The sequence below is a fragment of the Hyla sarda genome, chromosome 8, assembly GCF_029499605.1.
Source record: "Hyla sarda isolate aHylSar1 chromosome 8, aHylSar1.hap1, whole genome shotgun sequence".
Classification (NCBI taxonomy): domain Eukaryota; kingdom Metazoa; phylum Chordata; class Amphibia; order Anura; family Hylidae; genus Hyla; species Hyla sarda.
This window is the reverse complement of record NC_079196.1, coordinates 187,219,980-187,292,068: the sequence shown is the minus strand read 5'-3', so window position 1 is coordinate 187,292,068 and position 72,089 is coordinate 187,219,980. Positions and strand designations below refer to the sequence as shown.

General features: G+C 43.7%; 1 protein-coding gene across 1 annotated transcript; it reads right to left on the bottom strand.

Moving 5' to 3' along the window:
- Nucleotides 1-25,793: 25,793 nt before the first annotated feature.
- On the bottom strand, nt 25,794-62,873 carry NPTX2 (neuronal pentraxin 2). Its single transcript, XM_056537174.1, has 5 exons — nt 61,790-62,873; nt 57,350-57,566; nt 43,747-43,991; nt 36,047-36,226; nt 25,794-33,117 (listed from the first exon to the last, which is right to left on the bottom strand). Exons 1-5 carry the CDS (start codon nt 62,210-62,212, stop codon nt 32,890-32,892), a joined length of 1,293 nt encoding a protein of 430 aa, XP_056393149.1. The 5' UTR covers nt 62,213-62,873; the 3' UTR covers nt 25,794-32,889.
- Nucleotides 62,874-72,089: the final 9,216 nt, after the last annotated feature.

Below are 72,089 nucleotides of genomic sequence, written 5' to 3'. Positions count from 1 at the left end.
TTACCGTAAATCACGATTGTGGGATGTCACAAAATGGGCTGAGAGCGGATGCACAACTATCGCAACGGAAGGAGACGGCATCCAGAGCTGGTAATATAGAGCACTATGACACAGGGGTAATATCATTATATGAATACTATCCATGACAGCTTATGGACATTAAACCATTCTACCACTACCAATATAGCACTTTGACTGCACTTCATATCACCAGTGCCGGACTATCAGATGGTTATACTGATATAATACTCCACCACTCTGTATGTTTTATTTCCACTGTTTATACATTTTATCTATATTCCTCCCACCAGGGCCTTGTGAGGGGAATTCTATGCACCTTATTTTTTATCTTATTTTTTAACAATAAAAAAATCTTTGTTATTTGAAGCACGGTCTTAGTTCAATATCATTTACCAATTTATTAATCAACAAATACTAATTCACTATCCTAGAGGTTGGGCTATTTTTTTCCTTTCTTTTCAGCGATATATACACACCTTGGGTATAGGTGTTTGCCCATTATACCTCGGCTAGTGATTAATGTGAGCTGCACCAACTTCAGTCTCCTAAATGACTAGAAACACAGAATGTGTCGGCAGATCAAAACCCTTCGGCCCATCTAGTCTGCCCAATATTCTGAATACTATGAATATTCCGTGGCCCTATCTTATATGGAGGATAGGCTTATGCTTATCCCATGTATGCTTATACTCCATCACTGTATTTGCAGCAACCACTTCTGCAGGATACTCTTCTCCTTTACCGTGTTGATTCCCTTTATATATATAAAAGTTTCTATCATATCTCTCTGTCTCGTCTTTCTTCTATACATGTTAAGGTCCTATAACCTTTCTTGGTTAGTTTTATCCTGTAGTCCATGTACTAATTTAGCATCTTATCTGAATTCTCTAAAATGTACCTATATCCTTCCGGAGATACGGTCTCCAGTACTGTGCACAATACTCCAAGTGAAGTCTTACCAGTGTTCTGTACAGTGTCGTGAGCACATGCCACCAATAATCGTGTTTTCTTCTCCCGCCAATTATACTCTCCCCTCCACAGCATTTGTAGTAGCTGCTGCCCCTGTATCGTCGCCATGAGTAAGATGGCCATCATGCAAGAGGAGGTGGTGGTGGTGGTGGTGGCAGAGAAGAGCTGAGTGCATGGGATAAGACCTATATCATACTAGCTCACTCTAAATTGCTTCTTCCTCTGCCAATCATCCTTAGGCTACTAAAGATTTTATCACCCATCATTCTCTGTCTGACCAATAAAGGTCCAATTTACCAAGTTTTCTGTTTTGATACCATGCTGATGAAGTTGTTACTAATGGAAACTAATCTGCAGGTTGTGACCTATGAATTCCCTGAGGCTAAGTCCAGATCTGGATCTAGATCCAGAATTTCTAAAACTCCACGCACAAGATTGGTTTTAAGCCAAATCAACTGCAAGCCAGAGGACCCTTCTCTACCCAACTGGTGGATGCCAATAACTCCATATTAGAAGGCAATATTCATTCTTGACTGCAAATATGAATACTTTTTTGATCAACATCTCATACCTCTAACCACTAACAATACTATGTTATCCTCCAACTTACCCAGTTTAGAGCCTTCTACAAATACAGATTTTTTACTAATTTCTACTTTTTTACAAGGCCATTAATGAACATACTGAAAAGTAGAGGTCCTAGTACTGACCCTGTGTGCCCTACTATTATCTGTGACCTTCCCTGCAGGGCAAATGGGGCTATTCCAAATCTGAATCAGGATCCAAATCCTAAACAAATCTTAGGCAATGCGCTCTTTTGTGGGTGCTATATAAATAAATAATAGCAAATAAAGAGAAACAGATATCGGCACAACTCGCTCTGCTGTTGTATATGGGGAACTTTAACAACGTCTGGAGAAGAAAAGGTTTAGTCTAAAGGGGCGACACGCCTTCTTTACCGTGAGGACTGTGAATTTATGGAACGGTCTACCTCAGGAACTGGTCACAGAAGGAACAATTAACAGCTTTAAAACAGGATTAGATACATTCCTGGAACAAAATAAAATTTATGCTTATGCAGAATTATAAAACTACATCCCTTTCCCTTATCCCCCTACACCCTTCCCTTCAATTCCCTGGTTGGACTTGATGGACGTATGTCTTTTTTCAACCATACTAACTATGTAACTATGTAACTATGTAACGTGTAGGAATAGTGTAGCAGATTGTGAAGAGATGCATCATGGTTGTGCTCAAATCCCATATGAAAAGGAGTCTCAGCAAATGCATGGAAAAATATATCAGGAGGCACTCACCATACTTCAGGTAATGGCAAAGCTTTATTATTCTTAATCGTGCATTAAAAGAACAGCATGGCCAGGTACAGATGCAGCAGACCGGGCTCCGCAACATTTTAATGCACAGATAAGAAGAATAAGGCTAGGTTCACACTGTGTAATTTTTGGGCAGAATTTCTGCTGGAGATCGAGCCGGCAGCACAATGACCGCACGGACTACATTGCAGTCCCCATAGATGGCAATGCATTTCTGAGCAGATCTCCCAAAAGATCCACTCAGAAAGGCAATGCAATCCATGGGGGCAGCAATGCAGTCTGCTCGGTCCTAGCGCCGCCGGCTCAATATCCAGCAGAAATTATGCCCAGAAATTCTGCAGTGTGAACCCAGCCTAAAGATTTGCCATTACCTGAAGCATGGTGAGTGCCTCCCGACATCTTTTTCCATGTATAAATAAATAATAGAAACCAGTCGCCTTTCTACTTAGCTATGAATCAGTGCATGAATAGAACACAAGTCATGCTTATTACTTATTCTGAAGGATCCTTATGCAAAACACGTATGTCTGCCTGACACACACGGAGTTATTCTGACATTGATAATAGCATTTAGGGGAATATTTGGGCTCTTTTATCTGTTAGACAAGATGGCGAGAGCTTTAGAAAACAATACAATATACAATTTGGATACACGAAACACTTCAAGCAGCATTATGGTCTTATGGGAAGAAACAGTGATTCTGTTGTAGAACGTTTCTCTCTTGTCCTTGGCTTAGTCATTCTTCTGCTCTTACATATAGATAATTCAACAAAGTCATTTCTATTCTGACTGCAGTCGCATTCCTCATCCCTTGGTGAGAAAGATAAAAAAGGGATGTTTCTGAATGTGACTATTGCAGGCACTCGGGGAATTCTAAAGCATCTGATGTTTGTCACCGGCTGCAATATGTGTATAAATGAGGAGATAAAATAGAAGGTTATTGTGCTCTTTATGCACCTTTCCTTTACTGGTTTTATATCTCTATCAAGATCATTTTAGCTGTCCGAGCATACTGGGAGTTGTAGTCTTGCAACAGCTGAAGACACCATGGTAGGAAAACACTGCTCTACACTAAGCAGCCTGGCAATTTGCATCACAGATTCCATTGACTACATTCACTGCTCTGTGTACTTTACAGAAGCAGGGGCTCCTGTCTTTGACAGGAGCACCTACTCCTGTACATAACTTTGCATAAAGGACAATTGTGAAATATGGGGGAGATTTATCCAAACCTGTCCAGAGGAAAAGTTGCTGAGTTACCCATAGTAACTAATCAGACCGCTTCTTTCATTTATCAGAGGCCTTTTCAAAAATGAAAGAAGCGATCTGATTGGTTGCTATGGGCAACTCAGCAACTGTTTTTCTGGACAGGTTTTGATAAAGCTCCCCCTATGTGTATAAATGACAAGATAAAATAGAAAGTCATTGTGTTCTTTATGCACCTTTCTTTTACAGGTTTTATATCTCTACTAAGATCGCTCTTTGGCTGTCCGGGCATGCTGGGAGTTTTGCAACAGCTGGAAGTACACTGGAAGTACACTTTATGGGGGACATTTATAAAAGGATTTACTCCCTTTTTCTTGCCTATAATTGTCTCTCAAATGTCTCCTGTGCGACCACTGTTTTTTGTGTTCTTTATGCCTGCAGAGCGAGAAGAGCAAGTTTTTTTTACAGTTTGGCTTATGTAAGCAAGTTTTGAAAATGGAATTGCAGTAGTCAGAGATATATAATGTGCGACTGTCACCACAAAGTCGCACACCATCAAAAAATGCCATACAGTTACTCCAGCTCAACCCTGGGTTACAGATTTTGCTTACATGTACAAAATCTCAAAATGGAAAACAGAATTGATATGATTCAGCAGGCTGGAGGTGGATCCTCTATGTCAGCGAGGGATTGGCGTGGACCGTACCGGTGGACCGGTTCAAAATTTCTTCTGGTATTCACCAGAGCCCGCCGCAAAGTGGGATAGTCTTGCTGCGGCGGTAGCAACCAGGTCATATCCACCGGTAACGGCTCAACCTCGCTGACTGCTGAGATAGGCGTGGGACAGAAGGACTAGACAGAGGCGAAGTCAGACGTAGCAGAAGGTCAAGGCAGGCGGCAAGGTTCGTAGTCAAGGGTAACGGCAGAAGGTCTGGTAACACTGGTAAGGCAATCACAGAAAACGCTTTCACTAGGCACAAGGGCAACAAGATCCGGCAAAGCAGGGAAGGGGAAGTGAGGTGATATAGGCCTGGAGCAGGTGAGCTGATTACACTGATTGGGCCAGGCACCAATTAGCGGTGCACTGGCCCTTTAAATCTTAGAGAGCTGGCGCGCGCCCTAGAGAGCGGAGCCGCGCGCGCCAGGATGTGACAGCCGGGGACCGGGACAGGTAAGTGGATTGGGATGCGATCTGCGTGCGGGCGCATCCCGCTATGCGAATCGCATCCCCGTTGGCAGTGTCAGTGCAGCGCTCCCGGTCAGCGGGTCTGGAGGAGGGGAGGAGCAGGGACCCGGAGCGCTCGGCGTAACAGTACCCCCCCCCTTAGGTCTCCCCCTCTTATTGTCTGCTTGTCCCTTCATACGAGACGAGGCCATTGGGAGTGATTCTTGAGTTTCCTTCCGGATGATAGAGAAGTCCTGGGTAACTTCATCAACGGCAGGCAATCCAGAAGAAGTGGGAATGGGGAGGGGGGGGCAGAGGGTGAAGCTTGCCACAAGGCAGAGTGTTACCAGGAAGGGGGCTATGAGGAGGCAAAATCTCAGCTTGCTTTTTGCCGAAAATATCCTGGTAAGCCTTGGGAGGGGCCGGTATGGGTGGAACCTCAGGAGTTAGACAAGTGGGAGCAGATGTGAGGCATCGTTTGTGACAAGAGGGACCCCAATTTTTGATCTCCCCGGTGGTCCAGTCAAGGGTAGGAGAATGACGTTGGAACCATGGCAGACCGAGGAGGACTTCAGAGGTGCAGTAGGGCAGAACAAAAAATTAAATTTTTTCGTGATGCAGTCCAATGCTCATAAGCAGGGGTTCTGTGTGGTAACGCACAGTGCAGTCCAATTTTACTCCGTTGACAGAAGAAATATAGAGCAGCTTGACGAGACGGGTCACTGGGATGCTGAACCTATTAACAAAAGAGGCCAAAATAAAATTTCCTGCAGAACCAGAGTCCAAGAAGGCCACAGCTGAGAAGGAAGAGTTGGCAGAAGGAGAAATCCGTACGGGCACAGTGAGACGTGGAGAAGCAGACTTCACACCAAGAGACGCCACTCCCACGTGAGCTGGGTGCGTGCGTTTCCCAGACGCGGAGGACGAATAAGGCAGTCCACTGAATAAGTTCAGACAGGTCAGCAGGAATTTCTCGTGCGGCCAGTACATCTTTGATGTTGCTGGATAAGCCTTTCTTGAAGGTTGCGCAGAGAGCCTCGTTGTTCCAGGCTAGCTCAGAGACGAGTGTACGAAACTGGATGGCGTATTCGCCTACTGAAGAACTTCCTTGAACTAGGTTCAGCAAAGCAGAGGAGGTCTGGGCTGGCTCCTCGAAGACACTACGGACTTCAGCGAAGAAGGACTGGACAGTGGCTGTGGCAGGATCATTGCGGTCCCAGAGCGGTGTGGCCCATGACAAGGCCTTTCCAGACAGAAGACTAACTACGAAAGCCACCTTAGACCGTTCTGTGGGAAATTGGTCCGACAACATCTCCAAGTGTAGGGAGCATTGAGACAGGAAACCATGGCAGAGTTTAGAGTCCCCATCAAATTTGTCCGGCAGAGACAAGCGGAGGCTAGGAGCGCCACTCACTGCGGAGGAGGTGCAGGAGCTGGCGGAGGAGATGGTTGCTGCTGTAGAAACAGAAGCGGCTGTAGCATGGCGGACAACTGTGACAGCTGCTGTCCTTGTTGGGCGACCACGGTGGCGAGGTCAGCGAGACTTGGCAGTGGCACCTCAGCGGGATCCATGGCCAGATCTGCTGTTATGATTCGGCAGGCTGGAGGTGGATCCTCTATGTCAACGAGGGATTGGCGTGGACCGTACCGGTGGACCGGTTCTAAATTGCTACTGGTATTCACCAGAGCCCGCCGCAAAGTGGGATGGTCCTGCTGCGGCGGTAGCAACCAAGTCGTTTCCACCGGTAACGGCTCAACCTCGCTGACTGCTGAGATAGGCATGGGACAGAAGGACTAGACAGAGGCGAGGTCAGACGTAGCAGAAGGTCAAGGCAGGCGGCAAGGTTCGTAGTTAAGGGTAACGGCAGAAGGTCTGGTAACACTGGTAAGGCAATCACAGAAAACGCTTTCACTAGGCACAAGAGTAACAAGATCCGGCAAAGCAGGGAAGGGGATGTGAGGTGATATAGGCCTGGAGCAGGTGAGCTAATTACACTGATTGGGCCAGGCACCAATTAGCGGTGCACTGGCCCTTTAAATCTTAGAGAGCTGGCGCGCGCGCCCTAGAGAGCGGAGCCGCGCGCGCCAGGATGTGACAGCCAGGGACCGGGACAGGTAAGTGGATTGGGATGCGATCCGCGAGCGGGCGCATCCCGCTATGCGAATCGCATCCCCGTCAGCAGTGTCAGTGCAGCGCTCCCGGTCAGCGGGTCTGGAGGAGGGGAGGAGCAGGTACCCGGAGCGCTCGGCGTAACAGTACCCCCCCCTTAGGTCTCCCCCTCTTATTGTCTGCTTGTCCCTTCATACGAGACGAGGCCATTGGGAGCGATTCTTGAGTTTCCTTCCGGATGATAGAGAAGTCCTGGGTAACTTCATCAACGGCAGGCAATCCAGAAGAAGTGGGAATGGGGAGGGGGGGCAGAGGGTGAAGCTTGCCAAGGGCAACAAGATCCGGCAAAGCAGGGAAGGGGAAGTGAGGTGATATAGGCCTGGAGCATGTGAGCTAATTACGCTGATTGGGCCAGGCACCAATTAGCGGTGCACTGGCCCTTTAAATCTTAGAGAGCGGAGCCGTGCGCCAGGACGTGACAGCCGGTGACCGGGACAGGTAAGTGGATTGGGATGTGATCCGCGAGCGGGCGCGTCCCACTATGCGAAACGCATCCCGTCGGCAGTGTCAGTGCAGTGCTCCCGGTCAGCGGGTCTGACCGGGGCGCTGCAGAAAGGAGAACGCCGCGAGCGCTCCGGGGAGGAGCAGGGACCCGGAGCGCTCGGCGTAACAAGAATGGAGGAAAAAAGCTGATTTGCTTATGTGAGACAAATTTAAAAAGGCCGTTTGACTTGTTATAAATTTGTTGCACGTAAGCAAAACATTAAGCAAAATAAAACAACTAAAAAAATACATACATAAGCAAGCTTTTATAAATGTCCCCCAAATGTGTATAAATGATAAAATAAACTAGGAAGTCATTGTGTTCTTTATGTATCTTCCTTTTAGTGGTTTTATATCTTTACCAAGGTTACTCTCCATTTGTAAACAAAATATTAGGGATGTTTATGGGTTTAGACCTATGTTTAAAGACAATTGGAAATGCTGGATTTATAGTTCTTCTGTTCGCAATATCAAATCTCCGCTTCTATTCAGATTAAGTTGCACTGTAGTTTTGTACATATTGGGGGAGATTTATCAAAACCTGTCCAGAGGAAAAGTTGCTGAGTTGCCCATAACAACCAATCAGATCGCTTCTTTCATTTTTGAAAAGGCCTCTGAAAAATGAAAGAAGCGATCTGATTGGTTGCTATGGGCAACTCAGCAACTTTTCATCTGGACAGGTTTTGATAAATCTCTCCCATTGTCTTCTCAATTGGTAACCTTTTCCAGAAAAATCCAAAGTGACAGATATTTATATTACAGTGGACTTTTTGATACAATTTATTTTGCATAATTCATACTACATGGAAATAATAAAACCTTGTAATATATCTTATTAGAGAAAAGTGGAGTCTTTCTGATCTTCCAGCAGCCTGTGTTTCCCTTTTCTCTGCCCTAAGGCGCTCGGTAAATCTTCAGAAACCTTTGCAATCTAAAAAAAATAGTTAAATGTTAGACAGAGAGGAGATGAGAAGCTGCAGCAGTATCTCTCCTTCTTAAGGCCCCCAGTCACGTCAGAGAAAATTTGGGCAAATCCACAGATTTTGGCAGGGCCGGTTGACTGTCAATCATCTATGGGGGGCCTCCGAACTCCCCTCAGATGAAGTAAGGAGAGAAAAGGATCAGAAGATTATCCAGCACCACACATTGGTAATCCTATGCAGAACATATCCTGCTTCACTTACTTAAACAGCATAATCCAAAAGGGCACAAGCAATGTTCCTGCCAATGCTCATAGAATGTAGAATAAAAAAAATCTCCAAACACTTCCTCCTTCAGGAAAGAATGGGCGCTGCCACGATCCAATATGGAAATTAGTAGAAAACATTTATCAAGAATTGTACAAAGTGTTTCTGGGCCATTCTGACCCCTTCCTCAGGTACCTGACAGGACCCATTATTCCCTGGAAGGAGGAAGTGTTTGAGAGTATCATGTGTATGGAGGCATTGAAATAGATAACTCTTGTTCGGCCAATAAGAATCTTGTGAAAATGGCTATTTTAAAGAGTACCTCCCATTAACTTGATACATTTTATAATCCTCCCAGTTCACTGCCCCTATCATGATAAACCATCCCCTGCCTTTATTTTTTATTATTTTTATAGTTTTCTACCTTGATATTGCTCTGTATTTTATGCTCCGTCTCAGTCAGATTCACAGACTGGGAAGGGGCGTTCCCCAGCAGGCGTGACATCATCTGAAGCCATAAAGGGGAGAACCTCCTCCCTTATTCTGCAACCAACAGCAAACGGCTGTTGTGTGAGATGAGCTATGACTGGATAAAACTGCACACACCCCTCAGCAGTTCAGACTGCATTTCCTGTGTTTGGACTATGCAAAAGATGAGGGGGGGGGGGATGTACTCTGGACAAGTAGGGAGACACCTAGTGGCAGCTTTTTTAAACACAAATAAAACACAGAAAACTTCATTTTTTTTTTTTTAAACAAAGCTTGTTAGAAAGATTTTTTCCTTACCATAAGGAGTGCAATAGCTAAAATACGTTTTAGAGAGTGTCCATTTAAGTATACATGTGTGAAAAGGAAAGGAGAGCAGTGGGAAAAAGATATATGATAGGTCATGTCTCACAGGACAGCTCACCCGGAAACATTTAACACAGTTAATGAGAGCAAATGAAAAAAATAGAAATAGTAATAGAAATGAAGATAAAGAAACCTCCACAGTACTCACATTTCTTTCTAACAGGATGATTCCTTTAGTTCTAAGGTGTCCACTAAATAGTGCTCTGACCCTGGCCCCTCAGAGCCTCTGGAATTGTTCATTGGCTGTAAAGCAACAAATGGCCATAGCACTGCTCCATACAAATATAGGGGGAGATTTATCACAGGATTTAGACTGTTTTTTTCCCATCTAAATTTGTCGCACAGAAAGTCACAGTCTAAATATGTGCGACTTTTCTGCAACTTTTGCTTTAGAGGATTTTTAGAACATGATGCATTCTAGTCTATTTTAGATGGAAAAATGCATTGATGCTGAATTTATCAAAAGCGACTTTTCGTCGACAAGTCGCATCGGCTGAAAGTACGCCGAAATGTCAGACCATACTGGAGCAGGTTTAAATACAGTCTAAACCATAGCTCCCGAAGTCCGTGCACAGAATTTATCAAGAGCCGTGCTCCTTTTGATAAATTAGGCGCACACTAGACCGGCCTAACCCTCTGTAGTTTGGTCTATATTGATGCGGGACATAGACAACTTTGATGAATCTCCCCCATAGCATCTATGTACAACATGCTTTAAAATTTTAACTCTATACTGGGATTGCTCTTACTTTTTTGTGGTAACAGATTCCTTTTAGGGATATTAGAAAAAGGAAAGATAGTAAAGAGTTAATACAATTTCAGACATCAAGAAACCCCACAGAAGCTTTCATTACTCTTCCTCTGGTTCAAAAGTTGGAAAACAATAGATATGTAGGACAAACTCCTATAATCCTATGTAAGTGCATAAAGATCAAGGATAAAGCTGTTATAATGAAATATGGCGATTATAAAAGCTGCTTCTGTTATACAAAATACATGAGATTAAAGTGGCATTTAATGGTTTAATAGCTCCGGTGAGGTTTGTGCCACATGTCTATTCTTCAGGAATTTATCATCACAATTTTCTTCTACATTAACCTAATTGTGACATTGCTCTTCCACTGAATGTAACAATTTTTTTTTTTTATTGTGCTCTGTTGTTTTAATTCAGAGGTAAAACCTAAAGCTTTTGAGCCTTAAAGGGGTACACCAATGATAGAAACAGGATATGGGATAAGTGTCTAATCACAGGGGGTCCAACCTCCTGAATACCACCCCTTCCCCCCTTTCCCCCCGTCCCCTGTGATCTCCAGAATGGGGCCCGACTCTCCCAGAATAAAGTTTTGGTCCCCTTTTAAGACATGTTCTTCTCAGCAGTTACAGCTGCTTAGCCAATCACAGACTGAGGCGTGACAATGCTGTGACCGGTGATGGGTTGAGTGGGCCATCACTGCCAAAAGCAGGTGTAGGCTAGAGTTATCTGCTGGAAAAGCCCTATTCTGGAGTAAGCAAGGGGTCCCAGAGATTGGACCCCAACGAACAGACACTTATCCCCTTTCCTGTTGATAGGGGATAAGATGTTAACCCTTTAAATGCAATCATGGCCCCATTTACCATGTACCATTCATATACTGGTGTCTACTTATGTAGTAGAATAGTTTAGGCCCCATAAGCAGGTCCTGCAATTGAAAAAGGGAGCTGTGACTCCCGAAACGCGTCTTGCTCTATATTTATTTATTATTTTCTTTGATTTCTTATGCTGTAAGAATAAATTATTTTGCATCAATACCCACGACTTGGGTTACTTCCTTGGGAGCGCCAATGCAGCTTTTTTCCTCCAACACTTCTGCATTACTCTACGGACTCTCCTCTGGGCTCCGTCCTCACGCTGCTGGCCTGCATACCAAGCTACCATCACCGGCAAGGAACACGCTACCCCCACCTGGGTACCCACCTATACCGGCTAAAGACCTACACCGCACCCGGCCCTACCTCCCCTTTTTTCCTCTATTTATTGCCCATAAGGACCAAGGCCCATGTGTGACTGTTACTTTTGGATTGACTGTAGCCACATCCCAGAATTAGAAATCTCAAAAAGGTGCAGCTCACAACAAAAGGACCAAGGAAATTAAAGCTATAACCAGTCCCCACCGGCGTCAGGAAAAATAATATTCAAAATAATAGCTTTTACCTCAAGGGCCTCACCATTCTAGGTGCATAATGGTATGGGTGAAAATAAATAAATGTAACAAACAGCATCAATATAAAAATTGAATAAATGTAAAATAATTAATACACATAATAAGGCACTACAAAGGATAACTCCACTGGGCCCTAGTGGGTTATCAGATATATTGAGTCAATTTCAGATAGATGGTATAATATATTATACAAACAATGGTTGAATTTCTCACTGCCTGTGGCCACCTGGTTCTCACTGCTGTGGACCGATATATGGTGGCTGTGAATGTCCTCAGATGGAAAATAGCGATCTCACGCTATGACTCGCAACCCCGGTGACGCGATGTTCCGTGCAACAGACTGCGGCCGCTCACTAGATGCTTGCTGGTGTTATACTACCGACACTCTGGCAGGAGTGACGGTGAGCACGGGAGCAGCGTCCCACGTGGAGACCTGGACTGTGGGAGGTAGTTGGAGGTGAGGTACCACCAAGCAAGGCGGAAGAAGAGTATATTAACTCCTCAGATGCTGGGTTAACTCCTCAGATGCTGGGACTTGCACAGTTAGGTACAGACACTGGTATAATCAGAATGTGTGAACAGTGCCAAAACCTAGACACGTTTCGGGGTGCTGGGAACAGTAGTCCTCTGACCCCTTCCTCAGTAGATAAATGGGTCGGAGGACTACTACACATTTATCTACTGAGGAAGGGGTCGGAGGACTACTGTTCCCAGCACCATGAAACGCGTCTAGGTTTCGGCACTGTTCACACATTCTGATTATACCAGTGTCCGTACCTAACTGTGCAAGTCCCAGCATCTGAGGAGTTAACCCAGCATCTGAGGAGTTAATACACTCTTCTTCCGCCTTGCTTGGTGGTACCTCACCTCCAACTACCTCCCGCAGTCTAGGTCTCCACGTGGGACGCCCCTCCCGTGCTCACCGTCACTCCTGCCAGAGTGTCGGTAGTATACCACCAGCAAGCATCTAGTGAGCGGCCGCAGTCTGTTGCACGGAACATCGCGTCGCACCCCACTGCAACCGGGGTTGCGAGTCATAGCGTGAGATCACTATTTCCATCTGAAGACATACGGGAGAGGACTTCATAGCCACCATTCATCGGTCCACAGCAGTGAGAACCAGGTGGCCACAGGCGGTGAGAAATTCAACCATTGTTTGTATAATATATTATACCATCTATCTGAAATTGACTCTACATTATTCGCAACAAGCATATTTTTTGCCATCTGATTCACAGCGGGACTTTAACACAGTTACCGGACCAACGGACTGTATTTTTTTATGCCGGATTATCGGATTATATTCTTGTATGTTTTTTAGCAGTTCTTTTTTATACAATATATCTGATAACCCACTAGGGCCCAGTGGAGTTATCATTTGTAGTGCCTTATTATGTGTATTGATTATTTTACATTTATAACATTTTTATATTGATGCTGTTTGTTACAATTATTTATTTTCACCCATACCATTATGCACCTAGAATGGTGAGGCCCTTAAGGTAAAAGCTATTATTTTCAATATTACATCCCAGAATTAGTTAAGATATGTGATTGTTCTTAAATGAACAAAAAACAAATATAATGTAAAATACAAGGATATCCCTTGCTTATGTGTTTGTTGGCAAGCTATATGATTAAAGGGGTACTCCACTGGAAAACAAGCCTTCCAGTACTTATCAGCTGCTGTATAATACACAGGAAGTTCTTTTCTTTTTGAATTCCCTTTCTGTCTGACCACAGTGCTCTCTGCTGACACCTCTGTCCATTTTAGGAACTGTCTGAGCAAGAGAGGTTTGCTATGAGGATTTGCTCCTACTCTGGACAGTTCCTAAAATGGACAGTGGTGTCAGCAGAGAGCACTGTGGTCTGACAGAAAGGAAATTCAAAAAGAAAAGAACTTCCTGTGTATTATACAGCAGCTGATAAGTACTGGAAGGATTGGGATTTTTTTTATTAGAAGTAATTTGCAAATCTGTTTAACTTTCTGGCACCAGATGATTTGAAAGAAAATGTTTTCCAGTGGAGTACCTCTTTAAATATATCTGGTAATTGTCATTAAAAGGAATTTGTCATCAGTATCACCCGCACTAACCTGTTGGTACAGGCTTATAGTGCGGGTGATGTTGATGACAATGGACTATACCGTTTGGTAATCTATGCCTCCATTGCTCTGCTGTGTGTGAATATGGAAATGAGGTGACTTGGTGCACTCTGGGCATTCCCTAGCTCCGAGTGCACCCTGATGTCTGGCCCGCAGCTCCCATTGTAAACAGCAGTATTAGGATCCACCAACAGATTCGTGTGGGTTCCCTTAGGAGGACATTCAGAGCCTGGAAGAGATATAACTTTGCTTTGAGACCAACAGAAAGGTAAAAGCCAACGCAGGTTTATTTTTCCCAAGATGCCTCTTAGATAAAATAAACCTGTGTTGTCTTATACCTTTCAGATGATCTGTTCAGCGCTGTGAATTTCTGCCATTTTCTAAAGTGAATCTGCATATAAGCCCAGAATAGGCAGGGATATTTTATATCGATAAAATACAAGTTATACTAAATCCTTTTGCAGATAACTATAGATCATTCTGCTCTGTTTCTCCTGCTTAGACAGCATGTTCTGTGTGACAGAATCATTTTAGGTGCCAATGACCTATTATTGTGGATGGGCTGTGCCTCAGGTTTGTCTGATATTTTTTTATTTTTTTTAAATCAACTGGTGCCAGAAAGTTAAACAGATTTGTAAATTACTTCTATTTAAAAATCTTAATCTTTCCAGTACTTATCAGCTGCTGTATGCTCCAGCGGAAGTTGCATAGTTCTTTCCAGTCTGACCACAGTGCTCTCTGCTGACACTCTTTTTTTATTATAAAAATACAAAACAATTCCAAAAAACAAGAACACAAAACAAGCTTAACTAGCTACAACAAAAATGTAAAATAAAATAAAACCCTGCCTAACCGGCCAGCCCAGCTTTAATAAATTCCAAAATATACCAAACTACAACTATACTATACCTATACACCTAAGCAAACTATGAAATTCACACTCACACATATAACATAAAAAAAAAAAAAAAAATTAATATTATTTGCTCAACTTGGCTAATTAAATGAAATAAATAAACCAACATAAAATTCAGCACCACCTGGCTATAACTCAAAATCATCCATACTTGGGAAAATAAATAAATAAATAAATAAAGCAACAGAAAACATAACACACGCATAATCTCCAAAACTAAGAAAGACACACACACACACACACATATATTGAGAATGAAAATAACAACAGCACAACTTGGCTTATTAAAAAAAAAAAATAATAAAAAAAAAAAATTATAAAAAAAAAAATAAAAAATTACAAATAAATAAATAAAAAAAATAAAAAAAAACAATAATAAAAAAAAGCACACCTCTGCTTTTTAAATAAAAGTTATATATACACACAGACAAAAAACACCTATATACAATAATAATACTACATAACTACAACTGGTCCGACTGCCCTTTTCTTATGGCTAATGCAACAATATAAAACGAAATACATGACACAATATACCAACAAATAAATAAAATAAAACAATAATATAAAACAATATACATAGCACAGTATACATACAAATATAATAAATGTGCCTCACAAAAATACCTACAAAAACCCAAAAATAAATCCTACACTAAAACTGTGCCCTCTCCCACACCACCCCTCCTGTACATGGGCCAGTCCATAACCGTTCGTACAGTTCTTAAGTCCAGTCCTTAACTGACCCATGTCAGATCCCTTAAGGAAGAAAGAGAAAAAAATAAAAAAATAAAATAAATAAATAAACAACACCCACAAATGCCCCCTCCCCACCTAGCACTCCAACCAACCAACTAAATACAACCTTACATACAAGACCACAACCCAATTTAGGCCCAAGTTCAGTGCCTGTAAGCCCTTCATACCATATCAGCTGAAAACAAAACAAAAAGCTATGGTGCACATGCAACAGCCCACCACCAGGGAGAAGGATGGCAGATCTGATACACTGAAGAAATGTAAACTCTTTCCCTAACTCCCCCTACTATTCTCCCTAATTCTATCCCTTCATCAAACTGACCCTACTATCACCCTATCTCTATCCCTGTATGCCTTTCCTTAACCAAAATAAAGGTACTCTACCAAAAAGGTCTAGTACCTAGGGCACATCAAAAGAAAACCCTCTCCATAGGAGAGAAGCCCTACTGGTGTCAAGACTGCCATACTCCAAAGACCTGATCTTCCCGAGGTCACCGGTGATGTTCCTACAGACCTCCACCTCGGAGAGGACTTTCTGCTGGGTTGACACTAAACACCGTGCATTCCACGTGTGATACTTAACCACTAAGCTAACTAAAAATAAAGTGCCCCGATCTCGGCCACCGAGGGTCCTGAATGCCCCATAAGCCCACTCCGGATAGGTAAGGCCGGCAAGCTGACTCCAGCCAATGGAAGCGCCCACCCGGTTGTAGACACCTACGTTAAAGGGACAATGAAGCAGGAAGTGGTCCATGCTTTCCAGCGTGTCCACACACTCTTCTCGGGGACACCCCCGGTCATCAGAGTTCTTGTACTTCAGGTTGTCCCTTACACCTAGCTTCCCCTGAAAGCAGCGCCAGGCCAAGTCCCAAAACTTCTGGGGGATCCTTTTCAAGTTTAAAAGATACAACCCCACCCTCAGATCCCGACCTGGGCAGTCCCTGAGCGCCAGAGGCTTCTGGAAGTGGGTCAACAGAACCCGTTTGTCAAGGAACTGCCTTGACTGGGTCCTGATCTCCCACACTCCCAGACCCCACCGACGTAACGCCTTCAGAGTCGGGGTAGCGTAAGCCGGAAGATATCCATGGGGTGTACGGAGGTCCTTCACTTGCCCTCCTCTCTCCCATTCCTGGAAGAAAGGCCGAAACCATTCCCTGCAGGAGAGTACCCACGGAGAAGCCCTCTCTTTCCAGAGGTTCGAGATGTTAGCTTTCAAGAAGGTGTTTGTTAAGAACACCACAGGGTTTACCATAGATAAACCCCCTAGTCTCCTCGTACGGTACGTAACCTCCCTCTTGACTAGGTTCAACCTGTTCCCCCATAACAGTTGGAATAACAGGCTGTAGACCCTAGTGTAGTAAGCCTCTGGCAAGATACATACACTGCCCAGATAGATAAACAAGGGGAGCAGGTATGATTTGATCAGGTGTACCCTTTCTCTGAGAGTCATAGACCAACCCTTCCACTGGTTCACCCTCTGAGTGGCATCATGGAGCTTACCGTCCCAGTTTTTGGTGGGATAATCATCCTGGCCGAATGTGATGCCCAGAATTTTTGCTGAGTCTTGGGGCCCTGGGAGGGTGTCCGGGAGATCAAATGTGGGATCCCCCCCTCCCAGCCAGAGACTTTCACACTTTTCCCGGTTGATCTTGGACCCGGATGCCTCCGAGTAGCGCTCCACCTCTGACATCACCACATCGACCTCCTCCCTCGAGGAGACGAAAATAGTGACATCATCAGCGTACGCCACCACTCTCTGGGTGACATCCAGCTCCACCAGACTCATCCCGACTCCCGCCAACGGCCCACGATCTACTCTCCGGACGAAGGGATCAATCGAGAACACGTATAAAAGCGGGCTCAAAGGACAACCCTGACGGACTCCGGACCCCACCTCAAAAGAGCGGCCAGACCACCCGTTCACCAGTGGGAAACTCTCTGCCCCGGCATACAAGATCTTAAGCCAATTCACAAAAGTACTCGGTAAGCCATATCACAGGAGGACAGACCAGAGGTACTCGTGGTTCACCCGATCAAATGCTTTGGCCTGATCCAAGGACAGCAAGTACCCCTTCCAGAGACCCGCACTACTCCGCTCCACTGCCTCCCTGACACTGAGGACAGCACTTAAGGTGCTTCGGCCTGGAACAGAGCAGTGCTGAGCCCCCGAAAGGAGCCGGGGTGCAAACTTCACCAGCCGATTAAACAGTATCTTGGCCAGAAGCTTCCTGTCCGTATTGAGAAGAGCTATGGGCCTCCAATTCTCAACACGGCTAGGATCTTTACCTTTTGAGAGAAGAATCAGGGCTGACCTCCTCATTGACTTTGGCAGAGTGTCCGAGGAGAGACACTCATTGAATACCTTGGTCAAGAGGGGAGCTAAAGACTCCTTAAAGGTCTTATACCACTCGGATGTTAAGCCATCTGGACCTGGCGACTTCTTGGGGGCGAGCCCCTCGATCGCCAGTCTCACTTCCTCTTCCCTGATATCTTCTGCCAAAACATCAAGAGAGGGGTCTACCCCTGGCTCAGGAATGGCTTCAGCCAGGAAAACCGACATCCTGTCTCGATCTAGATCCTTCCTCCCCAAGAGGTGTGAGTAGAAGGATCTGACGACCTCCAGGATCCCTGATCTGGACCGATTCAGAGATCCTGTACTATCAACCAGTCCTGAGACTACTTTACTACTCACTGACATCTTGCAGTTCTTGTAAGGGTCGGGCGAGCGGTACTTCCCGTAATCCCTCTCAAAAACCAAAGATGCGTGCCTATCGTACTGACACCTCATCAGCAAGGACTTCACTCTGGAGATATCATCACGACTACCTCCAGTCGAGACAAGAAACTCGAGTTTCCTCCTCAGACCCTGATACAGGCGATACCTATTCAGGGACCTGAGGCTCGAGAGCTGGCGGAAGAACCCCGCATCCCGCTTCTTGAATATCTCCCACCACTCTGACTTACTACTACAAAGGCCCAGTAAAGGTACCTGACTCTGAAGAAAATCCTCAAAGGACTGTCTTATCTCCGCTTCCTCCAGGAGGGACGAATTCAGCTTCCAATAACCTTTACACATCCGGGGGGTCTCTGAAACATTCAGGGAAAACAAAATCATACAGTGATCAGAGAACTCCACCTCAACCACGGACACTGCGGAAGAGACGGCTTCCTTCTTTAAATAAAACCTGTCTATCCTAGACCTGCGACTACCTTGATGATAGGTGAAACCCGCGTGGCCTGAGGGGCTCCGGATGTGGGCATCCTCTAGGCGAGCTTCCCTAACTATATTATTAAGGGCCACACTATCGCAATCCAGCGGACCGTTGGAGCCTCTCCTATCTTGGGACCTTGTGACATTATTGAAGTCCCCTCCAAAGATCACCAGCCGGCTAGTAAAAAGGAAGGGCTTAATCCTCATAAAGAGATTTTTACGGCCCAGCTTTGTTTGTGGGGCATAGATGTTTATGAGCCGGAGCTCTTGTCCCTTCACGAGGACATCTAAGATCAGGCACCTCCCCATTTCTAACTCAATAACCCGTCTGCATTCAACCGGAGCGGTAAAAAGGACCGCCACCCCACTATACGGCTCAGCCGCAAGAGACCAGTGGGAGGGCCCGCGCCTCCACTCTCTTCTGGCTTTCACCAGAGATGCTAGATCTGACAACCTGGTCTCCTGTAAAAGGAAAATGTCGGCTTCAACACGGGCGAGAAAATCGAAGGCTGCGAATCTAGCCGTATCCGACTTTATCCTGGCACAGTTAATAGATGCCAGCGTCAATGGGGTGAGTGCCGCCATCATTGGTGATTGAGTTAGACGGCCACACCTTTACTTCTGCTTCCCCTTCTTTTTTGCCCCCTCATCCCCTGAAGAAGAGGAAAGGGCAGGACCACTTTTCGACCTTTTCTTAGACTCTGATTGGTCCATGGGGTCCCCGTCTCCGTCCGGCCCCAGTCTAGCCCTGCCCTCCGAGGAAGGTGCCTCCGCAGGACAGGGCCCAGTTCCCCCCAGAGGCTCTCTCACCCTAGGCACCCCGCCCTCACCTTCCCCCTCCAAGGAGGGGGAGGAGATGGTATCGAGGACGAGGTACCGGTTTGACAGGTCAATCAGAGGGGGGGCAGTCAGGCTTCCGTTTTGGACCTGGCCCGTAGTACAAGGCTTAACAGAGGGCTCCGACCTCTTCTTTCTCCCTTTTCTTTTGCCCTTTTCTTTCTTTTTTGGCCTCTCCCCACTCTCCTCATCCACACTTTCATAGTGGGAGGAATCGGAAAGGTCGGCCATATTGCCTTCCTCTCTGCGCAGCCTCCTGATCTCCTCATTCAGCACATTCTCCCCCAGAGCTTCAGTGGTTACAGGGCCAGCTTCAGGACCAGGGGCCGGAGCTACCCCAGTCACCTGGGCACTCTCCAGCTCCCTATTCCTCCTACGAGTTTCCTCCCGCCTTAGTTTGGCGGGGCCCTTTATCCTCGTCACTAGCCCTGTTGTGCCCCCATCCCTGCTCGTACCCTCCCCAGCCGAGGCAACTTCACAGCTCTCCCCGGCCGGAGCAGTCGCAGCACGGGCGAAAGCACTCGGACAACGGCTGAAAGGGTGCCCGAGGACACCACACAGGTGGCACCGAATCTGCCTACAGGATGCGGCCAGATGACCCACCCCACCACACAAAGCACAGACCTGTACAGTACAGGCTGCGCTAAAATGGGTGGGGCTGCCGCACCTGTGACAGACCTTAGGCTGCCCCTGGTAGAAGACCTGGATCCTGTCACGTCCAAGGAAGGCGGCTGACGGAATGTGGGCAACTGTACTACCTGAACGTTTGAGTTTGACGGAAAACGTCCAGGCCCCGGACCAGATCCCGTGCTCATCCAAATTTTTCTTGGGCATGTCCGTCACATCCCCATATCGACCGAGCCAGGTCATGATGTCATAACAAGAAAGTGACTCATTACCGGTCAAAACTGTCACTTTCTTGACTGAGTTCTGACGGGAAATCGCCTTTACAGCAAAATCCCGCCAGCCGGGCTCGTTCTTCGCCACTTCGTAGTTTGACCAGAAGAGTTCGAGACCCTCCGGCCGAACGAAACTGACGTCAAACTCAGACGAACCGTAGGGGTGGATCAGGGCAAAGATGTCACTCGCCCTGAATTCCATCTGGAGGAGGAGCTCAACCACTTTAGCGCGAGGCGGGCACGCATCCTCGCCCCTCCAAATCAGACGGACCACATTCCTACGGTTATTGTCCTGCCCGGGTGTCGGGAGGGACCAGACCACCTCCCCATTCTGCTCTCGGAAAGCCCCCAAACCGTGCCTCTCTATCCAGAAAGACAGGTCGACCTCACCCCTTCCCTCTACCTGGATCGACCTGTCGCCCCTACGCAGAGCCTCCAGGAGGCGCTGTTGCAAGTAACCCCCGGGGCCGGACGGAGATGGGGACCCCACCGAATCCCCGGCAGCAACACTGGCATAGCTCCTAGGAGCAGTCACTGCCGGGGGGGCAGCCGGACCAGACCCAGACCCAGGAGCACCATTCACACCACAACTCCCATCATCCATACCAGATGTTGCATTCACACCACCACTACTCCCACCATCATTCACTCCACTGGCACTCCTCCCAATCACAACACTACCACCCCCATCATTCTCACAACCTGCACTCACTTCCTGCCTAACATATCCTGGGCTGGCTGGGACCTGTAGTACCGCCGGTTTTAATACAGGTTTTCTTGCTGGCTTAGCTGCCGCTGGGGTCAACGCTGATGGCTCCTCCTTCATAGGCGAAGTTACCACCTGAGTCTGGGGCTGCCCCACCGGGCGCACCCCAGCTCCTCCCACAATGCCACCACTAGGCTTGCCCGACCGTTCAGGCTCTGCTGATGACACTGACGCCCGGACACTCTCCCCCCTTACAGAGGAGTGCCCCGCAGGGCCCGCAGAAACCTCAGTACTCGGGGGACCGCCCCCCGAGCACACCGACCGACCTTTCTCTGCTTCCGACGCCCGGACACTCCCCCCCCTCACAGGAGAGTACCCAGCAGCGTCGGTAGTGCCCACAGCACTCGGGGAACCGCCCCCCAAGCACACGGCAGCATAGCTCTTCTCTGGCATTTGGACATGCCCCCCGCCACCCTGGGGCGTCCCAGCAGCGCCAGAGTTGCCCAACATGAGCCCATCCTGCCCTTCCCTACCGGCAGGACGGGTGGGCTTCACATCTATTGCGTCCATAGCCATTTCAGACGCCATTCTATACCCCCCTTGCTGGCCCCGCTCCACCACAGGAACGGCGTCTTGCAGTTTGGGGGGCTCAGCAGCCTGAACCAGCTTTGCAGCTGACCCAGACTGCTGGAAAGGTACGAACATGTACTGCACAGATTGTTGGATCTTCTGCTTCTTTGCTTTACGCCTGACTTTTCCATCCTCGCACTGATCTTCACCGAAGGTGAAATTCTGGAGGTGGACTGGGGATTCCTGCATGACAATTGCCCTCAATAAACCCCCAGCCTCACTCTCCACATCGTCCTCCTCACTGTCAGTCACAGGGAGCGCCACTTGGGCCGGCTCTATGTAGCTGTCCTGGGTGTCACAGGGCATAGGAACAGACACAGCATCCTCCACCACATGCGCTCCTTCCTCTACCTTCTCCTTAACTCCTTCACTGCCATCCTCACTATCTTCACCGCCACTACTCTCCCCATCATCCACCTCAACCTCCACCTTACCTGGGGATTTCATGGCGGCAAACCTTTCATCATTTGCCAGCTTCTCTCTTAGGAGACCGCTGCCCTCCAGGATCTCTGCCTTCCTCTCCTCCAGCTTGGCAATCTGGGCTTTCAGGGCTGTGATCCTTTTCTTCAGCTCAGGCTTGCTTCTCCTGGACCCAGAGTTTGCCAGACTCTGAGTCCCACGCAGATCTTCTCTTGCAAGCCTGAGCTCTTTACTGCAGCGGTCGTATTCCGCAAAGCGTGCGGCCATGCGGGAGCAGTAGGTCTCACTTGATTCTTTGGGGCCTCTTTCAGCCCACATCTCCAAACTCTTCCTCCTTGTTTTCCTTCCACCACCAGATCTCTGGCTGGCACCTGTTGCCTGATGAGCAGAGCTTGCATTGCTGCAGACTCTGCTGGATCTTCTGCCTCCGGCTGGAACAATGGCTGTAGCAGTTTTTTCTCCACCCCCCGCCAGCCTTGAAGAACGGGGAATGGAGGCCTGAGGCTCCATGCAGGAAAGTTCTCCCAGGGAGCCTGCCACACCCCTGGGAAAGCCTTGATGTAAAATGCTGCTTCTCTGGATGTCTGGAGCTCAAAAGAGACACACCCGACAGCTTCTCACACAGAACTCCTCTGGACTACAGGATGTGCTCTCTGCTGACACCTCTGTCTATGCCAGGAACTGCCCAAAGCAGCATAGGTTTGCTCTCGGGATTTGATCCTACTCTGTACAGTTCCTGACACAGACAGAGAGCACTGATGTGAGATAGAACTTTATGGCACCAGTTGATTTAAAAAAAATTGTTTTCCACCGGTGTACCTCTTTAAAGGGGTCAATTTTTCTATTTTTTGGAAACAGCTCCACTCTTGTCCATGGCCATGTCTGGTAATGCATCTCAACCCTATTCACTTGACATGAACAAAAGTGGTCCTGTTTTTTAATACAATTTTGGCTATATTTTCTCCAGCTATGTAGTTACACCCTGGCTCAGTAAAGAATGTATGTCACAGTTCAGACTAGCAGCAGCAGGAAATGTATTTTCAGGAATTAATAGAAATAATAATGGAAAACTTCACAGATTATCTGACTTCACAAGACAAGAGACATTAATTAGCATTAAGGATGTAATCTGTGGACCATTCCAGTATAGCCCTCTGGGCCCTTTTAACATATAATCTCACTTGAGATGCTTTGGAAAGGATCCTATTACCCACATATTTGAATTGCTTATATGCTGCTCATTAAGAATGGGCAAGACATTGTTTATTAGAATTATTTTGGCACTTTACTATGCATATCGCTCAGTTTTACAGGAAACGTGCTATCACGCTGAATGTTACAGAGATGGTGAATCCCATTATAAAAACATCTGACAATTCTCACGTTATAGATAGAAATCTTGCACTACTTTTGCACTTCAATATTTGCTCTTATGCACAGAAGAATCACACTTACTGAGGAACACCTTTGTTGCATGAAAAGATTTTCTGCCATGATTCAGTTGAATATGGTTATACCTGTCACTGAGGAGGCTCCTTAAATACATAAAAGTTATAATGGTATAATGGTATGTACTTATGTTGCATTTGCTCCATGCATGCACCCTGCAGTGGCAAATGGCTGCACACTATACTGGCAAAATCATGTGGCCATTGGGCGCTGCATTTGGACATGGTTTTATCTGCATGCTGCAACATTAATATGTGTTCTAAAGTAGCCATAGTGTTGTGCTCCAGAAGGGGCTAACCATGATACCTCCTGGCCTGACTGTCTGGCAGCCACCATATGTTGTCTGTTTTACAACTATGTGCAGTAGAGCCGCCACCATGTGCTGTAGAGCCAACCTTGTACAACCATGTGCTGTAGAGTCAACCATGTACAACCATGTGCTGTAGAGCCAATCATGTACAATCATGTGCTGTAGAGCCAACCATGTACAATCATGTGCTGTAGAGCCAACTATGTACAACCATGTGCTGTAGAGTAAACCATGTACAACCATGTGCTGTAGAGTCAACCATGTACAATCATGTGCTGTAGAGTCAACCATGTACAATCATGTGCTGTAGAGTCAACCATGTACAACCATGTGCTGTAGAGTCAACCATGTACAATCGTGCTGTAGAGCCAACCATGTACAATCATGTGCTGTAGAGCCAACCATGTACAACCATGTGTTGTAGAGCCAACCATGTACAATCATGTGCTGTAGAGCCAACTATGTACAACCATGTGCTGTAGAGTCAACCATGTACAACCATGTGCTGTAGAGTCAACAATGTACAACCATGTGCTGTAGAGTCAACCATGTACAACATGTGCTACCTCATCACCACTCATCCCTGGAGTTACTTGGTGTAGCATAGGTGTAGTTTTGACTGGCACCTCAGAACTCAGTAAAGTGTCTTTCTTTGGGTTCATTACATTTTATAGGTATATCAGAATATGTTTTGTATTATATCTGGTAGAATGCTATTGGTCAGCATGTTGTATTCAGTGGTGTAGCATGTGTCCCAACTATTGAATGCTAAGGTGGTCACCAATAAGCCGCTGCCTTCTCCATGGTATTTAGATGCAGGTCTATGGCAGCAGGCAAAAAATTTGCCTCTAAGGTTAAGGTCACACAGCCTTTGTGCTCCAACCCATTTACCAAATGGACCCTGAACGGGTTGCAGCTTAAATAACACCGCCGTTGACTTGAATGGTCCGTTGGGTGGCTGGTATTTTACAGGACCCTTTAGTTGAGAATGCTGGCAGTGTGAATGAGACCTAAAGAGAAAAGTCAATTATAACAGGCAACCTTCTTCAATCCAAGATCCAAGAATGGAGAGCTGCTCTGTATGAGTGTCTCCTACTTGAGATTTCCAAGCATTATATGTAACATATTCCCTGGCCACCATGTTCTGCTGCAGGGAAAATGTCCAGGCAGACAAGGCATTTTTGAGGAATATCAGCTATTTGACAGAATTGTCCAATGTCCTGTACTGTATTATAACATGGGATGTATTTGAGGAGACAACACCTTATGGGTAAATGAACAAGAATTGCTCTGGAAATTTCCTTACCAACTCCACAGACATGTGCTGGGAAATATAGGCGACAAATAAATATTCACCAAAATAAATAAACAGTTCCGTGTCTACTTCCATGAGCCGATTTTGATATCCTCTATTGTAGACAATGGGGAAATTCTGCAACAGAAGTAGACATAATACTGATTCACAAATTCACACCACATGTCCAAATCTAATAAATAGCATGTGGATGAGGTTTGTGAACGCTCATTGACATGCATGGTACTGAACCGGTGCAATGAGTGAAGGAAAGAATAACTCTGTGATCAGAGACATAACTTGTAGCTTCTGGGCCCCGATGCAAAATCTGCAACAGGGCCCCATGTGCCAATTATAATAATAATGATCTCTTATGTGAATATGTGTTTTGGGGCCCCCATTGTCCTGGTGCGACTGCTACCTCGTCCCCCCCTATAGCTACGCCACTGTCTGTGATATAATGAGTCAGCCCTATAGACATTTGACTATGCGTATCATGGACCACTTGGTTCTCCTACATCTGGGTCAACATTTGCACACCGCTAGCTGATTCAGCGTTTGTACATTAAAAGTTGAATCTCCTAAAGAACATTTTTCTGTCTATATAAAACTGTTCCCTCCATTTCAGAGCTGACAGAACTAGCGAACATCTCCAAGAACGCAGATGACTGGAGGTTTACATATGCATGAGCATAAATATTTAATATCATGTGTATGCAGGTCAGGCATGAGAATATATAAAATCACATTTAAACGATCAGTAAAATAAGAACATGTGGAGCGCTTAAACAAGAAGAATCCAATCCATAAAGAAGAAGAGTGATCATTACTTTCCTTTGAGATTTTATAAGCTAAGGCATCATGAAGACAATGTAGCAAACACTTCAGTAGAATTAGCAGCGCACAATTAAACACAATTCTCTGATACGGCGTCTTTAATTAAAACATCTGAAGATCGGCCTCATACCATTTATAAAATCTGACCTACATCTACAAAGGCAGATTACCTCTGCGGCAGATCAAGGTACATTACATACACATAAGAAAAATAAATATTATAGAACAGTATAAATCTTTCTAGTTCCCTGCCACATTTCTAGATTTATCTGAAGTACTCATATAATATATATACCCGCAAGCTTTATATCCATATAACCTGGAAAGACAACTTTTGGCGCTCAGTGGTTGGCAGGAATACAACTCCCGGGAGGCATTACAAACATCTGAAATCAAGTCTTTATTATTTTCCATTCAATATCCACTTGAGGAGTCGCTGCTAGCTGCAATGCAGATGAAGCTGTCATTGTACAAGTTTTGGAGATTGTCTGACTGGGTGGTCCCCATTGGAGCATATGGGCATCATAAAGAGTGGTCTCCAGCTCAGGACCACTCTCTATGAGCCAGAAGCATTTTGAGACTTAAAAGGGATCCATCAAAAGAAATTCACCTTTGAATTCAAATTCACATTGCTCACTTCATCCAGGTGATATCTCACTATGTAGAAACTCCTGCTTTACCAATTACTGACCGCGGCATTGACAGATAGCGATTGGCATTCAAGCAGGTTTTCCACTAGAAAGCAGCGAGTAATGTGGACCTCATCAAAATCAATAAAATAGCCCAAAAAGGATGGAGAATTGGGTAATTCAATGGTATAAACCAAACCCCCTGGTCCAAAAGGGGACCCAGGCAATGTCATGATGGCAGTAGTGGGGGTTCAGGTAGGTGAGTAACCTCTATTTTATTTTTTAGCCATGGTGACTGATTTAAAGTAATTTTTCTTTCACAAGACAACCTCCTTAAGGACATAAAGGTTTGAGTGAGGCTCCTACTGACTGTCAGAACATTTGTTTTCATAGTAATCTAGGCACACACGCTCATCGATACCGTATATGTGGCTGTGACTTGTACTACAGCTAGACCACATTCATTCTGATGACAAGCAGGGATCTCAAGGGTTGGACTTGATAACATATTCGAATGATCCTTTATTCCCTGAAAATACCCCCAGGACAAAGCTTAGAAATCCTCTAGAGACTTGAGACTATAAAACTGATTCTACCGAAATTATAAATATTATACTGATTAGAGTCCGATCACTGGGAACCATATAAATTTCCAGAAAGGATCCCCCCAAGTTTCAAGGCCATTGCAAATAAAAAATTTGAATGGAGAAACAATATATCATTCAGACTACCACTCCATGTAACTACAAGAGTGATGTAGCCTAATAGTTTCCCTAATGTAATCTGTAGCCAAAAGTTGTCTTTCATTTCTTTAAGACACATAAAAGACCTTATAGGCAGTAGCTACTCATTGCAAAAAAGATTACCATGAAGACAAATCATGTAAGTAAAATACACCCATATAAAGTAAATGGCTTATCTAATAACATGGTGCAAATAAGTCTGCTATAAGGTAACCAGACATTTAGTACCTTATTACAACTGTTACATAGGCTACAAATAGGAATCAAGACCTGGTGCTACACAGATGGCAGAAGCTTGTGAGCTTCCTAGTGCATATTCTGGTATATTTACTGGTGCACTCTGAACTTGCAAAATCTGATGAAATGTCCATAGGGTCCCTGGACCTACACACTTAACTGTAGGCAGAACAAGATGCTTCAAGGACCTTTTACCCACTTAGTGTTTCTGGAGGATTCACATGATTTTGCTTCATTCTTGGTATTGGCCCTTGACCATAAAATGGGAAAGATCATCCTTTATTCCTCCTGTTATGGCAATTTTTTAGCCAAACACAAATGTGGATCCAAAAGAAATGGGAAATATAAAGGAAGGACTTTTACTTTTCTTTCCTCATGGTAACACTTCTGGCTTTGGCTGAAAAACTGCAGTGACAGTATTCCAAAAAAAACTGCCAAGTTGGAACTCCGCCTAAGAAAGTGAAAACACTAGCAGGTTCTTAACGTTCTAAACAAGGAAAGAGGCCAAGTTATAGCCCCCCCCCCCTATTCTATTCTTCTGTGGCAGTTTGCATAGAGGGAACAAGAATGAATGGGAACCTCTCCGATCCATGCACTAAACAAAGCTTGTATAGTCTTAACAATTGTAGATGTTACTTGCACCATGTTTTCCACCAAGCCAGTAATGGTTCTGGCACATATGATACAGAATATAATAATAGGCAATCTAGCACACTGACAAAGTGTTCCCTGTAGAAAAACAATTCAATGCATTTTATCACTGAAATTATAGCATGTACATATTTATATGCGGAAAGCATAATGTGACTTTGGCACCGGCTCATTGTTGGCCTTTTACAGCAAAGACGTCAAAGTTCAAACTACTTAAGAACAGTACAGATGATAAAGGGAGGATGAAGAATGTGAGTAGAATGCCAAAGATTGCTAACATGGGAGCCTTTCTAAACCCTAAAGACTTCTTTTTTGTATTCTATAACTGCTAAACATTCTTTCCAAACATTAATAAGCCATACTGTGGTTTCCTGACATATGATGAGTTCTTAAAGGGGCTCTCAACTTTAGACAATCCCTACTTCTTAGAAGGGTTCCTTGACAATACACTTATCCCAAATAGTCCACCTATGGGTACCCTTAGAATTAGGCTTTTATCCTTGGTGGTAAATTGGTAAGAGGTTCATTTCCTCTTAAGGAAGATTAGGAATAAACAGTACCCATTAAAATTATTAGATAATCTGTGTAAATCAGGACTGGAGATGTCCTTCAAAGGAAAAGATTCTGTTCATAGTCACTTTCCAGTTCAAGAGGAGTGTCCTGAACAATGGACCCCCAACCCCCCTCCCCATTAACTCCAAATTTCCTAATGAAGTACAGTATATGTTAATGGCTTTTCTAAACTGGAAAACAACTTCAAGCCCTTGTTCGTTTATATGGCCTCCACTAGTAGCAGGGGACAGAGTACTGACCCTGCGGATGCATTGCTGCCCATTGAGACTCCATCTGTAGGTTTCCTTTTAATTGAAGGTCATGTTTAAAGTTTAAGATGCCTTTTTGTTAAAAGGATTCCCCAAAATAAGCAAATCTCAAGTTATCCCAATATAGACCCCCCCCCCCCCCAGTGATCAGATGTAATGTGAGGCAGAATGGACAAAGTCTCCATTGAAATAAATGGACATACTGCGTAATTTGTTGATTGGTCAGATCCTCCAGAGGAAAGATACTCTTTACAGCCATTCTGTGCTCTGGTGAACTGACAAAGGTGCTACTCAAGGGTTCTATTAAGGTCCCCCATTGTCTCAGAATGCCCAAATAAAGAGGTATTGGAAAATTGAGAGTTGGCTAAAATAGAAAACCACTTTAAGGTCAACATGCAATGTCACAGATTAAGTTTAAGAAGGTCATGTTTACTATTGATCAGCCCCAAATGCAATCATGATTTATACCCCACAGCCTACAGGTGCACAAGCATCAAAAGTAAAAATGCACCTAAAAAAGTTGATAATGATTTATTCAATATGGAAAGGACAACTTCCTGTGTCATGTGGACTGATGACCATGTCCTATAGTCTTCGCATGGTCATATGCAAGGCTGGTCCTTTTTTGGCTAAAAAGAATGTAAGTGTATGGCATTGTATGGTCTCTTCCCAGAAATTCCCAGTGGAGTGTGAATGGCCTATAAGTTGCACTTTAGTCAAGCTCTCCTCAAGGAGGAACATTACCTCTATTGTCCCACTGTATGGTTAGAAATGGTCAGGCTAAGCTTGTGGGGGAATCCCCATGTCTAGCTGATGAATTTAGGGTTCCTCTAATGAATGTCTACATGATTGGCTTGAGGTTAGGTGTACTAGTCATGTCTGGCCTGTGACTAATGCACGAAGCTTAAAAAGCTACAAACTGTTTATTCAATCCCCTTACAGAACCATATTAATAGAGACATAAATTATATATATTGTCCTTCCCTCTAGCTATAGATGGTTACACAAACACTATGTTGAATAATGAGATGGAACGATCATTTACCACTATGTGGAATTTAAGGATTTTTTTTTGCTACTTAAGTAATGTGTTAACGGCTACTTATCTGGGAACATTACAAATACTAATTGTAATTATTTTGCCCATTCCTGTTCACAGCCTAATACAACCAACAGTATAATAATCTCAAGACAGAATACTGCAAGCAATGAATGTGATGGAAGTCTTCTACCTTATTGTAGCTGTGTTACTTTATAATATAATTCAAACCTCTTGGAATAAAATTACTTTTGCTGAGGTTATTTATTCTTTTTTTATGAAACTATTCTAAAAGCTATTGCTGCAAGTATAGAGGAACAAGGTAGACCTCCAGTTGCAAACTCCATACTATAAACTACTGTAGCTCTTGATATATGGCTGTATCTTGGAGACAAAGTGCAAAAGTGTATGATAAACCATAACCACCAATCAGTATGTTACTTCTATTGGTAAAGTTCAGGCTTAACAATAGCCAACATTGGCTTAAATGGCTTTAAGGGGTTTTCCTACATTTGGCATTAAAGGGGTTGTCCAGCAGGTTTATTTTTTTGAAGAGTCACTTTGGGTAAACAAAGAAAAAAGCATTACTCCTCTTCCTGGTCCCTCTCTGTTGCAGTTCTAAAGCTCACCTGTACCTGATTATCATCCTCACTTCCTGGTCCCTTTAATATGCAGGAAATACTCACTGAACCAATTGCTGAGGCGGGTCACATCCAGTGATTGGCTGAATGGTCATTTCCTCCCATTTCCTGTGTGCAGCACTGGGAGCAGGAAGTGGAGATCAGAGAGGACCAGGTAAGCATATGAATAGTAGCTTTGGGGGATCATGGAAGTGGAAAATGCTTATTTCTATATTTTTTCCACCCAGTCTGAAACTTTAAAAAATAAAATGATACACTCAGACAACTCCTTTAATGACTTTAGACATGTCACAAGGATCACATTGTTAAAATATAGACACTTCTCCACTGAAATCAATGAAAATTACAGAAAAAGGTGGTGAATGAATTTGATCTGATTTCTATAAAGTCCAGTGTATTCCTAAATTCCTATGTTCTATCTCAATATTATTAAACCTTCCATAGAAGTGGACTGTAGAGCTGCTATTTACCCCTTAGAGAAAGGACCTGATGTGGCTGGTGTCCTCCCTTTCACTACTGTGAAGGACTCCTGTATCATAAAGGAACTACATTTTTAGCAAATATAGGAGTTTGGTCATGCAATGGGTGTGGAGAAAGATATAGACCAGGCCCATCCTGGATGGAAAAATCTGGAACCAATGTGAGGGGCACATTTAAATTTTTGCATTGTGGCTCCATTTCTTCACCTTTCTACTGACGTCTCTTCTTTTTGCCACCATCAATGAAAGCCTTGTGACGTGTCTAATTGACATGCATCTGTTTGTATTGGAAAACATTACAAATTATAATAATGCTATTTATTTGGATTAACAAAAATAATCAGCTATTAAAGGATTTACATAGGACTAGAAGAGAAGGATCCACTAACTATCAGAAACGGCACCACTCCTTTCCCCAGGATGCGTCTGATACTGCAGCTCAAGCTTATTCCCTATTCGAGCTCATGGACAAGACTGACGTAGTTTCGGGGAATAAAAGCAAACCCATTTTTCTATCCTCAGACAAACCCTTTCATAGTACTGAATTAAACAGGAAACATAGCCAATCAGATATTGGCTTATTGATGAGGTGATGTCCGTAAGACTAATACGAGCCAATATTTGATAGGTTTCTGTAACGTTCACAAGTAAATTGAATTAGATTTAGATTCTATATATTGTAATATAATTCTGTAACTTTTACAAAGAAATTGATTTAGATTATATATATTGTAATATTATAACAAAAATTCATTACATCTGTGCATTAATAATATTTTATACATATTATTTCATAGCAGCTCTGGCAAAAATAGTCAGTATAAATTAGTATAAATTTGTTTTTGTTTTTTTGTTTTTTTTCTTCCATCTCCATGTTGTTTTATTTACATTGTTTGGAGAAAATTAAAGTTGAATAAATATATATATAATATCATATATATGTTATCAAAATGTCTCGTTCTGGTAAATTCTAATGTTAATAAGACGATTTCTACAGGGGTGAAAACTGTGCTGTAGTGAATACACCCAGAGGCAGACTGGCCAGAATGGAGCAATGTGGCTCTGCAACGTATGGGGCATTCTATAGGGTTAAAACAATTGCACAAGTGTATTTTATAAATATATTTTTTTCTTATAACTATAGTATATAGTTACTACACTTTGCAAATGGTACCATTTGAAATCTTACTAGGGACCTAGACATTACAAGTTGCAAATGACTGCAGAAGGGTTGATCTGCAAAATTGCCATAGCACTAAGACCATTTCACAGATCTACCCTACCAGAACTCTTTGCAGCTAGTTATGGCCACTGTAAGTATTTGGAATCTACTAGATGCAAATTATGTCTTGGGTGAAAGTCTTTTACCAAAGAGATTTTACTGAAAGGCGCGATACCAACTGATAATACACATAAGTAGAGATAGGAAGATGTATGGCTACTGTAAGGAAGCAGTATCATTGAGCTCCCTATAGAAGTGCTGCCGTCATATTCTGGATTTATGCACTGATAGCGGACACCATGGTGGTATCTTTGAGCTTAAATCCACATCAGGAACAACTAGCGGTTTTGTCAAGGGTTTTAAAAAAAAAAAAAATCATCTGAGCAAATAAGTGCATTGTAGGATAAGTAATCTCATAAGAGATTGTCTCCATAGAAGTAGGGCACTTGGGGGAATGATGTCCTGGCTATAAATCTAGTAAACGTTCTTCACATGGCTCCAGGGGTAATTTTGTTGCACCCCCAAATACATCAACATTATTATCAGCCCACGGTATGATGTTTCCTGGCATGTTGGCGGTACAGTTGGCTAAACTGATGATGTCTTCTGATTTTAGGACACGGTCCCAGATATTAAATTGGCTTATTTCTCCAACAAAAGCTTGAGTGGCATCGAACCTTCCTCCAACAGTGTCCTAAAGGAGAAAAGGAAGAGAAGCCAATGAGTCTGCCATAAAATATTGTAGAATAACTCTTAACTAGATGTAGTGTTTATGTATATTTTATGTTTCTGAACGAACCCCAACAGGGCCGTACTTCTGTATGGCCCTGTATCCCATATATCTGTATCCCATACAATCAAAATGCAGGGCCTCCTGTCGCCCTTCACCTGCGTTTCATCCTCTGATGCCGGTCATTTTGCTCTCTAAATGAAGGGATCAATAGGGATCACTACATCAAGTGAGTTTTTCGACAGGTGCTGCACAGGTTATTTGTTGGGATTCCGATCTGCACCCCACAATGCAATCAAAATAAAAAGGTTATAGGGATCAGAACATGGTAATGCAAATATTTTAAAAAACAGAAATTATTTCTCAACTGAGTAGTCAAGTAGGCGGTCTTACTCAGTGATTGACAGCTATCTGTGTACAAGCATGCATTGCATAGAGAGCTGTCAATCATTAAGTAGGCTGCTCTCCTGACTACTTCGATAAAAATGAGCAGAGATTTCCATGAATAAATGATAAGTTATCCTGGAATTTTTCTCACATAACTATATATAAATCTGCTCAGGGGTATCTCAATTGTATTTCAATAAAACAAACAATCACTCCAAGACATATAACTTCCGAATGGAGTTTTATCACAAATTGTACTGGCTGCAGCATGCTTTTTGCATTATTTGCCCTTGACAGGAAGTTGTGTAGTCCTCTCATTGTCAGTGTGGTGTTGTATCCAGCTCTCTGGCTCCTTCCTCTCTCCAAAGACATCCTCCTCTGCTTGGCTTGATTTTGTCTCTGAACTTCAGCCTCACCCCCTGAGTGATGTAACCACCTCTGACCAGCCCCTACAGTCTACATCACCATCAACAATTAGGGGGAATGAGGCGTGTTCACACCATGTTGCCTTGTCCTGAACAATGTCCCAGGCAGAGGAGCAGACAGAAAATGAATAGCAGGTGCTGCATTCTTACTGATTGTGCCATAGTGTAATGTGAAATGAGATGTTCTACAACAGCTTTTGGCTCTAGGAGGGGAGAAGGCAGGGTAAAAAGACAGTGATGAAGAGCTGAGGGAAAGCAATACATTCTGGGAATTGTAGTACTGAGCAACTGTTTAACCAGGAAGTACAGAACTAAGACACTCAAAATAAATGGATTTATGATGGTTTAGGAACTAGAACTAGGACAGACAGGTTAGCAATGCTATTTGCCTCTGCAGCATTTACTGTTTTTTTTTTTTTTTTCCAACCTGATGTCAGCGTACTCCTTTAAGGGTGCTATCTACTTTGGACAACCAGGGTATGACTATGATATGCTGATAACATTAAAATCAATGATTTTCCCTTGCATTGCAAAGACATGCTACTTTACTTTCTGCATTTTTTTATTATTTGACTTTGCTACAGGGGCTGTAAAGTTAGTGTATTACATAATATAGTGTTTGTACCTGTGTTTTTTATGGTGGTCTCACAATTCTTCAGTGATTTTTGACCCTACATTTATTTTTAACAGCATACAAAATGAGGGTTGCCTCCCAGGTTGCAGTGAGGCCTGAGACATTACATCACTAGTCAGGTGACTAGGGTGGAGCGACCACTGGGTGGGAGATCATTCTGCAAGAATTTGCAACAGCTGGAGGCACCCTGGTCAGAGGCACCCTATTGCATTGAAGACAGCACAGGTATGTTTTAATAGGTCAGTGGCTGATGTGTGGGAGGAAGAAAAGTGACCTCACACTAAAAAACAAGGAACTATGGGACTTGTAGTTTAAGGGAACAAACTCCATCAGGAAATAGCCGGTTCACAAAAAGATAGCCAAAGCATTATGATAATCTCAGAACTTAGCCATTTAACCCCAGGCCAAGCACAAATCCTTCCTAAGCATGTCCATTACTGTCTGGCAGGTAAGTACTAACATCACCTTATGGTGGATAACCCCTTTAAAGGAGGTTCCTGAATGGAGGTCTGTCCTCTATTAATATCTACCGCAGTGGTCTCCAAACTGTGGACCTCCCAATATTGCAAAACTACAACTCCTAGCATGCCCGGACAGCCAACGGCTGTCCGGGCATGCTGGGAGTTGTAGTTTTGCACCGTTTGCAGTTTGGAGGCCATTGATCTACTATATTATCTGATTTCCCAATTTAAAGGAACATTGCTGTAACTGTACAATACTGTTCCCTGATATAATGATCACACCACACCAGTGCTTTTCTTGTAAAATATGAATCGGCTATTCTTAGCTATAGCTATTCTTGTATGTGCTGTACTAGAAATGTCTGGAGCTGAAGGCTTAAAAATTGCTTTGAAATGAAAGCCTGGAAGTCAAAAGTTTGTCTCAAGAAATAATTAACTTTTCTTGGTGGCAGAATGTTGCGCCCAGCCATACATTTCCTCCTCGGGCGAGGTTCACCACCCTTATTGTTCCACTCTCTAGCAACTGGATACATGAAAAAGTGTTGGCTTTGTGAAATAACCCCTTCAAGCCCGCCTTCCCAACCGAAGCGGAGGTTAAAGCACATTCATCAACTCCCCTTCTCAGATATGTATAAATATTTATAATATTTAAATGCTAGATGTATCCAGCCCATTCTCTTCCATGAGTTCACAAGCTGTTCTAGGGCAAAATGTAACGCAAGTTTGCATTAAAATATTCTGGACAAAAAAAAAAAAATGACATGTATAGAGAAATGTTCCACTGGAATTGTTGTTATTCCTTCAAAAAAAAACAACACAATGTTCAGACCAGATATTTATATGGAACAGCAGGAGGACATAGGTCCCGTGGGTGCTGTAGGGAAAGCATTGGAAGTGGTGTGAACATAGCGCAGATGTTGCTTTCGGGTACGGTATGTTTTATCAGGATGACTGTTGTGTAAGGCATAATTACGCTCAGCACTCACCTGCTCCTGGCCCAGAATAAGAATTCCATTTGGTTTAATTGGGTGCCATGGGGCTAGGTTTTCCCCGGAGCCCAGTTTGACGCCATCTAAATATGCTTCCCACATTCCATCCCTGGTTGTCCATGTGATGCAAACATGGTGCCATTTTCCATCACCGATAGAGAATGGGAGCTGGGCCACCTGTGGAAAGAAAACCAGATGAGGCATCAGTAACTCTTGTCTCAAATGAACAAGAAAACAAGAAAAGAGTCGCGCAGTGTATTATTATTGACTTTCCATGGATGATGAATCTCATAAGTGTTTCTTCATTTTCAAACATATTTAAGTTCATAGCTAAAAGTCAATAACACTGTGCTGCGATAGTAACTAATACCCTGGCATATTAAGTGCACTTCACCATCCAGCATGTTATTGATCAGTCGATAACCCAGTGAGCAAAGAAAATTGTGTATGGTAAAACTTTATTCCAGCAATAACCTGAAGCTTTATCCCTTAAAGCAGTGTTTCCCAAGTGTGGTCCTCAAGTCCCCCCAACAGGTCATGTTTCAGGATTTCCTTGGTCTTATACAGGTAATATACCTGTGGTGATACCTGATTGTCACGGATCGGCAGGCTGGAGGTGGATCCTCTGTGTCAGAGAGGGTTTGGCGTGGACCGTGTCGGTGGACCGGTTCTAAGTAGCTACTGGTTTTCACCAGAGCCCGCCGCAAAGCGGGATGGTCTTGCAGCGGCGGTAGCAACCAGGTCGTATCCACCGGCAACGGCTCAACCTCTCTGACTGCTGAGATAGGCATGGTACAAGGGATAAGGCAAGAGCAAGGTCGGATGTAGCAGAAGGTCAGGGCAGGCAGCAAGGATCGTAGTCAGGGGCAACGGCAGGAGGTCTGGAACACAGGCTAGGAACACACAAGGAAAGGCTTTCTCTGGCACAAGGGCAACAAGATCCGGCAAGGGAGTGCAGGGGAAGTGAGGTATAAGTAGGGAGTGCACAGGTGGAAACTAATTAAGCTAATTGGGCCAGGCACCAATCATTGGTGCACTGGCCCTTTAAGTCTCAGAGAGCTGGCGCGCGCGCGCCCTAGAGAGCGGAGCCGCGCGCGCCAGCACATGACAGCAGGGGACCGGGACGGGTAAGTGACTTTGGATGCAATTCGCGAGCGGGCGCGTCCCGCTGTGCGAATCGCATCCCCGACGGCCATGTCAGTGCAGCGCTCCCGGTCAGCGGGACTGACCGGGGCGCTGCAGGGAGAGAGACGCCGTGAGCGCTCCGGGGAGGAGTGGGGACCCGGAGCGCTCGGCGTAACACTGATTTATTCACCACTAGCTGAATACACGGCATTGCCCGGTTTTTCCTTCCTAATCCTTGTTGGGGAGGAAAATAAACAAAGGAGCAAGCTTTTGACTTCATATCCCAACCCCATATCCCGACCTCCTATCCCAACCTCCTATCCCATCCTCATATCCTGGCCTCCTATCCCGACCTCATATCCCGTCCTCATATCTCGACCTCCTATCTCAACCTCCTATCCCAACCTCCTATCCCGTCCTCCTATCCCGACCTCCTATCCCGACCTTCTATCCCGACATCCTTTCCCATCCATCTATCCTGACCTCCTATCTCAACCTCCTATCTCGACCTCCTATCCCGTCCTCCTATTTCGACCTCCTATCTCGACCTCCTATCCCGACCTCCTATCCCGTCCTCCTATCCCGACCTCATATTCCGTCCTCATATATGGACCTCGTATCTCGAACTTGTATCTCAACCTCCTATCCCGACCGCCTATTTCGACCCCCTATCTCGACCTCATATCCCGTCCTCATATCCCGACCTGTAATATGTGTACCAGGTATTGAAATATCTCCAGCCGTATGGAAGTTATGTGGGAACATACATTTTCCATTGATTTGCATGGGACTTTAAAGAAAAAGCCTGACCCTCACAAATGGGGGTAGTTTAGGGTTAAATTAACTATCCTATATTTTAAGTGGACATATAAGTAAAATGTGACCAAGTATTATCGAAATATCTCCAGCCGTTTGGAAGTTATGCAGTAACATATATTTCCCATAGACTTGTATGGGACATTAAACATAAACCCCACCCCTGGCAAATGGGGGTGAGTAAGGGTTAAATCACCTATCCTATATTTGTTGCTGACATATAAGTAACATGTGTGCCAAGTTTCATGTTAATATCTTTAGCCTTTTGGACGTGATGCTGGAACACACATACATACGCACATTGAGTTTTATATATATAGATAAATATATGGTGTGAAAGACTAAGTAAATCCTAAAAACATACACAAACAAAAGAATTACAGCAGCACACTACTAGCGCTAAGATATTTGTGTACTATAAAGATTTTTTCATTGCAGTACCGCTATAGAGAAAATCAGAGGTTCTTAGTTTACCATTTGGCTAAATAGTGTGTACCATCCCACCATGATAAGTTGACCTCAATTGGGATGGACCCTACACTATTTGTGGCCTCTCTTGGGCTAGCACTAAGCCTCCCCAACTGAGGTCATCTTATTGGGGTGGGATGGGACACACCATTTGGCCAAATGGTAAGCTAAGAATCTCAAATTTTCTCTATAGCAGTATTGCAATGAAAAAAGTGTTATATTACACATATATCTTAGCACTAGCAGAGTGCTGCTGTAATTCTTTTGTTTGTACTTGTAGTTCAGCCGCAGTTGTGTAGGATGTGCTGACCATTTTTTGCTTTTTAATACAAAAAACATGACCTGTTGGGGGTACTTGATGATCGTGCTTGGGAAACACTGCCCTAAAGGTAACATAGGGTCCAACTGCTGGGATCCCCACCAAACTATGAAAACAGAGGTTTCTTACCCACTTGTTCAAAATAAATTTTGATTGCGCATTGTGTGCTGCTGCTACAGTCATTTGCTATAGAATAGCCAAGTAGCTATATCTCCATCCTATAGAGAGTAAAAAGAGCTGAAGTGTGCATGCTTGACTGCTACGCTATTCACATAAAACAGTGACATGGGACCCCAGTTCTTGTGATCAGTGGGGTACCTGCTGATGAGATTCTTAAAACCTTGTAGACAGATGGTAAATTGTAATCTTGGTATAACCTCTTTATCTGCAGTCAACTTTAATTTCCTACATTTACCCAAGATACTTGTTGCATAAGGATACCAGGTTTCAAGAAGCACATTTCTAATCCAGGGAAAGTTGTTTGAGATATGGCAAACACACAAATAGTTAAGGTTCTGGCAAGGCTTAGCTTGCTATGCACTTTGGTCAGTTGTTGGACCTGGATTTTTATGGGATTAAAGACAGGTTTAATAGTTGGTCATTTCAGTCCCTTCCTGTGCCACACTGTGTTTTCAGACTAGCCCAGATCAGCACAGGCGCTGAAGACAGCTCCCCACTGGGCTTTAAAACTAAGTGGGAGTCAGGCTGCAAGAGATGTTGTAAGGAACCTGTACCACTGAGAAGAACCTGAATTCAGAGGTTTGGAGCCTAATAAGGAAGACTTTGTGGCCTTTATGAGTAATACAGAAATCTGTATAGTTAGCACTGGACAAGCAGGATTTATTTTGTATTTATGTCTGAGTGTAAACTGTATTTGTTTTGTAGCTGAAAAATTAAAACAGGAGAAGCCCTGTACGTTACTTGTGTGTCCTTATTCTGAATGTTATTGTGCCGCTATTTGACTGGCTCTATGGAGCTAATCGCCCACACTCTATGGTAGTGGACCTACTGTGTTCCTTTTGTAAGGAACCTTCCTATGTAAACTCTGCTACTTCCAGACTTCTCCTATCTCTTGTTTCTAACAGAAGAACTTCTTATAGAATGAATATTATAGCTTAATTTCCCAAGCACAGAAAGCCATTGACATTTTCCAGTGTCTTATTTCCCAACTTTACAAAACATCTGCTTGTAAAAAATCTGCTTTCTTAAAAAGTAAATCAGAATCATAGCTTTAGGGTTTACAGAGGTCACAGTTTCAACCAGGCCCCTGAGTGAGAAGGCCCATAAGCTCATCTCATCATACTGAACATCTCCTTAAAGTGGTTTTCCAAGCAAAAATGATTGATGGCAGAGCCTATAAGCTGTTTAGCAAGGTTTCTGCAGCTGGATCTATGCATGAACAGGACCGCAACCATTTTGTTCCATTCACTGCATAGCGGCTGTGCCTGGATACTGCAGCTTAGATCCCATTCATTAGGAGGGGTTTTACCAGCACCACAGGATAGGAGTTAAAGGGGGATAAGATGTCTGAACGGAGGTGTCCCGCCGCTGGGGACCCCCCGCGATCTCCCTGATGCACCCAGTGTTCGTTTAGAGCGTCGGGTGCAGTGCTGGAGGCTCATGACGTCTCTGTCACACCCTGCTTGTGATGTCACGGCCACACCCCCTCACTGCGAGTCTTTGGGAGGGGGCGTGACAGCTGTCACACCCCCTGCCATAGACTTGCATTGAGCGGGTGTGACCATGACATCAAAAGCGAGGCATGACTGTGACGTTATGAGCCTCCTCACCGCATCGCCAGTCATCCAGCACAGAACAAAGTTTGCTCCGTGCACCAGATGTCTGGGGTGCCGCAGCGGAGATCTTGGGGGTCCCCAGCGGCACGACCCCCGTGATCAGAGTACCCCTTTAACTGTATGATTGCAGGAAGTCTAACCTCTAACCCACAATCTCTTGACTGGTGACCAGAGTCTCCCAATCAGAATGGTGCAGCAGTCACATGGGTGCACCAGTGTTCCCTACATTCTCTTCTGCAGCAACTGGAAATAGCCTAGTATAGGTGTATGCTAACTATGGTGACTGTAACAGAGAAGGAAGGGAGCATAATGTATGCGCACTGCTGCTCCATTCTGACAGGAGATTCAGGTCTATGTTCTTGAGGTTCGACCTTCCACAATCAGACAATGACTGCCTCTAGACCACCAGAAATTTTGACCTAAATTCTTGACTGCCTTAGAACACTGAGAATGCGGGAATTAACCCTTTTACTACCCTAGATCACCAGGAAGGCTAACACTAACCCTTTACTGCCCTAGATACAGAGAATAACCCCTTTACTGCTCTAGACTACCAAGGATACAGACGATAAACCCTTTACTGCTCTAGACCACCAGGGATACAAACAATAAACTCTTTCCTGCTCTAGACCACCAGGGATACAGACAATTACTCTTTACTGTCCTAAACCACCAGGTATACAGACAATAACCTTCACTACACTAGTTCTGGATGCTGTTTAATGCTATTTACCTAGATGATATGTGGCACTTCATAGGGAACAGTACACAGGGCCCTACCACTCACTAGCTGCAAAGGCTTTGGCGGAAACATCACTAGTGATGCAGCTGAAACCACTGGGCCAATGGCCATGAAGTCAAATAGCTTTAGCTTAAAGAGTCCCTGTCATCAATCCCTATTTTCTAAACTAACTCAGATTATATTCCCTTACTACTCCTGACACCCCTCCTTGCCCTTAAAAAAAAAAAAGGTTCTAATCTTTATAAAGCTGTGTATCATACCGTTCCCTTTGCTCCCATTATCTAAGCTCCCAGCAGGAGAAAGTGGGCATTCCCCAGCAGGGGGGACGTCACTGAAGCCTGCGAGAGCTGTGCCTCCCCATGCCCAGCATGCACTTCCTAAGTTTGGACTGCTGCAAGTACGGGTGGAGACCAATCTAACCGTTTGACTTCTGCAGGGAACAGAGCCACCTAGTGGCCATTTTTTCAATCACATTAAAAACATATAATGATTGAGAATTTTAACGGCAAGTAAATAGCAAAGTGTCTTATAATAACATAAGGAACAATAGAATAAAAGTTTAGTTTGGCGACAGGTACTCTTTAAGTTTTAGTAGTGAAACCATGGAAAAAATGGGTCTGCATATGAGTTGCCTCTTTTTTTTTTTTTGTTTTTTTGGTAGAGTGATCACAATGGTTACAAAGTTGGATTTTGCTTTTAACTAACTGATCTGCCCAAGGTGTCTACCGATGCGTATGACTTCTCCTCTCCATAGGAGAATCCTCGCACATCCAGATTTCATGGCAGAACTGGAGCATCGCACCTTGTTATTGGGCTGTGGATTCCTCTAAAGCATCGAGGGCTTTATAAACACTGGCAGCCCTGGGAATATATTCGTGAAGCATGAATTTACAGCAGCTTGTGAGATCTGTATGCATTTCTGACAAGCTGTGAAAATCCAGACCGTCTGAATGGTACAGCGGGTCTCCTAGCAACGTTACTACTACACGCCATGGGACTATATGTTTACCGGCCTAATAAGCATTCAAATAAAGAAATGGCATAGCATGTAAATTATACAGTTCATTATTTGGACCATGCAAACAAATCTATCAAACAAGAGATTTCTTTACACGCCAAGTAGCATAGAAAATTAACCTGTTAGTGGACGTGAAAAAAAAAATAGTTGTGGTTATTTAGTGTGATTTTTTTTTTTATAGATGCAAAAGCTGAAAAATAAATGAGCAGGATGGGGGAAGAACTGACATCTTTGAAGTTTGTGTTGGTGAAGATCTAATGTGGAGAGCTGGGGGAACAGATGTCCTACACAGCAGTCATGATCATACTTTGTGAAAGCCTGAAGACCCAGACAGAATATGCCAGGGTTATATTACTAAATGTAGTGGCACATGAAAAAATTATTTATGGCATCATGGGTACAGCAAAGCAATAGGCACTAATCATTCTGTTCTCTGGTCCCTTTATTCTACAATTTTTGGGGGTCCCTGATCGGAGACCCCAACCAATCACTTACTGATGATCTACAGCAGTGGTCTCCAACCAGCAGACCTCCAGATGTTGCAAAACTACAACTCCCAGCATGCCCGGACAGCCGTTGGCGGCGACATGAGAGCGAGGATGCAGAGGCCTTGCCGGAGCGTTGGGGACATGGCGACAGCAATGGAAGGCAACACCCAGGGCAGCGGTGACGAGCGGTGACGGTCCGGAGTGGCGGGGACACGTGAGTATAACCTCCAATACCAGTGGTCTTCAACCTGCGGACCTCCAGATTTTGCAAAACTACAACTCCCAGCATGCCCGGACAGCCGTTGGCTGTCCGGGCATGCTGGGAGTTGTAGTTTTGCAACATCTGGAGGTCCGCAGGTTGAAGACCACTGACCTACAATATCCTATTGATACACCATCAGTATAGATTGTTTGGAAAACTTTACTGACCCATACTACACATTAGTGTTGGTCGCGAATATTCACATTTCAAATTTTTATCGCGAATATCGCACATTCGTGAATATATTCGCTATATATTCAAAATTGCGAATATTCGCTTTTCTCCCGCACATGCGCATATTTGCATAGGTGAATATTTGCATATTCCTTCTTTTCACTTGTGGGCAAATTAGAATGATGCAAATACACTTGTCAGAGGTTATCAACAACATCTCTAGCAACCAATAGTAAAGTTGCCCACCCCCTCACTGATTTCTTCCTTAAATACGCGATTATGCGAATATTCACGTATGCAAATATTGGCATATGCAAATATGAGAATATAATGAATTTGCTAAATTTGCGAATATTGGACGAACATTCGTCTATATATTCGCGAAATATCGCAAATTCGAATATGGCCAATGCCGCTCATCACTAATTACAAGCTTCTGTATATTATGCACAAGCATGAGTGGATCATTGACAGATGCCAGCCACTTACCTTGTCATTGATCAATAGCTCAATAGGGTGATTCCCCCATTCAATAAGTACAATCTCATTGGCTTGGCCTTGGACAGCATAGGAGAACGGGGTCCCAATACCAGGCGACGCGCTGGACTTCAGCCACATGCAGATTGTAAAAGCGAATAGCTCAGGCAGAGTCTTCTTAATCTTGCCATACAAATAATTGGTACGAAGTGGGAGAGAAACCTTGAAGTCGTCTGGTGATTTAAATGCATTGCTCCCTGGCAGAAAACACAAGGGTGAAATAAGATGTACATCAGTTAAATCAGTTTGCAGTAAAAAAAAAACTAATATATATATATATATATATATATATATATATATATATATATATATATATATATATCTGAAATGAATCTAGAAATAAAGAAGCCACATCTTGAAACATTTTGTGTCCCTATACTGTATAAGGGTACGTTCACACGGGTGGATTAATTTGCGAGTTTCCTGCTGCGTATTTGAAAGGGGCAGGCTCTTCGTGGCTGTCCACAGCAGATTTTCCGCTGCGGAATTGTTTCTGCGGAAAATTCACCGCAAGCCCCATTGAAGTCAAAAGGACCTGCTGCGGACAGCCGGGAAGAGCCCGCCCCCTTTCAAATACGCAGCGGGAAACCTGCAAATAAATCCGCCCCCGTGTGAACGTACCCTTATACAAATTAGAGACAAATCTGTACAATATGGATGGCGCTCTACAAGTTGTAGAGATTAGGGGAGAATTTGTCATAAGGCAAAACCTGCTACGTAACTGTGTGCGCAAAATGTATTATGTGACGCATGTCATCCATTTGAGCAAATGACAGGAAACCCCTGGATAGTGTAAGAAAGGGTGAAAAGCTCACACACATTCCTATGCTAGCTGGTTATGTAGGTATTCTACATTTGCACAAAATAATTTTTGCTCAAGTGATATATTCAGTGCACCAACTGGTGCATCAGCTATTCACGCCCCATGGAACAAATAAATAATGAGGTCAGCACAGACAACACAAAAATAGCGCAAACTTATATGATAAATTCAGCGTTTAAGTCAATGTGCAAAATAACTACACATGCGCATGCAAATTTGCAGGTTCGTGCCAGTTGATAAATTGCCTCCTTTGTGTGCTGCCATGACATTTCTCTATGTAAGACCATAATATAGAGGTACAAATGCATTCATAGTGGTGGATACATCATGCTGTGGGGGTGTTTTTCAGTGGCTGGGATAGAGACTGGTCAGGGTTGAGCGAAAACTGAATAGTGCAAAGTACAGAGATATTCTTAATAAAAACCTGAACCAGGATGCTCTGGGCTTCAGAATGGGCTGAAGGTTCACCTTCCAACAAGACAATGGGGGACGTGTATCAATAATGGTGTAGCAATGTGTGATTTTATGTATGTTTTTTTGCGTCAAATGGAGCATATTTGCGCCAAAATTATCAATTGTCATACACAAGTTTGTAATTTTGGCACAAATGTAGCCCTACAAAAGGCACAGACCCCAGAATTCCAGGCAGTAAATCTGACTTCGGGACGTTCTATTGTTGTAGCTATTTTCTCTGTCACTTTATTCATGGTGTAGATTTGCGCCTAAATGAAGGTATTTGCGCCTAAACTTGCGCCAAATCGAAAAGTCGCAATTAATAAATTCCGGACCAAAGAATGATTGTAACTGAAATCACGACTAACAAAGTGAAATCAGTGATTTTGTTCTAAACCATTTGGCGCAATTGTTTGTTGCAAAAAATGACATAAAGGAAAAATTGCGACAAATCACAGACAAAAAAACAGGGTAAAAAGCTTCATACATACCCCCCAATGACCCTAGCGCACACAGCCAAGACAACACAGTAGGGACAACTCTATGAATGCCCTTGAGTGGCCCAGCCGCAGCCCTGACGTGAACCCAATCAAAAATCTCTAGAGAGTCCTGAAAATGTCTTCCACCGACTGTCCCTATGCAACCTACCAGAGAAAAATGGCAGAAAATCCCCCATAACCAGGTGTCCAAACCTTGTGGCCTCATCCTCAAGAAGACTGGAGGCTATAATCTCTGCCACAGGGGCTTCAACTAAGTCCTGGGAAATCGGTCAATGCAAGATTTAGTTTTAGACTTTGGCTTTTAATGAACTAGCAAAGATTTTTTGATTAATTGCTACATATTTCTGCAACAATCCTGATTTGCCCAAATCCAAAACTTTTGGGATTAATAGTAGTGTTGTTCGCAAATATTCGCAATTCGAATTTTATTCGCGAATATAGCACTATATATTCGTAATACGAATATTCGTTTTTTTTTGTTATTTTTTTTCACAGTACACATCACAGTGATCATCCCTCTCTGCTTCCAGCTTGTGTGGTGTAAAGAAGGCTCTAATACTACTGTGTGAGACTGGTGTGCGAATTTTCGCATATGCGAAAATGTACATATACTAATCTTCGCTTACACTAATTTTGCATATGCTAATTTTCGCATACGCGAATTTTCACATATGTGAAAATAAAACGAGAATATTACGAATATGCGAATTTAGCGAATATATGACGAATATTCATCCATATATTCGCGAACATTCGCGAATTCGAATATAGCCTATGCGGCTCAACACTAATTAATAGGAGTACTCCAGCCCTAATACATCTTATCCCCTATTCAAAGGATAAGGGATAAGAGGTATGATTGCGGGGGTCATCCTGCACCCACCTTTATGAGCTCTCCCCTGCGCTAGAATCTCCGGCGCCATCACTAGTGTTGCTCGCGAATATTCGCAATTCGAATATTATTCGCGAATATCGGATATTCGCGAATTTGCTAATTTCGCGAATATAGCGCTATATATTCGCAATTACGAATATTCGTTTTTGTTTTTTTTTTGTTTTTTTTTCTTCACAGTACACATCACAGTGATCACCCCTCTCTGCTTCCAGCTTATGTGGTGTAAAGAAGGCTCTAATACTACTGTGTGAGACTGGCGTGCAAAAATTCGCATATGCGAAAATGTACATATGCTAATTTTCGCATATGCGAATTGTTGCTTATGTTGATTTTGTATATGCTAATTTTCGCATACGCGAATGTTCGCATATGCGAAAATAAAACGAGAATATAATGACTATGCGAATATTCGCGAATATATGACGAATATTCACCCATATATTCGCGAATATTCGCGAATTCGAATATGGCCTATGCCGCTCAACACTAGCCATCACGCCCCCTCCCATAGACTTGCATTGAGGGGGCGGGGCATGACATCACACGGTGGCAGAGTTGTGACGTCACGATACTCGGGTCCCGTGGTCGTCACTCTTCACACTCGGAGCCTCCAGCAGGTGTGTGCGGAATGACAGATTGCGGGGGTCCCCAGCGATCATACATCTTATGTAGGTATTCCAAAGTATACATTCAACATAGCCCCAAAATATGATCAGGGTGCCACGGACAGGACAGGACAGGCTGTCCGTGGGACCCTGATCATATTTTGGGGCTATGTTGTGCATATAAAACCTGCTTATACTTCCTATATTCATATAGACGGAAACATTTTCTATCTGCCTCCTGACATTTCTTATTCCTAATCTCTACAATGTGTTATATGGCGATTAAAACGTTCTTCAATATTCCTGAGAATTCTACGTTATTTTAAAATGGAAAATCTAATTTGTCTTCCTTCCAGAAACATAATACACTATTATAGCAGATCAAAGGCACTTTACAGTACACTAAGTAACGCAGCAATGCTTTTATCTGCCTCATACCAAAGAACCACCTTTAGATAGATATCCCAACAACCGGCGCTCAGGATACATCATTATACAGACTCCATTAGCCTCGTTGCCAATAGCAACCAATCAGCGCTAAGGTTGCTATTGGCAACATGGTAAGTTTTGACAAACCAAATACACTCCTTCAATATCGTACGATATACAGTGGTCCCTCAACATACCATGGTAATCCGTCCCAAACGGACCATCGTTTGTTGAAACCATCGTATGTTGAGCGATCCGTGCAATGTAAAGTATAGGACAGTGGTCTACAACCTGCGGACCTCCAGATGTTGCAAAACTACAACACCCAGCATGCCCGGACAGCCAACGGCTGTCCGGGCATTCTGGGAGTTGTAGTTTTGCAACATCTGGAGGTCCGCAGGTTGAAGACCACTGGTATTGGAGGTTATACTCACTTGTCCCCGCCGCTCCGGACCATCACCACTCGTCACCCCTGCCCTGGATATCGCCTTCCATCGCTGTCGCCGCGTCCCCGGGGTGTCCCCGACGCTCCGGCAAGGCCTTTGCTTCCCCGGCATCCTCGCTCTCCGTCGCCGCCATCACGTTGCTACGCACGCCGCTCCTATTGGATGACGGGACGGCGTGCGCAGCGACGTGATGACGACGGAGAGTGCCGACGATGCAGGGGATCCCGAAGAGGACGCGCCGGAGCCCCGAGGACAGGTAAGTGATCGTCAGCGGACCACACGGGGCACCGTAAATGGCTATTCGGTGGCAGCTGAAGCAGTCTGCGCTGTCGGATAGCTGTTCATGCGATGGCCCCGACATACAAGAGCATCGTATGTTGATGCTGGCTTCAACATGCGATGGCCTCTGAGAAGCCATCGTATGTTGAAATGATCGTATGTCGGGGCCATCGTAGGTCGGGGGGTCACTGTATTATTTTATTGCATGATATATTAATCCCTGATACATTACATATCATCTCCTTTCTACACCCTTCTTTAAAACTCAGTCTACAACTTGCTGTCTATAGTCTCCATAGGTGCCCTGTCCTGCTGTATACTGTAGGAGTCATAAATAACACATTGTTATACATTTTATTTCAATTGTATTATAATAGGATACATAGTTAACCTGCAGAGGTTGCAGAACCATTAGGCTAGGTTCACATCACAAATTAACTATCTGATTATCGGACCGTAAAATCGGACAAAATCGGATTACAAAAAATCGCATACAGTCGTATGTAAAAAAATTTTTGCTCTCCGATTTTAAAATCGGATCCAAAAATCGTACAGATGAAAATTCCATCTGATTTTCAATAAAAATCTGATTCTGTTTTTAAAATTAATATGTATGCCAATGGCAATAAAGTTAAGTATATTGAGGGACATGTATCAATAATGGTGTAGCAATGTGTGATTTTATGTATGTTTTTTTGCGTCAAATGGAGCATATTTGCGCCAAAATTATCAATTGTTGTACGCAAGTTTGTAATTTTGGCACAAATGTAGCCCTACAAAAGGCGCAGACCCCAGAATTCCAGGCAATAAATCTGACTTTGGGACATTCTATTGTTGTAGCTATTTTCTCTGTCACTTTATTCATGGTGTAGATTTGCGCCTAAATGAAGGTATTTGCGCCTAAACTTGCGCCAAATCGAAAAGTCGCAATTAATGAATTCCAGACCAAAGAATCATTGTAACTGAAATCACGACTAACAAAGTAAAATCAGTGATTTTGTTCTAAACCATTTGGCACAATTGTTTGTCGCAAAAAGTGACATAAAAGGAAATTTGAGACAAATCACAGTAAAAAAAAAACAGGGTAAAATCCTTCATACATACCCCCCACTGTGTTTTGAAGTCTACTGCGCATGCGTACTAAAAAATCGTGTGTGATTAATCTGATAGAATCGCACAGTCACACGATTCCATGTGATTTACATAGACATCAATAATAAAAAAAATCGGACATGATTTTGATCAGATTTAGTATGTGGACGAAAAAATGTGGTCAACCACGATTTTACCTCCGATCTTAAATCGGGCAAAATCGGATGCGGATCAAAACTGATGCATTTGTTGTCTATCATTAATGAATGGAAGTCAATGGATACGACTTGGCGTGCAGATTTGTACGATTTCAAAGTCAAAAATCGTTAGAAGAAGTAGGATGGTAAAATCGTGATGTGAATGCTCCCTTAGTATATCGTTTAGTTGTAGTAGTATTGTACATGACACTTTGTTGGTGCAACTGGATTGATACACTGTAGTAGTGGTACCATATGTTGTTAGCACTTTTAGATCTCTATGCTGTTTCTACAGTAGTAGCATTTAATGCATTATTCATACTTTTTCTGTCATAGGCAAGAGAATTAGTAATACACTACACGTCCATATCCATTTCACATACTACAATAGCAGTGTATGACATCTTGCCGGAGCTATCACTTTGGTTGTAGAACGTGAAATCAGACAGATATGGTCCATTTACATATGTTACTAATACACTATTAGATATTGTAGTATAGGATACCTTCAAAGCTCTGTTAACTACATATATTGCAAATAGCAAAAGTATATGTATTAGTAGTATATGATACATTGTTAGTACCATCAATGCCATGTGCTAAAATAGGTACAATAAGAAGGAATGGCTTCAATGGAAGGATCCAGCTCACAGGGCGCTGACCGACCAGGACACGGTAGGGAGGATACAAAAGGACTTTAATAACCAAGATGCAATGCGTTTCACGGTGTTGACCGACCAGGACACGGTAGGGAGGATACAAATGGACTTTAATAACCAAGATGCAATGCGTTTCACGGTGCTGACTGACTAGGACACGGTAGGGAGGATACAAATGGACTTTAATAACCAAGATGCAATGCGTTTCACAGTGCTGACCGACCAGGACACGGTAGGGAGAATACAAATGGACTTTAATAACCAAGATGCAACGAGTTTCACGGCGCTGACCGACCAGGACACGGTAGGGAGGATACAAATGGACTTTAATAACCAAGATGCAACGCATTTCACGACATTGACCGACCAGGACACGGTAGGGAGGATACAAATGGACTATAATAACCAAGATGCAATGCGTTTCATGGCGCTGACTGACTAGGACACAGTAGGGAGGATACAAATGGACTTTAATAACCAAGATGCAATGCGTTTCACTGCGCTGACCAACTAGGTCACAGTAGGGAGGATTCAAATGGACTTTAATAACCAAGATGCAATACGTTTCACTGCACATGCGCAGCGAAACGTGTTGCATCTTGGTTATTAAAGTCCATTTGTATCTTCCCTACCGTGTCCTGGTCGGCCAGTGCCGTGTGAGCCGGATCCTTCCATTGAAGCCATTCCTTCTTATTGTACCTGTTGTTATTTACCGGAGGGCCGCAGAAAACCAACTATTTATTGTGTCTTTATCAATGTTGTGTACGAATCTACACAACCACCCATGGTGAGCAGTCATTCATTCTTTATCTCACACTGGGTACTAACATTACTACCCTATGGAGCGCTTGTTTTTCTACTTCTGATGTGCTAAAATAGTTATAATGTGCGTACTTCTATATGACACATTGGCCCTTATTTACTAAGAGTGTTGTGGAGTTTTCTTTGTGGGTTTTAATTCCCTACAATTTATTCTCCATGGTATTTACTAAGGTTTCCCTCCATTTTCCACTTTCCCTCCATTTTGCTTTTTTTTACACGTGCTCTGATCTGTAGGGTTTTCCTCAGCTGAAATCCACCACATTTTCTGTGGAAACCTTAGTAAATATGTTGGGTTTGTGTGAAAATGTCGGGAACACGCCCCTTTTCGGTGACCCCACCCCCTTTTCCCGACAGTCACGCCCCTTTTTCGGGTTTTCTTAACAAAATGGAGAGTTAGTCAGGGTTTTTTCAATTCTGGCACAGACAGAATTTCTGAACACAGTCAGGGAGCAGATTTCCTGGAATATATATTCCTCTTTCTCTCTATAGTATGATTGTGTCTCCCAATATGGATTTTCTATGTTTTCCTCCACTCAGGAGTTAAATTCCTGCCTCCAATCCTTAAAATAGTATTATATATTCTCTGGTCCCTAGGCTGCTGATTAAAACGCCATATATTGGCACCCCCCCCCCCCCCCCTGATGTTTCACCGTCCGTGACCGGCTTTGTCAAGGGTCGAGGTGCTGATGGTTCAAATCTCCACGCCGGGGGTTTAAATGTCCTCTGTTTGAATTTTGTCATCATTCCCCGACCAGTGAAATCATGCCACATCATAATTTGGTTCCTACAAACAGAGGACATTTAAATCCCCGGCATGGAGATTTGAACCATTAGCACCTTGACCCTTGATAAAGCTGGTCGAGGGGGGGGGGGGGGGGGGTGCCAATATATGGTGTTCTAATCAGCAGCCTAGGGACCAGAGAATACATAATACTAATGTAGGGATTGGAGGCAGGAATTTAACTCCTGAGTGGAGGAAAACAGACAATATCCATATTGGGAGACCCAATCATACTATAGAGAGAAAGAGGAATATATATTCCAGGAAATCTGCTCCCTGACTGTCACGTCCAGACCGCTGAAGATATTAACATGAAACTTGGCACACATGTTACTTATATGTCAACAACAAACAGGATAAGTAATTTAACCCTTACTCACCCCTATTTGCCAGGGTCGGGGTTTTTCTTTAAAGCCCATACAAGTCTATGGGAAATATATGTTCCTGCATAACTTCCAAACGGCTGGAGATATTTCGAGAATACTTGGCCACATGTTACTTATATGTCCGCTTAAAATATAGGATAGTTAATTTAACCCTTAACTTCCCCCATTTGTGAGGGTCGGGGTTCTTGTTTAAAGTCCCATGCAAATCTATGGGAAATGTGTGTTCCCACATAACATCCGTACGGCTGGAGATATTTCAATAATACCTGGTACACATATTACATATATGTCAAATAAAAATATATGCTAGTTAAATTAACCCTTACCTACACCCTTATATAAAAGATGGGTTTTTGTTTCAAGTACCATGCAAGTATATGGGACTTCCAGTACCTTATTCCACAAGCTCCGCATCTCCTGGTGAATGTGTCAGTCCAGCTTGCAAGCCACACCCCATCTCACAAAGACACACCCACTTTTTAAGCCCCATCCCTTTTATTATCTACCCTTTTTGTGCATCGGTCTGGCTTGCAAATCACGCCCAGTCCAACAAAGCCACGTCCCCTTCTATTTTGAGTACAATATCTTCATCACAAATCAGTCCCTTCTGAGGACAGGATATGAGGATGGGACATAAGGACGGGATATGAGGACAGCATATGAGGACAGAATATAAGGTCGGGATATGAGGATAGGATGTGAGGACAGGATATGAGGTCGGGATATGAGGACAGTATATGAGGATGGGATATGAGGACAGGATATGAGGATGGGATATGAGGACAGGATATGAGGTTGGGATATGAGGACCGGATAGGAGGTCGATATAGGAGGACGGGATAGGAGGTCAAGATATGAGGACGGAATATGATGGCGGGATACGAGGATGGGATATAAGGTCGGGATATGAGGACAGCATATGAGGTCAAGATATGATGACGGGATAGGAGGTCAGGATATGAGGTCGAGAAATGAGGATGGGATATGAGGTCGGGATATGGGAACGGGATATGGGGACGAGATATGGGGTTGGGCTATGAGGTTGGGATATGAGGACGGGATATGAGGTCGGGATAGGAGGTTGGGATAGGAGGTCGGGATATTAGGACAGGATAGGAGGACGGGATATGATGACGGCATATGAGGTCAAGATATGATGACGAGATAGGAGGTCGGGATAGGAGGTTGGGATATGAGGACGGGATATGAGATCGAGATATAAGGATGGGATATAAGGGCGGGATATGAAATCAGGATATAAGGACGGGATATGAGGTCGAGATATGAGGACGGGATATGGGGACAGGATATGGGGTTGGGATATGACAACAATATATGAGGATGGGATATGAAGTCAAAAGCTTCCTCCTTTGTTGATTTTCCTTCCCAACAAGCATTAGGAAGGAAAAAAACGGGTGACGCCGGGTACTCAGCTAGTATTGTATAAAAATTATTAGGAGTTACTAAATTTCTGGAGGTAGGACATGTATCCAAGGTTTTATTCTGATTATCATATTTGGAAAAGATTTTACCTAATTTAGGCAGTTTTCATTTACCTCATACGGGTTTTTGCCTCTTTCTGGACCACCTCAGCAGGGTGATAGGTTAGACTTGACGGACCCCTGTCTTTTATTACCCAGCTATGTAACTATATATGCTGCAGCAGCAGTAGTAGATCTCCTAGTATATACTAAATTATTGTGTGATTTATAACATGCTATGCAGTCATTCTACATCAACCTTCAGTGTAAAAAAGGACCCGATAATCTCCTCCGTTTTTATAAATACGTATATTCCTTTATTCCTCTGCTATTTCTCCAGGAAATGTATGAATAAGAAAACAACTGGATTTTATGAGTTGGGGGGGGGGGGGGGGGGGGTCCCTACATAGTCTGACCAGTTAGTGCTGCTGTTGTCTTCTCTATATACTGCTGCCACCTTTCACTGTAATTCTGTACTGATCACTTTCTAGCAGCCTCTTCATTATCACAGACAGAGCAGGAAGTCTCAGCGGATCTTTAGGCCTCGTGGTCAGAGTGAAAACTGCAAGATTTTTTTAGGATTATTTTATAATATACTGTAGATCAGTGGTCTTCAACCTGCGGACCTCCAGATGTTTCAAAACTACAACTCCCAGCATGCCCGGACAGCCGATGGCTGTCCGGGCATGCTGGGAGTTGTAGTTTTGCAACATCTGGAGGTCTGCAGGTTGAAGACCACTGCTGTAGATGGTAGAATGAAAATAGGGGAAATACATCACTGAAAATTCTTGAAAATATGTTTTTGATTAACACAAAAACTCGATTTACACAATAGGTCATTTCCTGATGACACTTTCCCTGTAAGTGAATAAACCTTATCATTAGAGAATCATAATCATTTGATAAATCTGGATTACCGCTTTAAATTTATAGTGACATACGAGTGGGAGGAAGTGGTATTACTATCACTATACAGCTATACCATTATTATACATAATATTACAGCTTCACAGGTATAATATCGCAGTATACTAGGTATATATATATATATATATATATATATATATATATATATATATATATTAGTATGGGATGCACACAGCCCCTCAACAATTCTCATTACACAGCTCAGACTACATAAAGTGCCTGTGGCAATATTTGCTTGTCTGGTCCTTGAGGATTGACATGTCCAGGAAACTTATTCCTGAATTCATGACCTGGGGCTCTGTTCACACAATGCTACGAGCTCTGTCATCTAAACACACTTCACTGCAGCTCCATCTTTTACAGCCAGTAGTTACAGGTTTTATGACCTATTAATAAAATACTGTGACATTTTTTAAGGTTTACAAGACCTTCAATGTGGCCTGTATCTCTAACATTGAAAGATAAAATGTCTCTGTGATATCCTGAAAGCAGTATGGATAGCTTTTAGAAAAATCTTTCTGTCTCTTTCCTTCTCTCAAATATATACTTATCTGTCTATCCAATTCATATTTATCTCTATCTATATCATATCTATCTATCTATCTATCTATCTATTTCATATCTATCTATCTCATATTTATCTATCCATCTATCCATCTACCTATCTATCTCATATCTATCTATCTATCTATCTCATATCTATCTATCTCATATCTATCTATCTATCTCATATCTATCTATCTATCTCATATTTATCTACCTACCTATCTATCTCATATCTATGTCATATCTATCTATCTCTCACATCTATCTATCTATCTATCTCTCATATCTATCAATCTATCCATCCATCAATCTATCTATCTCATATCTATCTATCTCATATCTATCTATCTATCTCATATCTATCTATCTATCTATCTATCTCTCATATCTATATCATATCTATCTAACTCATATCTATCTATCTATGTATCTCAAATATATCTATCTATCTCATTTCTATCTATCAATCTATCTATCTATCTATCTCATATCTATCTATCTTCACCATCTCATATCTATCTATCTATCTATCTATCTCATATCTATCTATCTATCTATCTATCTATCTATCTATCTTCCCCATCTCATATCTATCTATCTCATATCTATTCATCTATCTATCTTCCCCATCTCACATCTATCTACTTATATCATATCTATAATATCTAATTAACTATACAGCTTCTTATCTATCTATCTATCTATCTATCTATCTACAGTAGAAAAAGCAGCAGCACTCATGGATAAAATTCAAATGTGTGGCTTTTATTCACCAGAATGCAGTAAACAGCGACGTATCCGCTATCTCACAAGGTCATTGTCAAGTGTGGCCAAAATGTTGCTGTTTACTGCATTTGGTAAATAAAAGCCACACAATTGAATGCTATACGTGAGTGCTGCTGCTTTGTCTGCTGTGGACACTATCAGGTCCTGGGACTCCATTCAGCCTGCACTGTCCACCTTGCTTTACCCTGAATGTGCTGCTCCTCTTCTGAACTGTATCCATCTATCTATTAGGTATCCAGCTCATGTCTTTATTTATCATCTATCTATCCAACTCATATATCCATCTATTCTCATATATAGCTATTTATCTCATATCTGTCTGCAATCTATCCATCTACATATCTATCCATCTATCTTCATACATATGGTATAGGTCACAGCAAAAAGTATGTGGACTCCCATATGCAAAAAGGCTGTGGTCTTTATTTAGGTCATCAGCAATGCAACGTTTCGGCTACAATCTAGCCTTTGTCAAGCATATCTATCCTCTTAACTATCTATCTTTATATCTATCTATCTATCTATCTATCTATTTATCTCCTATCTGTCTATAATCTATCCATCTACATATCTATCCATATATGTTCATATCTATCTTCATATCTATCCTCATGACTATCTATCTTCATGTCTATCTATCTATTTATCTCCTATCTGTCTATAATCTATCCATCTACATATCTATCCATATATCTTCATATCTATCCTCATGACTATCTATCTTCATATCTATCTATCTATTTATCTCCTATCTGTCTATAATCTATCCATCTACATATCTATCCATATATCTTCATATCTATCTTCATATCTATCCTCACGACTATCTATCTTCATCTCTATCTATCTATCTATCTATCTCCCTCCTATCTCTCTATAATCTATCCATCTACATATCTATTTATCTACCTATCTATCTATCTATCTATCTATCTTCATATCTATCCGCATGACTATCTATCTTCATATCTATCAATCTATCTTCATATCTATCTTCATATCTATCCTCATGTTTATCTATCTTCATATCTATCTATCTATCTTCATATCTATCCTCATGTCTATCCTCATGTTTATCTATCTTCATATATATCTATCTATCTATCTTCATACCTATCCTCATGTCTATCTATCTATCTATCTCTCTTATCTATCTATTTATCTCCTATCTGTCTATAATCTGTCCAACTACATATCTATATATCTTCATGTCTTTCTCATATCCATCTATCTATCTTCATATGTATCTTTCCTCATATCTTACTATCTGTCTATTTGTCTGTCTGTCTATATGTCCCATACAGTATATCTATCAATTAAATGTTGTTCTTCAATGATTTCTATGGTAAGTCACAATGTATCAAATTCATCAAAAAATCTTCCAAAAAAAAAAATCTGTCTCCACAATCCCCTCCTCACCGAGACCGTTTACATAAATAGGGAATTACCTTTCTCCAGTTCACTGACTCTTTCCAGGAGAGCGTGGAGCGCAGACTCGGTCCTTTGCCTGTGCGCTGCGCTCTCATTATGAAGCAAGGACTTCTCATCTTCTAGTTCTGCCACTTTGTTTAAAAGCTGATGCTCCAGGTCCCCCAGCCTCCTCTGGAGCGTCTCTCGAAGATCACTAGGCAGAGCCGAGTAAGACACATTGGATCTCAGTTGATGCTTGAAAAAGAAAAATACAAATCAATTAGGCATCTGGAGGATACATTAGGTCTCCAAATTTCCAATTCTCCCTGCAGTGGGTTCTTGGCATTCCCAATGCAGGCAAATGCTTGACCCTTTAGATGCCAAAATGAACACAAAAAAAAATATGTTTTCCATTGCATGGCAAAAAATTAATACCGTAAATCATAAATATATTAATAAATAAATACGTATTTTAATTATTTTATTACCTTATCTGATTATCTTATTTTTTTATTTAGTTATCCAACCATGGTGTTGTCCTCATTATGGAGATAATGATGTAGCAGAGCTGATGCAGCAATGCAGTTTGTTATCCTCATGCATAATTTTAAAGAAGCGAAACAAAATATTATTTTTTCTATGATGAAAATAGATACAATTTTCCAATAGACTTTCTACTCCACTATATCAAGATCTCTGCTTGCAGTCATACCATAAAATCCTTCCTTGTCTACTTCCAAGGAATGGAAATCTGATGTCACGTGGGTAAATGGCTCTTAGGGTACGTTCACACACACACGTGGATTTTTTAGCAGGTTTTCCGCTGCGTATTTGAAAGTGGCTGGGCTCTTCTCGGCTGTCCGCAGCCGATTTTCTGCGGCGGAATGTACACTGCGGAAAATCCGTCGCAGGCCCCATTGAAGTCAGTAGGGACTGTGGCGGATTTTCTGCAGCGTAAATTCCGCCGCAGAAAATCTGCTGCAGACGGCTGAGAAGAGCCTGGCCACTTTTAAGTACGCAGCGGAAAACCCGCTAAAAAAATCCGGGCGTGTGAACGTACCCTAAGGCTCTGTTCACACATTCAGGTTTTTAATTGCAATGATTGAAGAAAATGCTAGGAATGGATTTAAAAGGAGGAGAAATCTCAGTCTTTCTTTGTGCCTTTATATATGGATTTTATTTATGATCTGCTCCTGGCATTGTATTTAAGAACTGCAATTAAAAACCTGAATGTGTGAACACAGCCTGATGTGTGAGCCTGGCATACATAGGACAGGTGGTATTACCTGGTAGTAAACCATGAAGGTTAAATATTGTTATTTATATACAGAATGGATACAGAAAGTGCATTAGAAAATTAGATCAACCTGTAAAGTGACGAATACAGCTCTGCTACATACACTTGACAGGTGTGCACGCTGTTGCCTCACATTCCTGCATGTGTAAATGTGCCAAGGATTAGAATGTTCTTCTAATTCTAGAAGGCATTTTGAAATAGCTATGCCACTCCATGGGAATTTCAGTATACCCCATAGAGTAACAAGCGTCATTAAAATAATGAGTACACAACACGGCGTGATATTATCCCGGGCTGCCCTCAGCTTCATCTGTGGCTTTGAAAGAAGCAAAATTGATCAAGATCTTATGTTCTGGAGCAGCGTTTCCCAACCAGTGCGCCTCCAGCTGTTGCAAAACTACAACTCCCAGCATGCCCGGACAGCCTTCGGCTGTCCGGGCATGCTGGGTGTTGTGGTTTTGCAACAGCTGGAGGTGCACTGGTTGGGAAACGCTGCTCGAGAGTCACATTTTTAATGAATCAACGTGTAACAGCGCCGGGTGCATAGGCAGCCATTGGTCGCCATTTGCCTACAATGACATAATGCTTAAAGTGATATGCAGGATAAAATTCAGATGTCATGCAAAGACCTAGTTTAGGGTTCCTGTTCTTTGAAATGGCTATCCTGGTCGATATGGAGCAGCGATGAAAAGGATAGCAGTAAAGAGTTATAGTATTGCACGACAATGAAAAGGATAGCAGTAAAGAACTACAGTATTGTACGACAATGAAAAGGATAGCAATAAAGAACTATAGTATTGCACAACAATGAAAAGGATAGCAGTAAAGAACTATAGTATTGCACAACAATGAAAAGGGTAGCAGTAAAGAACTATGGTATTGTACGACAATGAAAAGGATAGCAGTAAAGAACTATAGTATTGCACATCAATGAAAAGGATAGTAGTAAAAAACTATAGTATTGCACGACAATGAAAAGGATAGTAGTAAAGAACTATAGTCAATGAAAAGGATAGCAGTAAAGAACTATAGTATTGCACAACAATGAAAAGAATAGCAGTAAAGAACTATAGTATTGCACAACAATGAAAAGGATAGTAGTAAAGAGTTATAGTATTACACAACAATGAAAAGGATAGCAGTAAAGAACTATAGTATTGTACAACAATGAAAAGGATAGCAGCAAAGAACTACAGTATTGCACAACAATGAAAAGGATAGCAGTAAAGAACTACAGTATTGCACAACAATGAAAAGGATAGCAGTAAAGAACTATAGTATTGTACGACAATGAAAAGGATAGCAGTAAATAACTATAGTATTACACGACAATGAAAAGGATAGCAGTAAAGAGTTATAGTATTGCACAACAATGAAAAGAATAGCAGTAAACAATGAAAAGGATAGCAGTAAAGAACTATAGTATTGCACAACAATGAAAAGGATAGCAGTAAAGAACTATAGTATTGTACGACAATGAAAAGGATAGCAGTAAAGAACTATAGTATTGCACAACAATGAAAAGGATAGCAGTAAAGAACTATAGTATTTTACAACAATGAAAAGGATAGCAGTAAAGAACTATAGTATTGCACAACAATGAAAAGGATAGCAGTAAAGAACTATAGTATTTTACAACAATGAAAAGGATAGCAGTAAAGAACTATAGTATTTATTGTACAACAATGAACAGGTATATAGTACAATAGTACTATACATAGAATGATTAGAAGCAATGACTTCAAAAAGAAATAGCAAATGTTTTGCATATAATAAAATGAATCTAAAACAAGTCATTCCTAATGGGTTAATGGATATATGCAGTTATTTCTTATAGCACACGGCCCTCATACAGCATACTACAGATCAGAAATACCCACAGTAACATTCAGATTCTATGTATAGGAAATGAATGAGGTCCATAGTGCTGAAGAGCTGCATCCGCTGATCATATGTTATGTGTTATCTATCTCCTATCTATCTGTCTGTCTATCTATCTATCTATCTGTCTGTCTGTCTATCTGTCTGTCTGTCTTCTGTTGAGTTGTGATCAGACCTCAGAATGAGCAGTTTTGAATTGTGTTTTCTGATTTTATAGGGTAATGATAATTTTATAGGGAAAATGATAATAAAGTAATGGAAAGTGTTAGTAATCATACAGGTTAATGTGGATTTACATCTGTTAGTATCATACAATGCGTATATATAGAAAAGATATAGGAAGGTGCATAGACATGAAATAGATAGATAGACATTTCTTTCTGTAGATAGATATGAGATGTCCAGATAAACCATAAATAGCTAGTTTGATGGATAGATTGATAGATTTCTCCCCTTTCCAATTGACATTGATGGACTGTATCTTTATAAGCATAGATGATAGATAGATAGATAGACATATAGATAGATATGAGTGATAGATAGATAAATAGATAGATAGATAGATAGATAGATAGGATATTAAGTAGATGTTAGATAGATATGAGTGATAGATAGATATTAAATAGTTGTTAGATAGATAGATAGAGATAGATAGATAGATATGAAATAGATGTTAACAGATAGATAGATATATAGATTGATAATAAATATATAGATATAAGAGATAGATAGATGTTAGACAGATAGACATATAGATAGATAATAAATAGATTTTAGATAGATATGATAGATAGATAGATAGATAGATATGATAGATAGATGGATACAGAGCTGCAGTCTGCTATAGAGATTTGTCAATGATCGGTCATGTGTTCATGAATTGTTCTTAGTTATGGTTCTATAGGACCTTCTTTCGCTTCTTTCTATTAATATTCTTATGGTTATTATAAATATTATGAACTCATACCGTACACAAAATACACATTTCATTTCTCCCTTCAGCTCCCTCCATATAGTGTATAAATAAATATAGGAGCCGTATATAATGGCAGCCCTGTCCTGCCCTGTGCCCAGCCGGTTCCCTCTAGTGCTGTCCATGGTGCTGAAGCTCCAGCACTCAGTGAGTGTACACTCCAGGACTTCACTAGCTCAGTGCCTTCACTTCCGATCTCCATCCCCCTCCCTTACACTATTCATGAATGGAGCCGAGCATTACATCATGTGTCCAGTGATATCCGGGCAGGGGGTCCATGCCAGGCACTGGGCACACACCAGATACACTGTGCCCCATCCCCCTTACCTCCAGGTTCTCCAGCCTGTCCTTCAGGGTCTGCATGGTCCGGCTGAGCTGGTCTATCACCTGGCTGGGATCCCTGGGCAGATCCCCCATAGTGTCCTTCCCTTTCCCGGCCACTTTCTTCCAGGACCCATGCTTGCCATCCTCTGCCAGGCTCTCGCAGCGGTTCAGCTTGGCGGTCAGCTCCCGGATGGTCTCCTTCTGGTTGCCTATGGTCTCCTTCTGCTGCAGGATGGTCTCCCGGAGCTGGATGACTGTGCTCCTGAGCTCCTCTTCTGGGGTGAAGCCTGGCATGGGGCAGCCTGGGGTGGCATCAGGGGGCAGGGCAGTGCACACAAAGCGCTCACCACCCTTCTCCTGGGTCTTTATGGTATTCCCTGAGGCATAAGCCAGTATGCAAATAATCCCAGTTAGCAGGACGATCATGCCGACCACCAGGGCTCCACACAACAGGGGGGACGGCTTGGTGTGTATGGTGAGATCGTCCCGAGCAGAGCGACTAGATCCAAGACGTCTTCTCTCTGGGAGGGATCGGGAAAGTTGTCTGAGTCTAGTTGGAGCAAGTCTTGTGTTCTGAGACTGTCTGAACTTACTCCAGGATAGTGATCAGCTGAGGATCTGTACAAGGAAAGTGATCAGCTGAGGATCTGTAAAAGGAAAGTGATCAGCTGAGGATCTGTACAAGGATAGTGATCAGCTGAGGATCTGTACAAGGATAGTGATCAGGTGAGGATCTGTACAAGGATAGTGATCAGGTGAGGATCCAGGAAAGGCTCTGTATAGCGAGGAGGATCGGAAAAAACTCTCTATAGGGATTGTGATAGTGTCCAGGAGAACTCTGTATAGTGAGAGGGGTCGGATCCTCTGTATAAGGATAGTCTCTGTATAGTGATCGGATCCTCTGTATAAGGATAGTGATCAGGAGAGCCTCTGTATAGTGATCGGATCCTCTGTATAAGGATAGTGATCAGGAGAGCCTCTGTATAGTGATCGGATCCTCTGTACTTCAGCTGTCTCCTCTCTGTTCGATGATGTTCTTCTCTCTGCTGTACCAGCTCAGCGCTTTGCCTCATCTTAAAGGGACAGTAGCAGCAGCAGGCGTGTCCTGGATGGCAGCATCTCTCCTGCCGAAACGTCATCTCATCCTACGTGTGTACACAGGAATGGAAGGTGACAGTAGTGTATGGTGGGTGTGAAAGTATGAGACACTACTGGGTATAGTGGGAAGACTTTGCTGTACTTCAGCTGTGTCACATGTGTTACAAGAAGCTGTTGGTGCATTGAGGAGCCAAGTGCAATATGTTCATGTTCTTTTAATACCTAATATTGTGTGTGCAGCAGAGCCATGATAGTGTGTGTTTGTGTGTGTGTGTGCAGCAGAGCCATGATAGTGTGTGTGTGTGTGTGTGTGTGCAGCAGAGCCATAATAGTGTGTGTGTGTGTGTGTGTGCGCGTGCGTGTGTGCAGCAGAGCCATGATAGTGTGTGTGTGCGTGCAGCAGAGCCATGATAGTGTGTGTGTGTGTGCGTGCGTGCGTGCGTGCAGCAGATCCATGATAGTGTGTGTGTGTGCAGCAGAGCCATGATAGTGTGTGTGCGTGCAGCAGAGCCATGATAGTATGTGTGTGTGTGTGTGTGTGCAGCATAGCCATGATAGTGTGTGTGTGTGTGTGTGTGTGTGTGTGTGTGCAGCAGAGCCATGATAGTATGTGTGTGTGTGTGTGTGTGCAGCAGAGCCATAATAGTGTGTGTGTGTGTGTGTGCAGCATAGCCATGATGGTGTGTGTGTGTGTGTGTGCAGCAGAGCTATGATAGTATGTGTGTGTGTGTGTGTGTGTGTGTGTGCAGCAGAGCCATGATAGTGTGTGTGTGTGTGTGTGTGTGTGCAGCAGAGCCATGATAGTATGTGTGTGTGTGTGTGTGCAGCAGAGCCATAATAGTTTGTGTGTGTGTGTGTGTGTGTGTGCAGCATAGCCATGATGGTGTGTGTGTGTGTGTGTGCAGCAGAGCCATGATAGTATGTGTGTGTGTGTGTGTGTGTGTGCAGCAGAGCCATGATAGTGTGTGTGTGTGCAGCAGAGTCATGATAGTGTGTGTGTGTGTGCAGCAGAGCCATGATAGTATGTGTGTGTGTGTGTGTGTGCAGCAGAGCCATAATAGTGTGTGTGTGTGTGTGCAGCATAGCCATGATGGTGTGTGTGTGTGTGTGTGCAGCAGAGCCATGATAGTATGTGTGTGTGTGTGTGTGTGTGCAGCAGAGCCATGATAGTGTGTGTGTGTGCAGCAGAGTCATGATAGTGTGTGTGTGTGTGTGTGCAGCAGAGCCATGATAGTGTGTGTGTGTGTGTGTGTGTGTGTGTGCAGCAGAGTCATGATAGTGTGTGTGTGTGTGTGTGCAGCAGAGCCATGATAGTGTGTGTGTGTGTGTGTGCGCAGCAGTGCTATGATGGTATGCGTGTGTGAATATATAGTGTAAGACTGTTTAAATGTAATATCAGGTGTGTGGTTGTTTAAATGCACAGTATCTATATGCAGTGTATGATTGTATAAGTGTACAGGTTCTATGTGTGTTTGAATTTGCAATATGTGTGCTCATTGTATAAATGTACGGTATGGGGGGGGGGGGTGAGATTTATTGTGTTTGGAGTGTTGTATTTTTCTCCATTTTTGTCACAATGGTTTGGTGCAGTCATTTTCAGCATCAAAATGTGCAACTTTCTTCATATAGAATATTTCTAAACTCTAGACTACAACAAAAGAGGGTGGCCCTGATTTACTAACAGTGGAGTAAAGGTTTCTAATTCCCTACAATTCCCCCCCCCCCCCCCCCCCCCCCCCACAGTATTTACAAAGGTCTCCCTACATTTTGCTTATTTTTACACCTGCTCTGATCTGTAGGGTTTTCCTCAGCTCAAATCCACCACATTTTCTGTGGAAACCTTAGTAAATATGTTTTTATTTTTTTGTAAAAATGTCGAACACGCCCCTTTTTGGTGTCCACGGCCCCTTTTTCCAGATGTATAGTAACTATAGAAAAAAAAGGAAAGAGAAAGAGCGCGACAATGTCCCGTAACTCCTAGCAACCGTGAGTGTAGTACAAGGGGAGACAATTCTGCTCACCTTTTGGTGTTGTACTCCGGGTACAACACCATGTAGCGTGATATGAGGTCCAGGGGTGCTGCCGCGACACCTTCCCCGTCTTGGAATATTCTCGGAAATATGGCTGTCTGGGCATGCTGGGAGTTGTAGTTTAGCAACAGCTGGAGTCTCTCTATCTGGGAAGACAATGCCAGAAGGGTCTGTTCATATTATACAAAACGGACAATGTGAACAGAGCCTCACAGAGCCTTACTAGCCTGACTCCCGTCTGTAGCTCCGCCCCTAATTATGTCATCACTAGGGGGCGGAGCTAAAATGACCCGACGGGGACAGGGAGCGAGGAAGGTAAGTGGACCTCCTGTTCTGTATACACTATATACAGATATCTATAGATAGCTGTATATACTGTATACCGCACAAAGGGGCTATAGGAGCAGGGAGTCCTGTCAGTCTGGTGACAGGATTCCCGGCTCCTGTATAGTATACACGGGTACACTATGCCCCCCCCCTGTATACTATACTGCCGGGGAGGTGAGTAGTAGTAGTAGTAGTAGTAGTAGTAGTAGTAGTAGTAGCTCAGCATCCGACCCCCAGAGTGGTACCTGAAGACAGTGAGAAACCTGCCACAGGGGACAAATTTGGCTGTTTCCACACACCAGGGAAAACGCCAGAAAAAACGCCAGAAAAACTGCCAAAATGCAGGAAAAACCTGTGGCAGTTTTTCTGGCGTTTTTGCTGGCGTTTTTTTAGGTGTACAAAAGAAACCAAGTGAAAACCTAGCCTAAGTCGGGTTTTTTTCAATTCTGGCACAAACTCTGGCGCACCTTGAGGCGCAGACAGAATTTCTGGCGCACAACCCGACAAAACATGTTGGGTTTGCAATAGTAAATGAGGGCCAGTATGTACGTAGCTGAAAAGGCAGTGTACCCAAGTGGCATTAGGTTTAGGGGTCTTTATATAGTATGGCTTAAAAATAAAAAATAAATAATTTGTCCTATCAGTCTGCAGGGCAGAGGAATCGCCACATTTGTGCTGCTGATAGGACACAATGGAAATAAATATGTGTAGGCAAAACCTGTCCAAAGGAAAAGCCCATAGCAACCACTCAGATCGCTACTTTCATTTTTGAAAAAGCCTCTGAAAAATGAAAGCAGTGATCTGATTGGTTGCTATGGGCAACTCAGCAACTTTTCCTCTGGACAGGTCTTGATAAATCTCCCTCATATATTCACACACATACAATGGCCCTTATTTACTAAGAGTGTAGTGTAGGTTTCTTTGTGGGTTTTAATTCCCTACAATTTTTTTTCCACAGTATTAACTAAGGTTTCCCTACATTTTGCACTTTTCCCTACATTTTCCTTTTTTTACACCTGCTCTGATCTGTCTGGTTTTTCTCAGCTGAAATCCACCACATTTTCTGTGAAAACCTTAGTAAGGCTGGGTCTCCACTGAGTTTTTTGCAGTGGTTTTTTTTTTGTCCAAAAAACTGCCAGAAAAAACTCCAGAAAAACTGCCCTGCGTTCTTGGCTTTTTTTCTGGTGTTTTTTCTTGCGTTTGAGGCTTTATGTGGAAATAGCTTTTTTTTTTGCACGTTGGCGTTTTTTTGGTACCCTTTGTTGGGTACCAAAAAGAGAAAAAAAAAAAAGGATGCTGTAGGGATGTAAAAAGAAAGTATGTTTTTAATAATGTGTTTAATAAAGTGTATTTGTGTTTTTTTTGAGTAGTAGTAGTAGTTTTGCGTAGTAGTAGTACTTTGACTCACTGTCAGATCGCCCTGCTGTCACATTTGTCAGCCACGGCGATCCTCCTGTATACTGTATAGGCTGGCCGCTCTTCTCTGGTCCCCTGCACTGCCGTATATTTACTAATATTCATATTTCCTGCTAAGATGTGATTGGCCAGAGGGTTCTAGCCAATCACAAATGTCTGGGAAATATGAATATTAGGACATATACGGCAGGGACCTTAGAAGAGCGGCCGGCGGCTGCATCTATACTTTATACAGGATGATCGCAGCTGATGTCTAGAGTGACATCAGCTGTGATCATTTCTACTACTACCCCCAACATGGAGCACACACTGCTCCATGATGGGAGCTGTAGTACTTTTACAGATCGCAACAGGTGTCAGAGGTGACGCTTGTTGCGATCTATTAATGCAGGTACTACAGCTCCCATCATGGAGCAGTGTGTGCTCCATGTTGGGAGTAGGAGTAGAAATGATCACAGCTGATGTCACTCTAGACATCAGCTGCGATCATCCTGTATAAAGTATAGATGCAGCCGGTCGGCCGCTCTTCTAAGGTCCCTGCCGTATATGTCCTAATATTCATATTTCCCAGACATTTGTGATTGGCTAGAACCCTCTGGCCAATCACATCTCAGCGGGAAATATGAATATTTGTAAATATACGGCAGTGCAGGGGACCAGAGGAGAGCGGCCAGCCTATACAGTATACAGGAGGATCGCCGCGGCTGACAAATGTGACAGCTGGGGCAATCTGACAGTGAGTCAAAGTACTACTACTCCTATCATGGAACAGTGTGGTCCATGCTGGGAGTAGTAATACTACCTAAAAATGAATAAAAAAGTTAAAGACACTCACTTACACTATACTTTTATAATTGTCGGATACATTTTAGTGCCCTGCCCGCCCACATAAATTGCTTACTGTTTCAAAATTAAATAACATTTCTTTATAAAAAATAAACATTTCAATAGATACAATTTTTTCTAACACTAATGTATATTTTTATAAGTTTTTTTTTAATGTTACCCTATGAAATTTAAATAAAAAAGGTATCTCCCTCACTTTTTTGGATCGCTAAAGTCCAAAAAAGATTAAAAACTGCTTGCAAAAACACCAAAGTTAAAACCCACATAGCGTTTTTCTCTGCGTTTTTTCACTCCCATAGTCTTCTATAGGGGAAAAACGCAACATTTTTGCGAAAAAAACGCCAGACCCTCAGCAAGCAGACGTTTTTGAAATCCAGCGTTTTTGACCAAAATCACAAAAAAACGCCAAAAGGATTAAAAAAACACCAAACTCAAAAACGCCAAGTGGATAAGGGTTTCTGCAGTTTCCTATAGACTTACAGCTAACATCTGGCTGCAGCGTTTTTTTTGCAAAAAAAACGCCATGTGGCAAAATGGGCGTTTTTTAACAGGGTTTTTGCGAAAAATTACTCAGTGGGGACCCGGCCTAAATATGTGGGTTTTTTTGTAAAAACGTCAGGAACACACCCTTTTTCGGTGACCATGCCCCCTTTCCCTGACTGTCACGCCCCTTTTTCGGGTTTTCTTAGTAAAATGGAGAGTTAGTCGGGTTTTTTTCAATTCTGACACAAATTCTGGCACAAATTATGGCGCAGACAGAATTTCTTTTGCAATAGTAAATGTCGGCCACTATATTCACACATACATACTGTACATTTATGCACACGTACTATGAGTTCATACACACACTTGAGACACATACACACATTCAAATACACACACATATGGGGAAGATTTATCAAGACCTATGCTGAGGAAAAGTTGCTGAGTTGCCCATAGCAACCAATCAGATTGCTTCCTTATTTCCACAGGCATTTTCAAAAATGAAAGAATCGATCTGATTGGTTGCTATGGGCAACTGGTCGACTGTTCCTCTGCACAAGTTTTGATGAATCTGCCTCATACTGTACATTCATAAAAGTATAGTGGGAGATTTATCAAAACCTGTGCAGAGGAAGAGTTGTGCAGTTGCCCATAGCAACCAGTCAGATTGCTTCTTTTACTTTTAAAAAAGGCCTCTAAATAAATGAAAGACGCAATCGGATTGGTTGCTATGAGCAACTGAACCACTCTGCCTCCACATAGGTTTTGATAAATCTCCACCATACAGGCAGCCCTGTAGTGGAGAGTATCGGAGAGGAGGGGCACATGACAGGGGGAGACTGGGCTGGACACATGGTAGGGACGTTACGTAATGGGAGGATTTAGGAAGGGGTTAAAGAGGGAGGGGGTTGGGTCAGGGGTCAGTCGGCACGAGGCCAGCGAAGTTGGCAGAAGAAGCTCACATACCTGATGGCGGATCTTGAGGCCTTGCTTGGAAGACTGCAGGACGAGGCGCTCCGTCGGGGTCCAGGATGGTTGGAGTCCCAGGTCCCTGCTTTGGCCAGTCCTGCTGCTGCTGGTTCCGGACAGAGTCCCCGAGTCAGCGGGCGGCGCTCCCGTCCTCCTGCTCGCCTGAGTCTGGATGCTGCTCCTGGTCCCAGACGCCGGGTGAGTCCCTCTGCGCTCCCTGCAGCAGCCTCTGCCTGGCGCTCCAGGTGGGGGTAGGTCTGGGGGGTCTTCTCGCAGGCGGTGTGGGTCCGAGGATGGTGGGGACCCACACCACGTAGTGAGCTGTTGTCGGCGGCCCGCCCCAGTAGTGAGGGCTCCCAGGAGGGACGGGCTCTGCGGATCCCTGCGGCTCGTGTATTGGCTGCCCCCGCTCCATGGCAGTCACGGCAGGAGCCAGGGGGCTGAATGACACCGGGGCCTCCCGGGGATTCGGGGGCCGGCGGTATGGAGATGGCGGCTGTGTGGAGGATTCCCTGTACTGGGGGGGGGAGATGCTAGCCATGCCCCCAGTGACATCAGCAGGTCGGATGAAGTGGTGCTGGACGACGGGGGTGCTCTGCCCCTTCCTGCTGCTGCTGGTGTGGCTGTTCCAGGAGCCAGTGGTGTGACTGCTGGTACGGCAGGGGCCTCTGCTGCTGGAGTATCTGCTTCTGCTGGGGCCTCTACATCTGGGACAGCTGCAGCTCCTCCTTCCGGATTGCTGGATGCTTCTTCTGCTGGATCTGCGGCTGTGGGCGGGCTCCGCCTGGTCCCTGGTGTTTCTGCGGCGAGTCAAGCAAGGAATGTCCGGAATCGTCCTTCGGCAGGTGCGATTTTCTTGTGGGTATGCAGGCTCTTTTGCGCAGTAGTGGGCTCGGGGGGAGTGGGTCCCCTGTGGCGTGTGGGGGGTACCTGGTGGGGGGCCTGTGGCAGCTAGTTCAGGGGCTGTGGTGTGCCGGCAGTGGTGCTGGAGTTGGGGTTTGGCTCGGGGCCTTCTGGGGGGGGGGGTCCGACGGTTGGAGCGCAGTTTGCAGGGAGTGTGGCAGGGCCTGCAGGGATAGGGTTCGGGGCACCTGCGGTTGTGCCGGCGGCAGTGGTTCTGAGCCTGGGGGGGATGTCCGCTTGGCAGATTCCGCACTGGGGGAGGTTTATGTTTGTTTTGAAGGCCCGTTGGGGGTGCATTTGAAAGCGGAGGTGCGTGAAATGATCTGGCTGAGAGAGTATGTGGAGATCTTTTCACTGCTTCTGCTGGAAAAATTCTATTTAGACCGGGTGAAGCCGGATGAGGGGAAGAAGAAGGAGGAATAAAAGGAACGTCAGTGGTATCGGCTGATACCGCGGACGTTTTCTAATTGGCTGCAAACCTTTGCGATTTTGCGAGTGTGGTGGGGGAGAAGAAACCGGAACATTGTTTTGTTACTTGGATTCCATAGTGGAGGCGTATAGGATATACGGGGGCACGGCGTGGCTCTGTTATGATGAACAGTTCTGACAGCGGATGGCGGTTCATCCATCCTTACGCTGGGATCATAAAGATATCGGCTTGTGGATGAGGCTGATGGCGGCACCTCGGGGAGCGGGACTGCAGTCCTTTCGGAGGGGGCCAGCGGCTCTGGTACAGGGCGGCCGGCATCTTCCGGGAAACGAGTATGTTGGCAGTTCAACAACGGCAGTTGTAAGTTTGGTGGGGAATGCCGATTCAAGGATGAGTGCTCTGGTTGTGGGGGCATCCATGGGTTGTCTCGGTGTTTCCGGAAAGATAAGGGTAGGGGAGGGGGTACTGACCAAAAGGGGGGCGACGCCGGTGAGGGTGGAAAGGATGGGTCCTTTTTTAGACCGCTATCCAAATAGAGCGGCGGCTCAGCTGCTGTGAGCGGGGTTTTTTGACGGGTTTCGAATCCTTAGTGTAGTAGTGGGGCCACTTGGGGGTGCGGTGCATAATCTGGTGTCGGCGGCGACTCAGCCGGGATTGGTGAGGGAGAAGTTCTTGAAGGAGGTGGAATTGGAGAGGATTGCCAGGCCGTTTGAGTCCCCACCGTTACAGGACCTGCGGACTTCTTCGTTGGGTCTGGTGCCCAAAAAGGAGCCGAACAAGTTTCGGCTCATTCACCATCTGTCGCATCCTGCGGGAGGATCGGTAAATGATGGTAGAGATCCGGCATTATGTGCTGTGTCTTATACCTCTTTTGATGCGGCCTCAGTTTGGGTACGGTGGTATGGGCGCGGGGCCCTCTTGGCAAACATCGATTTGGAGGCGGCGTTTTGTTTGTTGCCGGTCCATCCAGATAGTTTTTATTTGTTGGGGTGTTGTTGTGAGGGGCGGTATTTTGTTGATCTTTGTTTACTGATGGACTGTTCTATCTCGTGTGCGTATTTTGAGCAGTTCAGCACGTTTTTGGAGTGGGAGGTGCGCCGGGAAGCGCAGCTTCCGTCAGTTTTGTATTATCTTGACGATTTTTTGTTTGTGGGTCCGGCGGGGTCTCGGGTTTGCGCTGTGTTGTTGCAGGTTATGGAGAGGGTGGAGGCATGGTTCGGGGTGCCCTTGGCGCCTGACGAGACGGAAGTTTTTGGGTATTGTCATAGATACTTTGGCCATGGAGTGTCGGTTGCCGGAGGAAAAATTGGATGAGCTGCGGGTGGCGGTGGAACGGGTGTGCAGGGCATCTAAGTTGCGGTTACAGTCGCTGCTGGGTCGTCACAATTTTGCATGTCGTATTATGCCCATGGGGCGGGTTTTTGCAGGCGCCTGGCGGAAGCCACATCATTTTGTGCGCTTGTCGGCGGACTTGCGAGAGGACTTGGGCATGTGGCGTGGGTTTTTGGACCAGTATAACGGGAGGTCCATGGTTATGGACCGTCCTATCTCTAGTCAGGACATGGAACTTTTTACTGATGCGGCAGGGGGTTGTGGTTTTTGGGCATACCTCGGGGGGGCAGTGGTGTGTGGGGCAGTGGCCAGAGGCTTGGAAGGTGGCGGGGTTGGTTCGCAATCTGGCGTTTTTTTTAGTTATTTCCTATTGTTGTGGCGGTGGAAATCTGGGTCCCGCGTTTTAGTAATAGGAGGGTTTCTTTTCGTTGTGACAATTTGGGGGTGGTGCAGGCGGTTAATGCTCAGA

What these genes read in the sequence shown, in the direction of transcription:
- NPTX2 (XM_056537174.1), bottom strand. Translation starts at nt 62,212, where the DNA reads ATGATCGTCCTGCTAACTGGGATTATTTGCATACTGGCTTATGCCTCA. An exon ending in ACAGGCTGGAGAACCTGGAG is followed by an intron (nt 57,567 to 61,789) that starts GTAAGGGGGATG and finishes TTCTTTTTCAAG; the next exon opens with CATCAACTGAGATCCAATGT. An exon ending in AGTCAGTGAACTGGAGAAAG is followed by an intron (nt 43,992 to 57,349) that starts GTAATTCCCTAT and finishes GTTTTCTGCCAG; the next exon opens with GGAGCAATGCATTTAAATCA.